Below are 65028 nucleotides of genomic sequence, written 5' to 3'. Positions count from 1 at the left end.
TCTAATTCCATGGATATAAGCAGGTGTGGTGCAGAAGGGGCAAAGGGTTTTGCCAGTGGCAGTGCAAGCAGTGTGTAGATGTGGGCTGGTATTACAGAAACCACATGCTTGTTAAGTGCCCTATTCAGGCTTGCCTGCATGGTCCCATTAAAGTGAGTGTTGGCTCCTTTGATGGGGCACGAGACTGGTTTGCTTCATCATGTCCCCCGATTTATGTCCCAGCAGCAAACTTGGTACGTCAGTGGGGAAAGACCAAGTAACGAGAGAAGTTAGCCAAGCCTCACCCCCTCGGCATGATAGGACTTCAGATCCTTCAAATCCTTGCCTTTGGCAGCCTGTTAGTTACAGGATTTAAATCATGCCTTTTAAGATGCAGGTAGAGACACTAAAAAGCTTTGGCCTTTCTGAATTAGGGCCTGGGTTGTGTAGTTAGAGTCATTTTCTCAATTAGCTAAACATAAATCAGTATAACGAGGCACTTGGGAGCACTGGGCAGGTTTAGTACCTTGTCTCTCCTGCCTCTGTCCATACCACTCCCACCTGCTTGTTTGGCTAACCAGCCAGTGATTTTATTTTTCCGTGCTGTGAGAGCTGAGCAGTGGGTTTTAATGTCTGCCCTGGTTTTCACACCTGGCACATGTGTGCAAGAGGGGAGAATTGCTCTCAGGCAGCAAGCAAAGCAGCCCTCACATGTGGCAGAGATTGAGCAGCCTCAGCACTCCCTGGCACACCTCCAGGGGCTGGCGACAGTTTCCTGTTGAATAGGCAGTAGTGGGTGGTGGCATGAGTGTGGAAAGTCCAGCAGGAGCAGGGATGCCATTGGATGTGATATCTGGGAGCGGAAAGACGTATGGGGGCCAGGCACTGTGTTTGTCCTCTAGAGCTGGTAGTGAACACATGACTCCCTTTTCCAGTGCTCCACCATGTAAGGACTGCCCTCTTTTCTGGAGACTGCTGGATAATGAGTATGGGATAGGCTGCCCTGTGCCCAGGTCAGCCCAGTGCTCTGGTGGAGCACTGGGATCCATTCACTTCCTCACAGCAAAGAATGAAACCCCAAGAAATGGAAGAACTCATTTTAGGCCTTGTGATGCCATGGAAGTGCATATAAATCATCCAAGGGGAAAGCTGCAGTGTTAGGGACATCCCTTCACTCTGTGACATGTTTTAGACTGGGAGAGAATGTGGCAGGACGGCAGAATGGAAGAGCAGAGTTGCTGTTCCCCCAGACCATGCACAAGCTGAAGCTGTGGCCCTCCCTAAGTCAGCTTTCAAGGCTTGGAGCTCAGTAAGACACCCAAAAAACACCCAAACCGACCTTAAGTGCTCTGTGTGTGATAAAAGTGAGACATGAGGCATAAATCCATCCCTGAATGATGGGCTTCTTCCCCATGCAAGGCTTCTTGCTCTTCTTTGGTAGTTGGTAGTGCTATCAGTGTATCTGAACACAACTGTCTGGTGTGATCCTCTCAGGTTCATGTGATCAGGGCTGAATCTCACCCTCCAAACATCTCTCTGGTGTTTTCCTGTGGTGCACAGTCGTGGGTCTATGTTTTGGTTTGTGGGTGTTCCCTGATTATGCAGGGCCAAATCTCAGCCTGGGAAGGCTCTGCTCTGAACTCACTGGATTGGGAGCTCCCAAATACTGTGATGGGTTTGTCATGAAGCAGCCACAGTCAAGGTCTCACTGACACAGCAGGAGCAGCTCTAGATGCATAATTGCTGACCTTGTGTTGCTTCTGCACTAGCACCTCAATGTCCTGAAGGAGACCCCACTGAGTTATTTCAGAGCTTCCTCATTCAGCAAGCCAGTAAAGGAGGTGGTGGAGCAAAGGACAGTCACTCCATGAAACACAAGCTTAGCAATGGTGTCTGGCTAGTGGTTGATACTGAGGGAGGCCATGGCTGCTCTGCAGTCGTAAGGTCCAGCAGCAACAGAAACAGGAGCCCTTCAGCTACCTACTGTGTAGCTAAAGGGCATCTGACCTTGACTGTTACCTCCATGTGGAGCACCGTGCCCCCAGGAGAGTTGAAGGGGTGGAGAGCCCTGGGAGTCATCCCTAGGCAGCAGGTAACAGCACCTCACTGTTGCTGTGACTCTCTCACAGGTATGGAGCTCGGTATCCTGCAGATGGTGGTCAGCAAGCCATGTTATCTTGCTTCCTTCCTTTTTCCATGTGAAAGAGACACCCTTTGCACTACCACAGCCTTAGGAGGCCATGAGTCCTTGGGCCAGCAAGGATATCCCACTAGAAGTGCTTGTTGACTGCATGTGGTTTGTCTAAAGAGTCACAAACTGGCTGTCCCTCAGTTGTTAGTTTGGGCAACAAACCCTCTGGAGCCCCGTGCTGTGAACCTGTGCCAAAATCTGTGCTGTTTATCCTCACTGCCTTGGGAACATGAGCTAGGTAGACTGAAACAGCTCTGTCTTTGCAGGCCCAAGTCACTGTCCCCATTCCAGTGTAGACAGATCCTGTGTCCCAAGGAGGGGTTAATCCAATTCAGACATCATCTTCCTCAGAGTTTCTCCATGTGCATCTGGAGTAGCTTTCTGAGTATCACCCCAAACCCTGCATCGTGTCTTGAATAGTTCTGTAGCTATTTAGGTGATGACTCTGGTTGCTGATGGTGCATATTCCATTGTCTGTGGTGCTGATGGTCTCCCAGAGGTTGTGTCTCTGGCTTGGCTGTCGTGTGAGCTGCAGCTGGTCCCATGTTTTGGTGGTTTGCTTCATGGCAGAGAAGTTGATAGGACTTGGCGTGAGGATGTGCTCGTAAAGAACCAGGTCCATTCCAGCGCTTTCCTAACGTGCTTCCCTGATCCTCCAAGAAGAACATCTTGCAGCTGTTTTAAAAAATCATGCCTCATTCTCTGCAGGATTTTCTTCTTGCTTCCAGATCTCTTTTTTTTCCCTCCATCTGCTAAAATGCCAATTGTTTTCTTTTCTTTGCTCCTCAAATCAAAATATTTAGCGATGGACTTTTCTCCATGACATCCCACTGCATCCCTTAACTACTGTGGAGTGTTCATCAGTCTCACTGACACTAAACAGTTCTGCAAACAGCCCTGTCTGCAGGCAGGCAGGCAGGCTCCTGCTCCTGGACTTGCTCAGCATATCTGGTACCGTCAGTGACAGTCCCTCTGTGAGTCTCTTGGGGATGATGCTCTTGCTGGCAGAACTTGCAAAATGCTTTCCTTGCCCTGGGAAGTTGGACTTGGGCGCTCATGATGCTCCTTCTAGCCTTGGCATTTGCAAAGCTCTATCTGCTTTTCATAGAGGGGAGACATGATGTGCTTTTCAAGGACTACTCAGTCTCCGCTGCCCCGGCTGCCTGCCATGCTGGAGCCTTTCAAACCCTTCCAAGCCACCAGTAAGTTTTCTCCTGTCCTTCAAACAGTTTCCCTTCCTCCTTCCAACAGCTGCTGAGGAGCTTCATGGACCCATCTGTCCTCCAGGCCAGGCAAATTACCCCAGAGCCACCAGGCTGAGCAGAAGGTGGGTGAGCACAGGGTGGTACTGGAAGGGCTTTGATTCACAGAATTAAAACTCAGTAAGATTAAACTCACAACCAGTTTCAGAAGCTCATTCCTTGCCATTCTACCCACGTCTCACAGGCTCTGGGGTTATCCATATTCACCATTACACTTGCACTCAAGAAATTTTTGCTTTCACCTACTGTGTCTGTAAGCCCAGAGTGGCTGTTCTGAGTTGGTCACCTCTGGGGAGGTGACAGATGATAACCCATCTGGGCATTCCTGGAGAGAGCCAGAGGGAGACTTCCTGATGGGGGCGAGGCCTGGGGAAGGCATTTGGGATTGCTGCCATCCACAAACACATCAAAGGTGCGAATGGCTTTTATCAAGAGGCAGTAAAACTTTAATCCAAAGCCCACTTTAATGTATTTGCCACATATTTAAAAGGGAACTGGTTTCAGAAATGCTTTCGAGAGTTTTAAAAATTCTTCTGGACCTGTGTCTTACAACTCTTTCCACTCAGGAAACTAGATGCTTTTGTTTTTGGGATCCCAGATGTTCAGAACTCATGAGTGAGGGAAGAATAAGAACTAAAAGTATTTCTAAACCTCTTCTGAAACATGGGCACAAATAGGGTTTTTTCCTAGCTCTAACCCTCTGTTAAACTCTGAGGGTTTTTTTTTTAATCCCAGGCCATGCTTACAGTAAATACCACCTCCTCAGTCAGCAAGTGAGACATCTTCCCATTCAGTTGTCAAAAATCCCTCATTTCCACCTCACTAAGCCTGCAAGACACTGGCCTTTTGACCTCCTGGGGTGCTTGCCCCTACTCTGGAGCTTTAGGCTGGTCCTGTTTTGCTGGAAAAAATCAACCTTTGGTGTGGAAAACAGGAGCAATTCCTTGGCAAGATCAGAGGAACTGTAGCCTTTCTCATTTCTTTCTTTCTTCCTTTTTTTTTTTTTTCCTGTGGGAGAGTTTAAACATCGCCGCTTTCATTCGGAGAGGGCGAGTGACTTTCCCATGCCGTAATACCCGGCGAGTGTTGAGAGAATGCGGTTACATAAAACCATATTTTTAATACAACCGACAGACTGTCTTGAGAGCTAAGTGTTTTTTGACAGTTTTTATGCACCTGTTAATTCAAAGCTCTTAACATGTGCCAGTTAAAAAGAGCCAGGCACTAAAACATCCACCCTGTGGACGGCAGGGGCTCAGCTGCACGCCAGAGCACAGGGAATCCGTGCAAGGTAGAAACTTGGCTTTTCTTACAGGGCCTGCTGGTACATAACTAATTCAACTCAGAGCTTTTTTTTTTTTTTTTTCCCCCAGTCCTGCTTGGCCTTGAAGAGTCCTGCTTCTGCTTTGGACCTGAAGAACATCTGATGTTTCTTTGTGTTTCTTCTGTTTGCTTTTCCCAGCCATAAGAAAAGAGGCTGAACTACCTGTCAGGGCCATGTCCTTAGAAGAGATGCACTGACAATACCTCCCCAGGCTCCTCTGCTGATTTTGTGTCCCCTTGTTTTCCTGATAGTGGGGTTGCTTCTTCTAATCAGTGTTGAGACAGGCATTGGTATAGCCCAGATGGAAAACAACACACAGTTCTCCAGTGTGTCTGCTCCAGTGTCACCTCCACCATGCTCAGGTTTTCTGTTCACACACAGCCTTGCTACAGTAACATAAAGTAAGGCTGGGAAGTTCTCCTACTCTTCCCTAAAATTTTCCTTACTCTCCACTCCTTCAGTATTACCAAACTCTCAGTTTAGAGATTCTAGCAGAGTCATTTTAAACCTCTCAGCAGACTAGATCTTCCCTCTTCCTTCTAAGGCTTCCTCCCCACACCCTGCTCCCATCACATCTCCACAGAACTTTGGCTGGCTGTGCACACTCTGGCCCCCCTGGTGGCCTCATCCCTGTGGAGAAAAGCTTGGAAACTCAGCACCATCTAAAAGAAAGGCTCAAAAAAGAAAACCCAGAAGGCAGATACAACAATACAAGAAACCTTGAGAATTTTAAATACTTGCAGATGCTGGCACAGTAGTTTCTGTGGTAGAAATGACCAGCTAACCCTAAAATGAGTGGTCACTCGCTTTTTGTGCTATCACCTGTGCATTTGGGATGTGTTTCTGTGTAAGGAGGGGTCAGCATGGCACTGCCACCCTCCTGCTGTAGAAATTTAGTCAAGTCAATCAAGCCCTCAGCTGACAAGTGCAGGAGGTGGGGCCATGGCAGCTTGAGACTCTTCCTTGATCTCAGGGCCAGGAGGCATGAGGACAGTCTCTAGTGTTAAGCCCAAAGCTTTGGACTCTGAAGAATCAGGACTGTCAGAAAACACAAGAGGCTGGAGGACAGGGGTGCCTTGGTACATCCTGCACGTTGAGCCCTAGCTGAGAAGATCACTGCAGGGTGGGCAGTGGAACTGATGGGACATGGAGGGCATGTGTGACATCTGTAGCCAAAGGTGGGAGAAACCCTGGGCACAGGTGTGCTGGATTTGTGTGCTACATGATATAGAGCCCCAGGTTAGTGGGGATCTGCCTCAAATTACAGCTCCATGAGCCTGGACAGTTGACTAAGAGCAGGCTCTGTTGCCAAGAGCAGATCAAGGGCTGCTTGTCTCATCCACTGCTCAGAGCTGATGGCTGGGACTCCTCTGCTGGGTGGTTTTCTGCAGTGGGGCTGAACATCAATATTCCTTCTTGCATGTCTGCTAAGAGGCATAAATCCTTTTCCTTACAGGTTGCATTTGTAGGCCTGATTGCTTGAGAGTGGGAAAACTCACCGTGAATATCCTGCCAGGATGGTGTCAGTGTCCCTGAATGCTGCACGTGAGCTCGAACCAACAGGAGGGTTCTTTAAGTAGGAAACACGAGGTGAGGGCTTGTCAGGGCAATAGATGGGGCTAGGATTCCACCTCATTAACACTCAGGCTGTGTGTTGCAAAATCACCTGGCAGGACAGATCAGATCCAGATCAGGTGTGAGCACACTGTTGCTTTGTATTGAATTAGCTGGAACATGGTATATAGTGTTTATATTGGCTTCACATTTTACACTGGCTGCAGGAAGACATATGATACCCCATCTGGCATGAATTCTGTTGGACTATAACAATTGAGAGGATAAATTTGACTAGGCAGAGTGGCATACACTGCATCAGTGTTTTGCTGCAGTTTTAATTGTGTCCTGGGTACTGTCACACAAAACTCTCTGTCTCAGCACTGCTTAACTGTGCAGGTCTGTGTGATGTTCACAGGGATGTTTCCCTGAAGAAATGTGACTCTGCTCCTGCTGACAGGTTGTATTAGTGTTATTTTTTTACACTGCTACATTGCTGTTCATGAACATGACCTGTAGGCTATGTCCTTTTGGGGTGCACCTTCCAAGCAAGGTTAAGGTCCAGCTGGGATGATCTCCCATTCTGGAATGACAGAACTGGAAAGGATCTCAATGCGTCCTCTAACTCATACATAGCCACAACCAAGTCCACCTGTGTGTCCTGACATAAAATTGTCCTGTAGTTTCTGCACCCCACAGTGATGGAGAATCTGTCTCTCAGCAGCTGAAGTTTAACCCAGGGTCTAACTGGAAACTCCACTGCTCCAGCCAAACCTGGGTCCTCTCGCCCCATCAGCTGTGTTCCAGGAGAATGGTTTTGCCTCTTCCCAAGGCACAGCCCTTTCTCTGTGTTCCCCTTGGAAGCATTTGCACAGCAGGCTCTGCAGTGAGGCAGGGAGTGAAGAATGCGTGGTGGGAAGCATCCAAAACTTGTTCAGATCTGCGCTGAGTTTCCAGTCGAGCCATCTGTGACTCATCTTCGTGCCTGTGCATCAGCTCATGGAGAGATCCTCAGAGCAGGCAAAGCACTGCATCCCTGCATGCTCGCACGGACACCAGCTCTGGGTTTTGTGGTGGTTGTCCTCGTGAGGGGACAGGGCTGTGATGCAAGATAAGTTCATAAGAAAAGCATGGTGGTTGCTTACTGCTGCATTTGAGTTCTGAAACACGCTCAATTTGCAACTACAAGAAAATTATGAGAGTCATAATCCTTGCTGAGAGCTGAACTACTTCTCCAAACAAGTTAACTCCATTTCCATCTGATTTAAATTTGAGAGAACTGCTCATGTCCCAAAGCTGAATGATTTTATCACCTCTTCGCCAGCCCCAGTATGCGATGACAGATTTTTTTGATCAAACCAGAGAATAATTTTGCTGAGACATCTCCCAGTTTTCACCCATCTGAGATGTTTCCTTGATGTTTCCTTAGAATCCCTTCGCCCTTTCACGGCAAAGGTGTCCTGCTCTGAAAGCAAAACAGCTCTCTAGGGCTGAAGAGCGAAGGGAGGCTGCAACACAGCCTCCAGATCAAGCTCACAAGTTTCTTTCCTTAAGTGTAAAGAATATATGCAATTTTTATTCTTTTTTTAAAGTGCGTGTTAACTGCATTCAGTTAGAAGAACTGTTCACAGGCTGAAACGTGCAAACCTCATTTAGGATGCTAGAAGTTATATTAATTATGTTGCTTAAAAATGTACAGAGTTAAATCTAAGGGACCTTTTTTCTGGCATGCTCTTTCTTCTTTGGAGAACTTCCTGAAAAGCCCTTCCTTGGACTGGTAATGGTGCAGCCAAAAAGCACTTGGCAGGAAGGTGGTGTGAATGCAACCTTAAACATCAGCGAAGCACTTGAAAACTGCTGCAGTTTTCCCAGCTGCTGCTGACAAACTAATTTCCAGGACAGATGCAATAGCTGATCTGTCTTGGATGAAGGTTTTGCTTTCCACAGCCACGTGCAGTAATGGAAACAGCAATTTCACTGATACTTTCTGCCCAAGGACAGATCTGTTGCAGATTTCACATCCCATCACTTCAGGTATCTCTGAGTCCAAACTGGACAGCTCGGTTCCCTCAAAAATCAAGTGGCACGTTCTGAGCGTGGCTGGTCCTAAGGATCCCGGGCTGGAATTTCTCACTGTCAGCTATAGAGGGAGCCGTGATGAGCGAACCGGATCTGGAAGGAACTTCAGCACAATAGGAACTGCCCCGTTAAGAAGGGAATTGTGTCGCCAGAGCTGAAGGGAGAGCTGTGCTGATCTCCTAAGGGTTTGTGGCCGGCCATGTCCTGGAGGGAAATGATGGCGACCTGGGTGGATAAAGGATGCTTTGTACTGTGGCCACATTCAGATACCTGGGGGAGGGGACCACGGAATGAAGCAATTCTGTTTGTTCTGAACCAAAACAGTCCTTAAAAAAAAAAAAAAAAAAAAAGATAAAATGAAAAAGAAATACTGGGTCAACTCAAACATGGTGTTTGATCCGAAACACAATGTTTCACTTTACAGTTTAATTTAATTTTTTTTCTAAAGTCGGGTTTTTCAATAAAAACCTCCAAAAGGCTCATTTCAGAAACACCTACGTGAAGTCAGCTCCTTTGCTTTGAAAACACTTTGGAACGAAATGTTTTGAAGTTTAAAAAAGGAGCCTCCTGTATTAGGCTTGTTGGTTTTGTTTGGGTTTTTTGGCAAAAGGTGCTTGTCAAATTCAGCCCAACTTTGTGAATGGTTTATGTCTCTCTGAAATTAAACTCTGGTCGAAATTAGTGTTCACTGCACAGATTCACCACTGTACCCGTGGATCTGCCGAGGGCAAAACGGAACCTGTGATTCAACCCGGAGCTGTCCCAGCCCCTTGGAACCAGGGAGGAGAACCCAGGGTGTTTGCATAAAGGAAGCAATTCAAGCTCTCAGTAATCAAAAGCCAGGTCTTGCTCCCTTTCCAAGGGCATTTGGAGTCCCCTTGCTTCCAGTGGCCAAAATTCCCATTGTCCCCATGAGGGGTTAAAACATACCCTGCCACCAGATGAAGAAAATAGAAGAGCATGGCCCCAACCCATTTTATTTATTTGCTTCCAAGGGAAAAAACATGAGCACGAGACATGAGATTTCTTTTCAGGCACCTTCTAATGACTCGGATGATCCAAGGAAACAAAGGAGAGCAGCCAGAAGAGCGCTGCTCTTCGGAAGGGCAGGGAAATGCCTGCCAATGCAGCAGCTCTGCAGACGTGTGAGGCTGTTAAGCTCCTAATCCCATGTCTTATTTTTATGAATTTTCACACTAGTGGGATATAATGAATGTTGAGCCCAAAGACATTAATTACTCGGGTCCTTTTTTTTTTTTTTTTTTTTTGAGAGGAATTTCGATGGAGTGTAACGTTTTAAATTACAAGGTGTGAAATAAACTCTACAAAACTTACAGCTTTAGTGGAGGAACTCCAAAATCAAATAAAAATGCAAAACCGCTGATGAAGTCCAATTTACTGTAAAATGCCCTGGATCATGGTGTTCCAGTAATTTTTTTTTTTCCCCTCTACATACTTTGGTTAAAATAATTTATATCCGCTGCAGTGTTTATGTACCTTAAGCTTTATTTATTAAAGGATATGTATATTGCAAGCCCAGTTTTAATGAGACATGCTGAAATCTGTAAGGTACAGTGCGACTTTTGTTCTAATCAGCACTAAATCTCTTCTCTTTGCTTTCTCTGTGTTGAAAACATTCTTGTTGGGCGGAAAGGGCCGTGTGTGTAGATGAATTTCAGGTACAGATAAATATATTTGTGAAGTAATAAGCAAAATTATTTCTTTTTTTCTTCTGTCATCAGGGCAAATACTCCATCATTGTTCAGTCTGAGCACTTACAATCATGGATGGATTTTATCCTTATTCTTAGAACGGGACAACTACTTCTTTTTTTTTAGGCAAACTGTGTATTTGCCAAAGATTGTGCTTTAGGTTGGCTGAAAATGTTTGTGAATTCACATCAGTTTGACGAACTGTTCTGGCAAAGGAAGAAAAAGAAATCCAAGTGTTTTGGCTTTGTTTTCTTTTTTTATTTCATTTTGAACCAACACCCTTAAAGTAAAGTTAACATCAAGTAAAAAATGCTTTGGAAACTTCGAAACTCCTTAAAATTATGAATTAAACGGGGCCTTAGGGATGTTTGTTGGGGGAGTTGCTCTGAAACTTTCTTCCTGTGTTCTCATTCTTGCAAGGAAATAGAAAATAGATAATAGAAAATATATGGCCATTTCAGTGTAGCATTAGGAGTAAATTCTAGATATTCTTTTAGGTTTTAGAAACTTAATCAAACCTAAGCTGTATTTTCAAGACATTGTAGAAAGCCTGGCTTTCACTGACACCTCCGGGTGAGATAAAAGGTCTTTAGCAGCTTAAACTTTACTGATAGCACTTGAAAATGGAGATGATCATGCAAATGTTCCTTGTAGTCCCTGAACCACTATTGAAAATGCTACAATGGTTCCTAAATTCCTTTAAATGTAGTACAGAGCACAGGTATCATGGGCAGGAAAGTGAATCTCTGCCCCTACAAAACAGTTTTTGATGAAAATTAAAAGGTCCACTTCTGCCAATTTTTGTTTCAAGTTCATGAAAGAAAGAAATAGAAAAATCTTTAGTTTAAAGATTCCCGTCACAAAGAGGGCAAAATCTCCTCTGTTTCTAGAGATGTGGCACAAGGAAAATTTATGGTAAAAACCAGCTTTGCTCTGTGTTTCAGAGGCAATCTGCAAAGTAGAGAAGGCCTGGAGAACTTTATTTCCTCCTTGTGCTTTCCTCTGCACCTATTTTTGTGATGAACCTGAAGACACAACTTCCCAGCAAAGCAAAATGAAGTGGAGGGAGGGAGACTTTACTCTGCCTGTTCCATGGAAAATGTTGGCTTTAGAAATGAATGCGTTTCTCAGAAGTGAACCCCAAAGCCCAGAAAAGGCTGACCAAGGAATTTGAAGGGAGAAACACTCGGAATCAGGGAGCAGAGTAATAAAGTACAGGTTTGTTCTGCAACAAATTCCAGCACTTGCAAGAGTTTTTTAGACATATGGAAGTCCATTCAGGAGGAAAATTGGTTGCAGCCGCTGACTCAGAACCTATTGGAATCATAGTGGAAACATTTCCATTGTCTTGTGTCCTGAAGAAATGCTGTTCCTGTCCTTCCTTCCATCCCTAGCCTGTGCTCACTCTCCGGGCCATATGGATTTCATCTCCCTCAAAGACATGTAAGAGAAGAGGGTTTGGCTGTTCGAGGGTATGAGGTAGTTTTGTGGACAGGAATGGCTGATTTCTGCTTGATTTGCTGCAAATCAGGTAACCGACACCTCAGATTCAAGCCACTGGCTTCGGAGGAGTTACCTGGGTGCATCTGGCTCTCCTGACATGGCTTTAATCACATCATCTAATTGTGCCCCTCAAGAAGAGCTTGGAGGAACGAGGGTCTGTGTTCTGACAGCCGTCAGGTTTCTTTATTGCTGACCATAATTGCTGGGCTGTCCCTGGGAAGGAGTGCTCGGTAATTGCTTATCTGGATGGTTCCCCCCTTCAGCTGTTTCAGCTCAGAGACTTTTCTAGTGTTAAACCCAAAGCCAGGGTGCCCCAAATGCAGGGCATGGGAGAACCAAACCCACCAAGAATCAGTTTTAAGGGATCAACTCCTGTTTCTGTACAGCAGGCTCCCAAAAATGGGGGCACAGAAGGGGATGGATGCTCACCAGGACTCCCTGCCCTCACAAGGTGTCTCCTCCAGATGTTCTTCTGATCACTGCCATTATCTGCCTCCTGCCTCTGAGGCCAGGACAAGTTCCCCACGGAAGGGGCGACGACCTGCAGAGCAAGAAATGTTGAAGTATTTCAGCCTCTAGAAGAAAACATTGATATTTTCAGACTGGAACTTGGGTTGAGGGAGAGCATGAGAACAGATGGATCAGCTCAGTCCGCTGCCACCCCGGACCTGCTGTGTGGCCCAGACAAGTCCCTTCCCTTCCCTGTCCCTCGATCCCTTTCATGCAGTCTTCCTTTCCCCTCCAGTGCTCCAGTAAGACCTGCCTTACACAGAGCCACGCATCTCCTCCTCCTGTTTGTGATGACAATCCCAGTGCTGCCCATCAGCTCCAGTCTGAGTGGAGGTGCCATTACAGAAATCTTCCCTGAAACCATCCTGGGTATCAGCTGGCTCTGCTCTCCTCCTCTTGCCACTGAACTGCAAGTTTGGTGGCAATCTTCTCTGGGTACTCTGGACAATGAATGTGTTTCTTGCCATGTAATTAAATTATCCACTTGAGAAAGAAAAAGATGTGGTTTTGTTCCCATTACAAAAACAAACAAACAAGGACTGATGTTTATTACAGGCCGAGGCTACTCAACAAGTGCTTTCTGGAACTCTAATAAATTGCTGAAGAAAGTTTACAGCTGAGCCCTAAAGATGGTTTAGTTTTCCAAGGGGCTGGGATGTATTTATTTCCCATTTTCTGAACCCGCAGTATGGTGAACAGTTTAACGTGCTCCTTCCAGGGTTCAGGCAGTGTCAGCCCAAACCCACGCTCTTCACCCCGAAACAGTTAAGCGCTTTTTAATTAAAAACACACCAATTATTCATTTTCAAGTTTTGCATTTATTTTTCCCCATTTGCTCAGCCTGCTATTTGGTTTTGCTTCCGCTTTATTAAAACAGCTTCAAAAAAAAAAGAAAAAAATTAAAAATTAAAAAAGAATTTAAAAGCAAACCTAAAATCCCCAGCCCCACACGCCAAACCCAAAAAACAGAAGGAGCCCAACAAGGAGCCTTTCAACCAAGTGATGTTTTGGGTGTCAGAGTGTCAGATCTGTGAGGCACGGGACTGGGCAGGTTAATGATGGTCTGGTTCTGTGGCATCTGGAGAGAGCCTTGTCCCCTGAGGACATCAGTCTGGAGATTGCAGAAGGAGAGGGAGGACCAGTGACCAGTGAGTGGGTCGGGCACCCCCTGCAGCTGCTGTGGGGTCTGTGTCATGATGTGCTACCAACGCAGTGAGCGAGTATTCCACCAGCTCAGCAGCCAGACCCAGGCACTCCCCTCCTGCCACAGTTTAAACACCCTCCTCACTTGAAGCACATCATTTGTGCACAAAGATGAGTGTGGACAGATGTGGGAGCAAGGCATTTAAATACAAGTTGGTTGTTAAGCACATGCTTAAATATTTGGCTGGATTTAGGAGACTGGTATTGAAGGGTTTGCTTTTAGAGAGAGACCCCAAAACATTAGAAAGTTGATTTTTTTTTTTCCCCCAGTTCATTACTGGGCCTGCCAATGACATAATTCGTTTGCAAGATGAGAAAAAGTGTTTAAACAAGATTAAAAAAAAAAATTAAACAAGACGCAGTTTTAATGGCCACTTACAAAGGAGATTTATGGACGTGCATAAAGCTGCTTTCCATGGCAGAGGGACTAAGCTTTTAACAGTTACCTTCCTTTGGATTTTTTTTTCTCCCTCTTGCAATATAATACCCACAAATATTTGTGAGTTGTGACTGTGCTCCGAAGGGTTAGTCCTCTTCCAGAAAGGGGGGGTTGGAGGGAGCAAAGACGAAAACAGTGGTGCCAATTTGTCTGCCCAGACTCTGATTATGGGAGGTGGTGTTTTTTCCTTTCCTGCAGGAGAGAGAAGCTGGTGGGACGCTTTTTCTCTCCGGGGTTAGGGATATCTGATACCCAGCCCAAGAGCAGTCCAGCAGACTGAACTTTCATCTCCAGCAGTGAGGGATTTAAAATGAAAAACCCAACCAAACCTTGTGGATAAACTTCTTAGTTAAATTTGCAGGAGATCTTGGAGTTTCTGCTGGGAAAATTAGGGCCACTTGAATGTCTGATTATAAGGAGCAGAGTGTGTGCTCGGAGAAGGGGAGAGAGAGGAGATCACTTGGAGGAACAGAGGTGGTTTCAATACATCTATTTATTTATTTGCGTGCCCTGGGCCCTGCCCTCCTCCCTCCTATCCTGCTATCCAGTGACCCTCGGTGCTGATTAAAGTTCCCGGGTGACCTCTGAGTGCTTTTGTTACCCTGCCTGGTAATAAAACCCCGGTTAAACGGCTGGCTTATCCAAACCCGCGGCTCCTTACGCAGCCGGCTCTGGAGCCAGCTCAAGTCTGAGCCCTTGGGAACATGCGGCTTAGCCCTCATTTAGCGTGGCCTGCCCGGGGCAGGGGGGGAGCGGGTGCAGTTCCTGGTGGCCGTCTCAGTGCCACCAGGTAGCCGCCGTAGGCAGCCTGACAGGGGCACAGGGTGGTTTCTCAGCAGGCTGGCAGCTGCCCTGAAATCCTGCGAGGTGATGGAGCAGCTCAGAGCAATGAAGACAAGCACCATCCGTCTGCAGGACTGTGCCCTGTCACCCCGTGCTCACGTGGCTCGTGGCCGTGGGGAGGAGGCATTTTTGCTCCTTGCACCTCAGCCGTGCTGCCCGTCCTGGGGGCCAGAGGCAGAGCTCATGGCCACGAGGCATCCCTGGCAAGGGCAAAACCAGGGAAGGGAAGGGAAGGGAAGGGGATAGCTGAGCTCTAGTTCAGATTCACAGACCATCTAGGCTGAAGATTAGGATAGCCCCTTCTTCACAGCCCCTCTTCCACTTGGCAGAAAGCTCATGGGCAAAGAAAATAGGAAACTTGTCCCTGCCACTGGCAGCTGGTGAATGTGCTTGTCATCTCTGTTGAAAGCTAGGTGGCAACTGTTGAAATCTAAAAACTGGGACTTGTACAGACAAACTCATGAAAAAATTTCCACTCCCCCAGCCCTCTCCCTCACTTGTGTTTTATAATTGACGAGGCAAAGGAAGGGCTCCAGCCCTGACTGGGTGGGGGGAGGTTTGGGCAAGGCAGATAAGAAAAGGTAGGAGTCCTGCTATTGAAAACTCCAACCCAGATACTGCACAGACTGTCCAGCTGCCCCTACCCTGAAAATCAAACCTCTGAGATTTCAGGGTACTCCCAGGGGTCATCCAGATGGGACTCTGCAGAAATACCATTCAGGAGGAGTTGTCCCTGGCTGCCTTTGGCCCAGCATTCCCTCCCCAGCTGAGCACGTCACAAGCTTCAACTGGTGTCAGTTCCCAGTAGATGGTTCTGTTGCTGTGAGGCAGCTTTATCCCCACCTTGAGTAGCTCATACCTTTCCATCCTTCCTCACCCACACATGGCCAGAGGAGATGGCAAACAGAACCCCTCTGCTGGTATCCTGGGGCACCTCCCTTATTAAACCTGGTACACATCAAAAAAGCAGTGCAAGTGCGTGGCTTTGCCCCACCATTCACGTGGGCTGGGGCAAAGTCGGGCATGTGTGCAACCAACCTCAGGTTCTAAATCTTGTACAGTGAATTCTGCAATACTCCTAAATAAGTTCCCAAAGTCTAGTATTTCTCACCTCCATGAACCAGTAATAAGCCACCTTGCTCTGGTTGGAGATGTGATAGCACTTCCAGGAATGACTGTGTGTGATGTGAACTCAGCCCCTGGTTCAAAATATTATGCAGTGGAATAATAAATCTCAGTACTAAATTGCTGCCCCATTTAAGCTTTGATTAGACTCTGATGGTCTGTTCACCCTGGAGCTGCTGGTATTAATCTGCATGCTAAACCCTAATTATAAACTGCTCGTGGCATTTCCAGATGATATCAAGATGTTTGGAATTAAAAGAAACCCTGATGTTGAGTTTACAGCCTGCAATGACTGTGGACTACCTGATCCCCACAGATGTAGTAATGCACCTCTAGTGGGGAAGAAAGAAGAGAGAGAGATTTGGGCCAAGTGTGTAGCAGGAGTTTGTGGGGGAAGGTTTGGCTCCAGACCCAAATTTGGGTGCACCCACCTGTGTAAGTTCATCCACGTTCATACACACACATGTTCCTGCAGGTGCTCTCTGTCTCCAGCTCCGTGGAGTTCTTATCCAGCCCTGGCTGGAGCAAGTGCAGAAGGGCTTGAAACCAGACATTAAGGGAACCAGCATGATAAAAAAACTGGAGCAGAACTTTTCAGGATATAAGAATTCTGATTTGGCTCCCCAGCACTTGGGCATCAGCAACAGAGTCCAGCAGTGGGGATATCACTGGACAGGACAATGTGGATGAATCCTAAGACGAGCCAGAGCCAGAGAGATGCTCTGAATCAATGCCTCTCCTCAGCTTTCCCCTGAGGAGCTGTGGCAGATGTTTTGGGGTGCAAAGCAATGAAGGTCTGTATTGGAGCACTGGCCCTCTAAAGTAGGTGCTCCTCTGAGCCTGGGAGAGGAGTAAGCATCATTTGTGCCCTCCTGCCCTCTGAATCACCCATCTAAACTGCTCACACCTATCCAGGGCCTCAAAAGAGCAGTGTTGGAGGGTGCCCAGCGTGTCATAGAACACCTGAGCACCTGGCATGGAGCAGGAATAAATGATATGTGCATTTTGGTCAGGTTTCCTAAAGGCTCAAGCTTGTGCAGGGGTTCTGGCTGTCAGCTCCTGTTCCTTACTGCCCTTCTGCATTTATTTCTTTTAAATTGCTAGGGTGAAACAAATTTGACAGATCAGAAAAAAGGCTCTAAGACTTTACATGCTGACAGGTTTCATGAAAATAAGGTAGGGATGAGAGAGGCCCAAAGTAATTTTCCTCACTGAGCAAAATGATTCACCCAAGTGCCATGATACGATTCAACAGCTGAGGACCCACACCTGGGTGTCACAGGTTCTTCTGCCTGGTTTCTTTTATTTAAACTCCCGTGGAAGAGAAGATATTTAGGGCAGCTGAAAGAAGAAGGTAATTGTGCTGGGAAAGGCACACGACATGGTGGTCAGTGCAGGAGAGTTGAATGCAGGAGCAGAGCAGGTGAAGGCTTGGCTTAGTGCTTGGTGCCTTCCTGATCCCACTAATGCCAACCACACGGAGTGTGAGCTGCCCTGAGGATGTTCCTGCTGGTCATCTGCCCCGAGTGCTTCTTGTTGGCTACAAGGACCCTGGGAAGGTTGTCAGGTCCTGTTTGTTGCACCTGAAAACTGTCACCAAGACTGTGGTACTATAAGGTTCGGGGACCCTGTGAAGATGAGGGGAATGTTTCTCAGGGCTTATGACATAGTGGGGCAGCCCATATATTGGAGCTGGGAACCACAGAAGCTGCCAGTGCTGGGTTTCTTGGGAAATTTTAAGAAGCAAAGAAAATAGCCAAGTTAGGGACTTTCTCACTGACTCTGCAGGCTGAGCTTGTAATTTTCTGTGAGAAAAAGCAAAACTTACTGGTCATCAGCAGAGGTGCAGTTCTTTGGTTTTCCCCTTCTTGATATGCAATTAGGGAGAGTTTGTGGTTTCTGCCTCACCTTCTCTGAGTGTCAGACACGGTCAGAGCCCAGGGGATGGGTTTTGAGGCAGGGCTCCAGCTGGTGAGTCTCACTGATATCCTTCAAAATATTAACTATTTCTGGGAGCAGCAAGGGCCAAACTGGGGTCTGGCTGCTGTCTGTGACGTGAGGCTTGGCCTTTCAGCCGTGGATGCTTTACCTGGCAGATTTCTGGGTGTTTCAGGACCCTTGGGCTTTCTCCTGTTCTCCCCTGGCAGAAGAGGTTCCTGCCTTGCTGGGAGTGTGAGTGGGAGGCAACCATTTGTTGGACAGCTGGGAAGGGGAGGAATGGGGCTGGAAGCAGCTGCCAGACAGGTGCACATTGGAGAGGAAAGGTGGGATTGGGAGGATGGTGGGGAAGGGGAGCTGCCTTGACACCAGACCAGTAGAGAGGTGAGAAATGTCTGACCAACTACTTGAGGGCCTGTGGGATGTTGAAATGGTGTGTGCCTTTGCTGTCATGGGCCATCTGTGGCATGGGAGTCCCTGCCAGCCTCAGGGTCATGAGAACTGGGCTATCCCATGACCTCTGCTTTGAGTTTGATGCTGGGGACAAGTTGCCTTTGCACCAGTTTCCCCATCTGAAAAACAGAAGTGTTGATATCCTTGGGTTACAGCAGACCACAGTGTGGCTCATTCCTGCTTTATTCGTTCTGCAGGGACTCCTGGAGGCCCCAGAGGGAGCACATGGCCTGGCTGCTGTACAGGGAGAAACTGATGCATTTGAGACAGGTGACAAGTGTCCCATCCTCATCTGCCTTTGCTGATGGAGGGGGAGAAACTGAACACTAGAAGGCAGTACCCTTGAGCATTCAGGTAAGGTGATAATATCAGGCCTGTACTTTGGCCTGAAGTTTTCTACAACTTGAAGCAAGCTAAAGGAAATTGCTAATGAAGGGATCATCTATGCTTGTCCTGTTAAGATGGTCCTACTTGTGTTTTAGTGGCAGACTGAGATGTGCAGCTCTGTAGGGCCCTGGGACCCCTTGACTTACTCACCTCATCCCCTCTGTCTCCTCATCCTTCTCTTTATATTTTGTTTATGAACTTTGAGGACCACTTAATTCACGTGAGAAAAAAGTGATGGCCCAATTATGCACCTGCCCACACCTGTCAGAGCCCAGGAGGTTCCTGCCACACTCATTTCCACATTGCTGATGTGCCTTGGCATAGGGCCTGTCTGGTCACAACAAGTTGAAAGATGAAACAGCCCTGTAGTGTTCTGTGTGGTCTTGAAGGCCTCCCACTGTTTCCAGTCTTCCTTCTTGAGACAGGCAGGGCTGGAAGAGTTTCCCTTGGGTTCAACTTGGCCCTCCCACCCAGTCACAGAAATCCAGTGGTGTTGCAGGAGGCACCCGGCAAAGGAGGTGTTTAGGTCACTCTCAGGATGTGATTCTGGCATCCCACGCTGGTGTTCAGCCTGTGAGTGCTGTATGTGTGGGCAGCACCCAGGACTCGCTTCAGGGTGAAGCCACAGTAGCTGGTCTTGCAGCTGGGCCCCTTTATTGCCCTGCAGGTGAGACTCTCCCTCTGTAGCAGATGCACACACAGTGATGTGGTCACCCTCAGCACCACCATTCCAGACTGTCTGCTGGTACCGGGCTGCATTCCCAAAGCCAAGGCTGGAAGGGAGGGTTGTCTGAAGGATGCCCTTAGACACGGGGAGTTCTTATCAGGGATGTCGGTGAGGATAATGGTGAAGGTGACACAGAGATCTTTTGCTCTGGTTTCTGTGGCTTCTGCTGTCACCCACGTGGCAAAGGTTGTCTGGGGTAGAAGCAGACCCTGCTGCCTGTGGAAAGGGATGTTTGTGACTGGGGCTCTGCAGCACCCACTGAAAACAGCAGGTCAGTTGTAACATCCATTTGAAGCAGATCAGGGGAAAAGAAGGTAAAAGCCATCTGACCAAGAAGGTGGCAGCCGAGTATCTGGGAGACAGAAGGGGGCATTTTGTGCTCTGGGCAACCCACAGGGGTGTGTACAGGTTACCACCCACCCTGCCTTTCCTAAAGCTGGAGTCCCTGAGAGCCAGGGCACAAGATGCCAGCACACCAAAGCCCAACAGATACAGCACATCACAGGACATCACACACAAATGCTCCCTCAGATGCAGAAAAAGGGCCACACCAGTATGCAATAAGGCACACATACAGCAAGGCACTCACTGCTGCTTATACAGATGCACACACAGCATTTTGGGTGTATTTAGACCCACACAGTTGTGTGCACTCACACAACCTTGCCCCAGTGCTTTTCCTGGCCTTTCCACATGGTGCCCACCAGCTTTGTTCACCCCCCAGGCTGGGGACAGCAGAGCCCTGCAGTCCTGCCATGCTCATTTGGATCCTGGAGACTGCAAAGGGTAAACTGGGACCAGAGGGGGGGCCTGAAAGCAAACTAATGATGAAAATGTCTCCTCCATGCCTGTGCCTTAATTAAATGCATGGAGAGGCTCAGGGAAGCACATCTGTTTTCAATCTGGAGCCCTTTGATGGCATCAAATGTTCTTTCCCCAGATCAGGGGGGATGGAAATTCTGGGCTGGCTGTGGCAGCTCGGAGCCCAGGCTCCAGCCACCGGGAAGCAGCGGCCTTTCCTGGCCGGCTGGACCCTGCCCCTCTTTGCTGCCAGCCCTGCTGCCCTGGGGCTCTTCTGCGGTGAGGTTCGGGGGTACCTCCCACCACCTCTACCTGTGCTTGGCCACGGGGGCCAGCCGGGCTAGGACAGGCTGCTGGGACCTCTTTGCTTGCTGGCCTGAGGAGCTCCGAGTGAATCCTCTTTTTCTTTTTGCTGTTTCTCTTTTTGGCCCTTTTTTTTTTTTTTTTTTTAAACCGTTTTAGTCTGTTTCTCTTAGCTCTCTGTCGCACTTTTTCTTCCTCTACTGCTATTTTTTCCTCTTCCTTTCCTCTCCTCTCTCCTGTTCACACTTTCTCTTCCAGTTACCCTTGGTCACCTTTTCATCTGCATTTCTCATTTTCGCTATTTCCCTCCTCCCGGCTCCTCTCCCCAGTCCCGGGAGCCTCCCCAGGGGCGCGTCCACCCTCCCCTCCAGGTGCGGCTCCGGCTGACAAGGGGGAGAGCCCTCACACCCCCTGAGCGCCCTCCTCGCCCCTACCCGGGGGGCTCCCCCAGCCGCCCCCCACGAGGAGCTGCCGAGCGCGGCGGGGCCGGCGCTGCCACCCCCGTCCCGGTGCCACGTCCCGGCGGGGCCCCGCGGGTGCCCGGAGCGGAGCCGCCCCCGCCGTTTGAAGTGCGGGGCGGAGGGGAGGGGAGGGCAGCGCAGGGGCGGAGGGAGCGGAGCCGCCGGCAGCGGGGGCGGAGGGACGGGGCGCACCCGCCCCAGCGGCCCCACAGCCACCCTGCGCCTCCCGGCCGGCGGCAGCTCCCTGCGCCGCCGCCCCGGCGCCCCGAGCCGGCCGCCGCCTCTCCCCTCCGGCATGTTTTAAGCCCGGCCCTGCCCGCTCCCCTTCGGGCTTCCCTACCCGCCGCCGTCGGGTCCCGTCCCGTTCCCCCCGCTCCGGTCCGTGCGCATCCCCCTCGGAGGGCCGGCGGCTGGGGGGGCGCGGGGGCGGTGGGCGCCCGCGGGGGGCGAGGGCAGAAAAGCCCCTCTCGGCACCATGGCGTCCAGCTATGCCCACGCCATGGAGAGGCAGGCCCTGCTGCCCGCCCGCCTCGACGGCCCCGCCGGCCTGGACAATTTACAAGCCAAGAAGAACTTCTCCGTGAGTCACCTGCTGGACCTGGAGGAGGCGGGCGACATGGTGGCCGCCCAGGCGGAGGAGGGCGGCGGCGAGCCCGGCCGGAGCTTGTTGGAGTCCCCCGGGCTGACCAGCGGCAGCGACACCCCGCAGCAGGACAGTAAGTGCGGGGTCATCCCCCCTTTCCATCTCCCCCCTGGGCGAGGGGCCGGGGGAGCCGCGGCCGCCGGTGACGGTCCCGGTCCCGAGGGGGCTCCCGTGGGGAAGCGGCCGGAGGAGCCGCCGGCCGGTGCCTGGACCGGTTCCTCCCGCTCCCCGAGTCGCCTTCCCAGGCGTGCAGAGAGCCCTCGGCGGGGCCGGCACCGGTCGGCTGCAAAACCGCTTGTTTTCCCCCAGCCGCGTCCCGGGAAAGGGGCTATGTGCCCTTCGCCGCCGCGCCGCGCTCGTCGTGTCCTGTGCCGCGGCTCCCGCGCCCTCGGGAACTGGAGAACATCGCGGGGAGTCGAGGCGGGCGGGATCGGACTCTCGGGCGCAGCCCCCTCGCCCGTTCCTTGCCGAGGTAGTCTGAGAACGGGGCTTGGCTGGACGGGACGAGGCACACTGGGCGGCTGAGCCGCCCTCCATCCATCCAGCCGTATATCCCATCCATCCGCCCGGCCCGTCGGAGCGCATACCGGCGCCGTGGTTTGCGGGACACCGGGAAGCTGCTTGGGGATTTGGATGGAGTCCCAACGATTGTCCGACACCCTGCCCGGAGCATCGCGGCTCGCAAACAGCCCGAGGGTGCGTGAGGGGCTCCAGAGTTGAGCCGCCAATTGCCTCCCCGCCAAGCTCCGGTTCTCCCTGATCCAGGCCCGGCGGGCAGGGCAGGACAGAGTAGCCGACCTGCCTCTGAACTGCTCTTCCCGGGTCCGAGCTTGGGAACTCAAGTACCCGTGAACCGGCAGCCCAGCGGCTGCGGGGCAGCGGGATGGGCTCAGGCTTGCGCGGCATTTTCCAAGCGCCGCGCGTTTTCCAATGGCAGCGCTGTCAGAAAGGGAGAAGGGGTTGTGCAGGGCCGGTAACTCCCCTTACTCTCCCTCTGCTTTCTGTTAAAAAAGATTGCATCCTCGGCCGCGGGGACTGGCCGCGTTTTCGGTGCGGGTGCGGGCCGGCTGTGGCCGCTCCGCCGGGACTCCCGTGCGCTGCGCAGGGGCCGCGGCTCGGACACGGTCTGGCTTCCGAGGAATCCCCATCCCGGGCCAGGGGCTGCCCCGCGGCTCCGAGAGAAAAATGGGAAAAAAAATTCCTACAAAACGAAACGAAAATCGAAAGAAAATGCCAATCGCAATTTTCGTTCGCTTTTCGTTTTCATAATTTTTTTTGGTTTTGTTTTTTTTTTTCGCTGGGAGCCGCCTCAGACCCTGTTTTCCCCGCGGATCCGACGTGGGTTTCCCGGTATCCCGAAGGAAACCAGACAGTGGAGGCGGAGAGCTTTCCAAATAGCAGCCGCTCCTTGCAGCAGCGCCCGTGGGATCCCCGAGCTCGTCCCGGACGGAGCCGTTCCCAGCGGGAGCATCCTCCCGGAGCGGGAGCGCGGTCGGGAAGGGAGCGAGCGAGGGGTGCGCGGCTGCCGGAGCGGCTCCTGTCTCCCCGAGAGCCGGACCGACCACTGCTGGAGCATGGCTTTAAAAAATTTCCCTTCCAAGAACCCGGTAAATTGCAATTTCTGGCTCTGAAGGTATGTATTTTACTGGGGAAGGCAGTGACTGCGGCTCATCCCAGTTCAGCCTCCTGAACTGCAGGACAGTCCCCAAGATATTAACCAACAAGTTATGTAGACAGCTTTTTCTTCCATTTCCTCATCCAGTTTCGTTTATCATATTTTATTTGGATTTATTCCGGATTTACTCCAAATTAGTCCTGGTATTACCCCTTGCCTACTGCTGAGCTTTATGGAGCCAGCTTGGTCAGTATGGAAAAGAGCAGCTGTGTTTCTCCAATACCCAACTTGCACTTAGAGCACGTAAAGAACGAAAAAAAAAAACAAAACAAAAAAACACCAAAACAAAAAAACAACCCAAGGGCTTGTTTTCTAACTAGCATTGCCAAGTGGGGACCAAACTACAGCTTCAAATAATTTAGAAGTTCTCTGAATGCTGTAGAAGTTTTAATGCTGTTGTGGTGAGTTAGAAAGTTTTGAAAGTGTTCTAAAGTAAGCAACTAAAAGAAAAAAAAAAAAAGAATGGGATAAATTCTACCAGGTTTGTTGGGCAGAGCTGTCATCTGGGCTTTTTGGCTCTCTCACTGATGTGTTTAGCACATCCCGAGAGTGTCTGTGCCTCAGTTTCCCCACCTATTGCATCTGTTCTGTGAAGTATTTTACAATCCCCCAAAAGGACTGTGCCAGAGCTAGGAAGTGCAACAGGGATATGAGCTTTTCTCAGTGAAAAATGAGAGCTGGTTCAGTGGAAAAGCTAACACAGGGCTCGGTTATTCTCCGTGTTTCTAAAGGAGAGAAGGTAAAAACGTTTGGAGAAATTGTGGAATGTCTCAAGAATACTAGAAATGTTCTTTCAGCCTGGAGGGGAAATCAGCTGGTCTGCCACTGATTTCTGTCCCAAACTGAAGTGAAAAGCTAAATTATTGGTGCTGGTTTTGTATTCAAAAATTAAGGGAAGAAGTTTGAGGCAGAAATGACAGAAGTTTTTATTTGGGCATTTGAGATCGAAGGAAATATTTCGCCGCTATTTTGTTCAAAAGAGGCTTGGGAGAAAACCTTTCTCCTACTAAAAAGAGAAAACCAGTGTTCGTGTGAGAACCTCTGCTTGTGATATTTAGAGGGAGAACTGTCAACGCGCTATGGAGCTGAGTTTTCAGTGGTGCTGTGAAGCTGTCACTCTTACTGACTTCAGTTCAACGTGGAGCTCTGAAAACCTTACCCTAAAAGCTGATACAATTCACAGCAAACCTCCCCACCTCTGCTGCTTAGCTGGGAGGACTTTGCAATCCGGGTTCCAACTTGTCACAAAACCACCTGTTAAGATACAGCCAACTCTTCCTTTGGTAGCAGGGCTTTCGCTAACTCCAACTAAAATTGGGATGAAAATGCAAGTCCCAGCTCAGCTGAGGGGATTCCCGGAGCTTCCCAGCAAAGGCAATCAACTCTTATTGCTCCTGAGCCCTTTGAGGGTGGCAGAAACCTGTCAGTGGCCTGTGGGTTCCTGGAGCTTGTGTCTCTGAGCAGGGTTAATTCACCAGTTGCTCTTTTTTTTAAAAGATGGCATTTTTGATCTGTGCTTTTTTTTGGTTGGTTGGTTTGAGTCTTGCTGGTGATGGCTCTTAAAATGATGTGGAGAAAGCGTGACCACTAAAAGAAAAATTGTGATGCTGGAGCGAAAAAGCCCCGCTTTGGTCCAGTACGTGCTTGAGTTCTGCATGTTGGAGTTATGACTGTCCTTTAATTTCTCTTCGGTATTAAAGCGATGGCAGTCTGGGGGCTGGCAGATCACATTTAAAGCTGGGGCACAGGCTGCCTGAGTCTCCCCATGACTACTTCTGTCTCAGCAGGCATCATGACCCCGCTGCTTCCCAAGGAAGCAGGAACCCTGCCGGACAGCTGGGAAAAGGTGAGTTTCCCCGCTCAGGCTGGGTCAAGCAGAGCATCTGTGTGGCTTTAAGCCCTGCTCTTCTCTGGCAGCAGGTTGAGAGCACAAGGAAGGGCCTTTTCAGCTGGCACGCTGTTTGGTGAGGGGGCAAATGTTGCAGAGATCAGAAGTAGACATTATTTCAAGCAAGGAGGTGACAGAGTCGGGGAGGGCTGAGGATGGCTCCTCACGGCAGCAGTGCATGGAGGCAGCGCCCAGCTCGGGAGCTGCAAGACACAGAGAGTGGAAGAAAGGATGAGCTGGGGCAGAAATCTCCCCATTGAGGGAGGCTTACACCCTCTGACTCTGATGGTATTGGCCATGTGAAACAGGATCCGGAGCTGAAGGACCTCTGCTCCCACATGGCTGTTTGTTTTGCTTTAATTGCCTCGTTTTAATCAGAACAAGTGAGGTTGCTGCAGGAAAGAAAGAGTGTGTGTAAATATAGAATTGTTTCTCTTTTTCTTTTTTTTTTCTCTTTTTTTTTTGCTGATCCTGAGGTCGTCTGTGCATCCTGTGCCTCCCCAACCTTCACCAAAAAATATGCCTTCGTAAAATGAGGTGGAAAAGCTCTGCCACCGCTTTGAAATGTGAAGGAAAAGTTATTCCTTGGATTGCTGAGTTCCAGAGGATGAACGTGAGAGGCAGCACCTGGGACAACTGCAGGGTTTTCTTCGCTTTATCTCAAAGTACTAAGTGGCTCTTTTGTTAGTTAATCGCGACCCTTATTCCCAGAAGATACTGCGACTGTACACCGGGATGTACAAAGAATAGAAAGAGGAGGGAGAAATGTGGGGTACATGGGTTCAACCTGTAGGAGCTGTTTTCTTTCTGCCTTGTCCCGCAAGGCTGATGGGCGAAGGGAGAGTCTGCAGGCACCAAGTGGCTGCTGGTGCCCGCAGATTGCACCCGGGTGAGCCGGGGAAACCAGACGGTTCTCAATCCCCACGGACAGTGGGGAGCAGCCTCGCAGGATGCTGCCATGAAAGACTTTCTAGAGTTCTCCTCTCCCAGAAACGGATGGGGGAAAAGTGAGGATCAGATCAATATTACTTTTAAGATGCTTGTTTATGTTGTCTGCATGAAAAACACAACAGCTTTTTCTTGCCAGGGTAGTCTTTACGCGTGCCAGTTGTACTGCCCATATCCTGGGGGCTTTGAGGAGTGTTCACTTAAGTAACAGGCAGCTAAGGCCAAGCAGTCATTAGAAGTTTGATTAATTTCTTTCCTGTCGTGTACTTTGGGCATCTCTCTGTAATTTCGGTCTCAGGATGGCTGGTGCATGGTTATTTCAATAAGTGTCAGGGCGTCAGATATTTGTCTTACGTCCCTGAATCCTACAGCTTGAGACGGGAAAACGTTTCGTGGTTTTCACATAAATTTCTGCAGCTTCTGGGTGAAGACAGGAGGTGGAAATGTGAGTGCCACATACCTGGATTCTTAAAAACAAACAAAAAAGACACAAAAAAGCAAACAAAAATGGTCATTGTACTGGTATTAACAAAGAAAAAGAGCCATGTGAATTTGGAAGAGGGAGCTGATTTGGTCTATGTGTGCTGGCCATGCTACTTTCCTTTTGACGGGTGAAAAGAGACTTTTATTTGTTTGGGAATTTCTCTTTTCTTTGATCATAATCAGTTTTGCTTCCTGGTTCTCATGGTCTCATAATTTGCTGATGGTATTTGTGTTTTCAATCCATCCACACAGAGCTTCCAACTTTTTAATTTGAAAAAGATTTTGCTGAAGGTTCTTACTTTCCCTCTTTCCCCCCTTAATGTAATGAAAACATTTCCATGAAAATTAGATTTTGAAATCTCTCATAAAACTTAAAGGTTTGGTCTAAACTGCTAGAACGCTTTTAATGAACATCAGCTTTCTGTCATCTGCACCGAGTTTCCAGTGCTAGCCGGTCTATTTTCCATCTTTTTGATGATGTAGAAAGCGGTGATTGCATGGGAAAATATTATCTCAAGGTTAATTTGTGCAGGCCTTACTCACACGAGTCATTGCATGCGACTCAATGGGCCGTTTATGTGTGTGCCAATTGATGAGTATTAGCGTTTAAAGACTTGACCAGCAGCCTTGAGTCATGCAAAAATCTGAGGTTTTTTTCGGCTGGTGGAATAATTTTGCTCCGGCACGAAACGCTTTCGCTGTCGGCAGTCAGGGGCATCATCCTTCTACCCCTTGGTAGAGGTGCAACACACACCAAAATCTGTGCTGTGAGGAAGCCTGGGAGGAGAGAGCAAGAGCACGGACAGAGTATAAAGCAGGAGGGACCGGGAGAGTTCGGTGTTTGACAAGGCAGGCACAGAATTACAGGATCATAATTCCTTCAAGGATATATTTTATTTTTTCCCCCCTGGTAACTGGGTTCACTCCCATGGTTTTTGACATCACTAGAATGACTTGATGGGATTATAGGTGTTTATTCCTGGTTGCAAGTTGTTTATGATATATTTAATCGTTTTTGAAACCCATATTAAGTAGCCCTGAGGGAGCTGTGTTCCTGCTGGGCCTCTGTTGCATAATGAAGTACATCATGGATATTTACCAAGTGTCACAGTATTCCAGACTTGGGCCTCTGTTTCTGGGGAAGATGAATCACTGCACTGCTGGTTCCCCACCCTACTCGCCTTTCCTAAAGGAGGCTTGGATTTTGGGGTGGATTATGGAGATTTGAAGCAAGAATCATTGCAGTCTGTCTGGAGGAGCTGTTGGCCAAGGCTCTGATGTGCCTTTCTGTTTGAACTGTCCTTGAAGCTTTATGCACGGGGCACAGAAAGGTTTCAACTTGTGCTTGGGTGGTGGAGCAGGTTTCTGCTCAGGTTCCCCCAAGAAAAACCTGTTGTATGGTCGCCTCACATGGGAAATGTCTTCAGAACCCACTGACTGCTCTGGTGGGAGAGCAGACAGCTCAAAGTGGCAGTGAAATCAAGCGGGTTTCTTGCAGGTTGGTGGGGTGTGGAGAAGGATGGTAGCAGTGCCTACTCCTGAGGGGAAGATGCAGGATAAATTCAACTTCTTACTGGCCACTAGAGAGTCTCCACAGAGGCTGTTTTGTAGAATCTGTCAGTGGAAGCTCACACACGTGTAGACACCAGCCCTATGGCACGGGCATGGAGGGATTTGTCCTTTGTCACCCTGTGCCGTGACTGCAGCAGTCCTACAGCCAGAGGGCCAAGGGTCCCCCAGGGCAGTCCTTACTCTTACATTGCTGGCCCTACTCACTTCTGTCATTCCTGCACTGACCTGTAAATGTGTGATGTGTACCTGACCTGTTCTTTCCTTTCCTACTCTCTTTCTGCTGGACCTGGCTGGTCTCTGCTGTGGAGCCCTGGAAGATGCTGTGAGGTGGGAATGGGAGCTCAGCAGAGCTGTGCTGTTTGTCTGCTGGGACTGTGGAGGCATAATTGAATTTAAAGAGAAGTTTCTTTCAAATGAGAATGTCTGGAGGACGCTGGTTGGGAAGGGAAGGGAGCAGTGGTGCCGAAGCTGAGGGCCACCTCCTGCAGTGGAAAACCTGGCATCTGCAAAGATGAGTCTACAAAGGCCAAGAGGGAAGAGAGGCCTGATGAGCAAGCCAGCGAGCATCTATTTCAGCTTACATTGCTTTCTGGGCTCCTCTCTCACCTCCAGAGGCTGAGGAAAGGTTATGCCAGTGTTTAAAGCACTATCCCAGACAGTCTGGATTTCATGCGTACCCATATGAAGTGAACATTTGCCTTGGGGTGGCAGCTCAGGACATCCTGGTGCCTTGTGTTCCTGGAAGGGAAGGTTAGAAGAGAGGTAAAGGGAGCCAGCTGTGCTCTTAACAAGTCACTACATCCTATTGCTGCAACCAGTTCATATTCCACCCAGATCTTCCCCCACTCTGGCTAGAGAAATTTTCCTATAGGAGAAACTCAGCCAGTCAGCAAGACCGCTGGGCAGGGCAAACATCCAAAGAGACGCTCAGGATCTGGCTGGGACCCTCTCCACATCTTGATGAGCTGCTTGGGCAGCAAAACTGCCTTTGCACTGAGAGCTGGAACTCATCAGGAGCCTGGGGACACAGCTTCCTACTCTGAACCCACCAGTGGGTGAACTTCTCCTGTGGCCTCCTTGTCCAAAGTAAAATCAAAGTTATCTGTGGTCCTGCACAACTGGGGCAAGATGAAATTGCCAGCAGCAGCTGCTGAGGGGGCAGGCTTGGAAAAGGACAATGGCATCCAGCTCTGAAGGGGCTGGCAGTTGCGGAGACTCTGGGATCAAAGCAAGGTGCCTGGTGGTGATGGAGCAGAGTGAGAGGCTGCAGGAGGCAGCATGCAAAGTAGCTTCCAACCCTTTCTTGTAACCAATGTAGGTGCTGGACCAGTCAAAGTTGGGTAGGTTTTGAACCCATGGGGAGCTTCAGCAGACTAAAGTTTAGTTTGCTCTTGGTTTTATTGTGTTTGTGGCTGCTGGAGGAGTGGTGGGTGAGCTGGGCTGAGCTGCAGCCATGTGTCACTGAGGCTGTGAAGATCTGCTCAGTGCTTCTGGAAATCATCCTCTTTTTTTGGAAGTGTCACTAATACAACCCACATTTGAAAGAAAAAAAAAGGCAGCTTTCAAAGAACTGTCACTTCTCCGTGTCAGCTCCGCGGAGTCAGGGCTCTGCGGGGATGGATTGGACTTTAAAAGGGAAAAGTGCCTGAGCCGTAACAGTGAAAACAGACTGTTAATGCTCTGGCCTGGTGCTGCAAAGGGCTACCCTTGCTGGTGGCTCTGCAGGCAGCTCCTGTCTCCATGAAATCTGGGCTGGCTTCCCATAAAGCTTTACAGTGCTCTCCCTACCTTGTGGCCTGAAATGCTGATAGCACTTCATGCCAGTTATCCTTCCTTGTCCTGTGCAGCATCACGTTTACCCCTGGATGGAAGGTACAGAGCAGAGGTTTGGGAATCCAGCCCAGAGTTCCTGCTTGGGGTAGATGAATTTCGTACTGACAGTGCTTGGGAAAGCTGGTGACCAGTCCGTGTCTCTTTCCTGAGTGTGTTTGTCCCTGGATTCGAGCTGGTAGCGCTGTATGTCCCGTCTTGAGTTCTTGAGCTTGTAAGAGCAAATGTATTGGTGATCTTGCAGTGAGGGAGAGAAAAAAAAGCTTTCAAGACCAGTCCAGACCCAAGCCCTGCATCCTGCTGCCATCACTCTGAATGCTGATGGGAGGCTGTCTGTTCCTGTCCAGGGATCAGGGATGGGGAGCTGAGCAGGCAGTGGGAACTCGGGTCTGGGTGTTATGCACACACACAAGGCAGCTGAGGAGGGTGTTTGTTCTGTGTGCTCCCCAGGCAGGGAGGGCCAATCTGCTTCTGGGGAACTGCAGGGCAGGCTTTGTAGGGCATGGAGTGTGTGAGTGCTGGGAATACCCTACTCAGAAAAGGCTTGCACCCAAAATCTCAGTTGAGACAGTCGGGCTTTTTTTCCTCCAAACATCACTTGAGATGGCCCAGTCTGATCACCCAGCCTGTCTTTTACTGCTCCAAAATGCCTTTGTGCCTTGGCAGCAGAGTCTTGAAGTCTTTTTTTCTGTATACCCACTGCCATACCTTGACCAGGTTCACCTCACCGTGCTTCAGTTTTCCTACCAGTGTAACTGGGTTCGATCCCGGCCCATAATTAGGAGCTTTGGAATTTCCTGGGTATGTGTGTTAGAGCTTGCCTTAAACAGTGGTTTGGAAGGATTGTCCTCCCTCTGCATCACCCCCAATAAATTACTATTTCTTCTGCTTCTACCTCCGGAATTGACCGCTTTCCATGTTAATTAACTGGAAGAGATGCCCTTCCATGAACTGGAGCAACTTCCAGCAAGTTTGTTCCTGCAGGGAACCCACCTTATATTCAGATGCACCTTAGTGCACCCCATGCCCTTGGGGAGAGCTGTGTTTGCTGTGTGAACCCATCCACGGGGTGAAACAGTTTTCAGTGGCAGATTTTTTGCATGTGGACTTGAACCTCCTGAACACCTTGGGATGCCTGGGCTCTCCACAAACCCGAAGGATACAAAGAGTAGCACGTGCTGGTCAACTGGAAGGTCCCTGGAGCGTTTGGCTGCAGGCAGTGAAATTCCCAATGGCTGCTTGGGACAGTCACACTCCTTTTTCTTGGCTATAGCCCGGTCTTGAAGGTTTGGCCAAAAAAGATTGTTACTTGCAGTTTGTTTCATTTGGAAAACTTCTGATACGTGTCATGGAAACTCGGAGAACTGCTCAGGAATAAGTGCCTGCGGCACATTGCTTGTTTTCGATTCGTTTTTCATTGTTTTTCCTTTAAAAAAAAATGTGAAAAATCAGCTAATCAGTAAAAAGAAACAATCACCTGTGATTTAGGAGAGAGATCTCTCATTGTAAATAATAAATTAGTGTCAGGAGACCAGGCAGACAGAATGGTTGATGAATATCCTGCAGGCTGAAAGTTGTTTATCAAGCCTGTTTGAAGACTTATGACTAACAAGCTCATTTACAGAGTTTGGAGTCTGTTCATGAACCGTTCTCCAGCTGGGAGGATGTGGGAATCATCAGAAAATGCATTCACAAGTTACTCGATCATTTAAAAAAACGATCAAACAAACAAAGGCTGGTTTTTGGAAGGGAACTGTAAATTCCTCTTCCCCCCACCACTGGGTTTTCCGAGGCATTCCCGTTAGGAATATGCAGGGCCCGGAGAAGAATGAAGAACCCCACGTCGCTCGCTAATGACCTATTTTGGTGCGAACCCTTCTGCTCAATGCCCTGCCAGCAGCCAAGCCCTCCAGCTGTGGCAGAGATGGTCCCTCAGGGGACAGCTCTGTGGGGATCGTGGGGGCCTGATGGGATGGATCCATCTCGTCTCCACCAGTGATTCCCAGTGGGGAAATCTGGCTTGCTGGGGGAAGGGCTGCTCTCGCTCCTCCGATGAGGTGACAGAGATCTCCCCTGCCTCACATTGCAGTGTTTTTCCACACAGTGCCCTGTAAAGGAGGGCATCACGGGATCTGCTGCTGTCAAGAGCAAAGGGGGATGAATTTGGAGAAAGGAGCCTACATTGGAGGGCTGTGGCTCTCTGCCTTTTGCAAATCTGCTTGCCTGGCCTGGGATCAAGAGTCCTGCCCAGTGCAAAACCGGGTCAAGGAAAAGTCCGGAGAAGAAAAGCATTAAGGAGAGCTCCAGCTCCAGTTCAGGAAGACAGAAGAGTTAATAGGTGCTCAGGCTCAAATATGAACTGACCTCCAAGCCCACCTATGGCTGTTGCTGCAAGGGAGATGTGAGGCAGTAGGGAAATCCTCCCAGGTCCAGAAAGGATAGGGAAACCTTGGAAGGGGTGGTGTGAGAATTTGTTGAGACCCCAAGCACAGATCTCACGGAGGCAAACGTAAAGGAATAAACAGCATAGAGTTCATCCTGCCTTGGAAATGGAGTTCTTTCCCCCAGTTTCAGTGGCAGTGTGACATTAGGGGGAATGTACCTGTTTGTTTAACCCCGAGTTTCATCTGTCCGGGCCAGCAAAGTGGTGCTGCCTCCAGTTTTCCCCCACGTTCCAGGCAGGTTGCTGTGCTGTGTTCAACTGGGGTGCCTGTGGGGTAAGAGGGATCTGTTCAGCTGAGGAAAAGCACATGGATAGGGAAGGGGTGTGATTAGCAGGAAAACTACCCCAGAAAGCTGCCCTTCATCAATCTAGGCTGGTTCATATCAGCCTTTGAGAGTCCTGTGTCTCTACCCTGGCCAGAGAGAGTCTGTGTCTGGAGGAGGTTACAGCAGGGAAGTGAAGGGGGTGCCTTGTTCTCAGAGGGTTGAATTTGGCTGGCTGGTGAATCCTGGTTTTCTTTCTGGCAGTGGTTGCCAGGCTCCCCTTTCTCTCAGCCTCTCTTGCTACACCCATGGCATTGCTCTCCAGGAATCCTCGGTAGGACTTTGCTCTCTGCTGTGCTTCCCTGGTGTCCACTCCAAGTGGGAGCACTTTTGATTTGGTGACATGTCGCTGTCCCTCTCAGGCCGTGCAGTGGCGAGAGTTGTTCCAGACACTCGTGATGGTGGATTTGAATCCCTGTTTCTGTGACTCTCTAGAAAGAAGTTATTTTCTTTCCCTCCTCCCTGCTTTAATTCATCAGAGGAAAGTAAGAACAAGAGCCAGTGGCTGGGAGCAAAAGCCAGACATGCATTCAAAGGAGGTAGAAAACATGCATTTTTTAACTGTGAGATGCTATGTAATCACTAGAAATAACTCTGAAGGAGAGCATTGGCTTCTCCATCCATGAATGCCTGGAAGCCCTTTTGGAAGAGCTGCTTTTGTCAGAATTAAACTGAATTATTGGTCTCCCTAGTGGGGTAACTGGGTGAAATGCTATGGTTGGGTCTCACACAGAAACCGGCAAACTGAAGGGCTCAGCTCTGGCCCCGGGACAGATGGATGTGCTGCAGCATTCCTGAGCAATCCAATGTCAGAGATATTCCTGCCAGGAAGTTGGATCACAGGACCAGATGGAGGACACAGATCCACTTGGTGCGAGTCTGTTTACAGGTTTGAACCAAAACACAGCAAGAAACACAAAAGGAAAGCGCTGTCCTCATCTCTGATCGTAACTCAGGCCCTTATGTGAACCAGCTGCCACACATTTATAGGACAATCCCCTCTTCCAAATCCCACTGTTAGGAATAGCAGAGATGGGAAAGCCTCTGCAGAGCTGTGAAGGGCAAACATCAGACATGGAAATAGCCCAACCTTCTCCTGTGTTTCAGGACCTCTTCTGAGTTTACTGTGGCTCTGAAGGAAACAGGCTGTTGTGTGCGACTTCTGGTGTTCCTGGCTAGGTTGAGAGTCTGTGTGAACAGTGTCTCCTGTAGTCACAACCCTGTTGGCTTTGGATAAAATGAGGAAAACAGGGAGAGCTGCAAATCTAATCAGTGGTGGGGAGGGGGATAAACATGCTCAGCACCTTCGTGGGACAGAGCGTCTCTGACTCGGGCGGGTGAGCTCCCTGGGAAGGTCAGAGGTGGCTGTGCAGGGCTGGCACCAAGGAAAGGGAGCAAAAGGGTTTGCAGGATTGGGATGATCAGAGCTGTCACTCATCTGCTTGTGTCTGCACTCCACTGCACGTTCAGTTGTTGCCAGCCAGGGAAGAGCCTGCAAAACCAGCAACATCCAAAGAGGCAGAGAAGGGCAGCTCCCCCAGGAATGTTCATAGCATGAAACCCCGGTGGCTGATCCTCTTCTCCACCACTGAACCCGTGGGGATGGGACCCTTCCTCCACCCCACCAGAATGGTCATTTTCCAGCACCAGTGCTCAGCATTCGTGTCAGTGTGATCGTGGATGTTGGCCAAGGAGTATCGGAGTTGTGGAGGTTTCCAAATGTGCTCTGTTCCTAGAAGGGACATTGAATAAAAAAATGTGCTGAGAAATGGTTTGGCAAATGGTTTGGAGGAATTACGCTTTCCTTTGGCATGATTAATAATGGGGATGTGGGGAAAAGATCAAAATAATCAGACTCCTTCTAAAACTTTGCTGGGCTGAGCCACGTTCAAAACTCAGTCCAGGTGTTAAAAGTCAGAAGGTCTCTGAGTTTGTCCCAGATTGACTCCAGGCACGATTCAAGCTTCTGAAAAAATCCTGGTGCCTCCATGAGTACATTAAACCTCCCTCAGGCAGAGCCATGGCCATGGCTCTGAGGTGTTTGGTGTCACTGTGCAGTGCTCAGGTACATCTTCTTATGCTTCACAGCTGAGATGGGAACTGGGGGAGTCCTGTCTGTGCTGCAGAGAACATCCCTCGAGACCACCATCATCTTTGCCAAGGTCCTTCTGAAAACATGGCTATCCACTGTCACTGTCAGGAGGTACCACAAGGTGGGAATAGGGTCATTCTAAACTGGCCATGACGGGGCTGGATTTTGCTGCAGGGTGTGCACTGGCTGTTAATCCTGTTTTAGGGCAACCTCTTCATAGAGAGAAAAATTCTTGCACACCCAGTGCAAGAGAGAGGCAGGAAGGAACCTCCTGGGGGAAGTGGCCGCCCTGGCTCGAGCTGGTCCTGTCTTGTTTGGAGAGAGCTGAGAGGATGCTCAGCCTGCTGGGGCCATGGGTGTTGTTAGCACAGAGCAGAAGCTGCTGGGGAAGAAGCACCGGTCTGTTCTTCAACGGTGTTGACAGTCACAACGGCCAAAGACAAGGGGACCTTCCTACCTAAAAAAGGTAGCCAGGCACTTCTCAAGTGAATTGCTTCCACATCAAGAAATGCAGGTTCTGTTCAAATGCAGCAGGCAGGGAACTTCTGCAGGTTCCAGCTGGACAGGGGAAACCTCCTCCCAGTGAAAGCAGTTACAGAGAAAGCAGATGCTTTGGGTAAAGACTTTGATTCTTTTTTTATTTAAAAGTAGCATCTATGTTATGGGGGGGGGGGGGCAGTGATTTTATAAGCCTCAAAAAGGAAAGAAATCACTTTGTTTGACCTTCCTTTTCTTTTTTCTCCCGTGAATTTTGGTAAAACTTTTAGAAGTCTCGGTAGAGGTCAGCTCCAAACAGGCTTTAAAAGTAGAGGGACAAAAGCCATCAGTTGCTGTCAGCGTCCGGTGCCCATGCCCAGTCGTGTTCGGAGAGCGATACTGCGGGAAGATTTGGGGAGGTACAGAGGGGCTTTCCTGTTATTCTGGTGCCATCTACTGGTCCGAGCCCACAGGAAGGTCTGTGGCAGCGGGAAACAGGAGCCAAACGAGTGGATGGTGTGGTGTGGCCGAGGTCCCACAGAGCCCTCCCTGCGCAGGGCACACGGATGCAGCTGGGGCTGCGCTCTCCGTTGTCTCCGCTGCTGCTTTGTGCGGGTTTAGTAGTTACAAAGACCAAAATGTGGGGCTTGGTGTGCTCAGTCAGAGCCCTGGACTCTTCCAGCTCTGGCCTCACTGGGGAAGGTGAAGGGGTGTGATGTGAAGGTGGCAGCGGTCGGCAATGATGTTCCTGCTGCTGTGCACCGCCTGGGTTGTCCGTGGAATCCTTGCTGAGCTCTGCTGGGATTTTCCTTCCAGCCATGTCCTGCTCTGGGCTCTGGGGTGTTTTGTAAAAGCTTGGTCTCTCTCAGCTGCTTGGTCTTTTGTTGCTGGCGTTAGTAATCCTCTCTTCTTTTACTGAGCCATCAAATTTTCAAGAAAATTTTAAGAGCTGAATTATCTTCATGGTTCCTGTTCAAATTGTCAAAATGTGGTTGAAATTGGCCAGCTACTCAAAGAGAGAGATCAGAGGCGAAGAGCATGTTGCACTGTAAGCGTTTTCTCTGGAAAGCCAGTTGAAACCAGCTGGGAAAGCTGGGCTGCCCTTCTGGAAGGCACCTGCAAGGGATTTGGTGCCCAGAGCAGCCCATCTGAGGACACAGTCTCCTCTCCAGATGCACAGCTCCTGCTGGAGGCTGGTGCGAGCTCTGCCCCCTGGTTTCTCCTCCTCTCTCCCCTGCCACACATTCCACATTGGCTTTGCTCTCCCGGTGGCTGGGCCAGCCCCGTGTGGCACAGCCCTGAGGCGAGGATGTCCTCTCTGTTGTGGCTGCTTCAAAGGGCCAGGGCCATCTTCGACTTGCTTCGCTCCAGTGTGGCAAGTCGTGCTTTGAGCAAGACACAGCCTGCCTTGAACTCAGCCAGCACAGGGAGCAGGGAAAACCAGGAGACGGGAAGAGATCTTTGATGGGGTTTTCCATCAACCTTGACCACTTTTTTTATTTTACGGTTTAAAGCAAACCTTCAGCAGGAGACCTAATGGCTCAGTAGCAGGATCTGTGCCATGCAAACGTATTCTCTGCTCTAGCAAACACAGGAGGTGTTACCCCTTTGCTTACTGTCGGTAGTAACTTTTCCAAGCGCTTGGTTTCCAAGCCTTGGCATTTCTCAGGGTTATTTGAGAATGATTTGAATCTCTCAGTGATTTGAGAGAAGTCAAAGCCCTTTCTGTGTGAAAAGTAGAAGCCATGGGGAGTTTTTGGACACAGGCTGTAGGTGAAAGCTGGAGAGGCTGATGCTCAGGTACTGGGGACTGCCAGGTAGGAGAGGATACCCCAGAGCCACCTGAGCATTTGCAGAGATTTGGTGCTGTTTTGGGGCAGCCCGGCCTGTTTGAGCCAGTGCTGGTGGAAATACAGGGCAGATGTGTGGCTCAGGGGGATGTGGGCACCCTTCTCTCTGCACATGGGTGAGTGCAGCAGCAGGTCTCCCGAGGCAGGCGGTGAGGATGAACTCTTGACTTTGGCCATAGGCTGGCAGGTAACCAGGAAAGGATACAATCTGTACCCAGGACTGAGAATGTTACTATTTTATCAGCTCTGTGCCTAGGTAACAGAGTCAATTAAACTGCCAGAACAACTGCAGAACAAAAGTCTGAGCAACAGAAGAGGCTTGTGGGAGAAATCTGCATGTTATGCCACAGCCTGGGCTCAGCAAGCAAGAGGACTTAAAATCATCTGTGTGTAAATGATAATCCTTGGGAGCACTTTTGCTCCCCCGTTCACACGAGGCAGGACCAGATTCCTGTTAGCCACAATGAAATGTAATATTTGTTTTAGTAACTCACCCGTCCTTCATCGGGGATGAGCTCTCCAGCTTGAAAGGGGTTTTTCATCTCCATCTCCTGCAATCCTTCTAATGCTGGGAACTGATTTGGTCGAAATATTACTTGGATTTAATTTATGTGGAGACTTGGGTTTTTCTTCCTATTGCTTTTGATTCAGGGAAGCGTCTTTATTCACCAGGGGCACTTAAACTATCTGCTGAGTAAAAGCAGTGTCTAAGCTGGGAGTGGTCCCTGCATCCTCTGTGAGTTCAGCAGGCGCTGGTTCAGGAATGAGCCCATGGCAGCAGATGACATGCGGTTTGATACACTCCTTCCCGTCAGATGTTGGGAAATAAAACATGATTCCGGTACAATCATTTGACAATGTTGGCTCGCTCTCCCTATGAGTCTCTGTGTAAGGGGAGTAAATTTAAAAGGCCAGTTTTTTCCCTGACAGAAAGCTAGGAGAGGACTCCAGGGCCTGCCTTCCAGGCTCTGCCCTATCCAACATGCTGTCTGCCTGCTGGAGCGGGAAATGGCTGAAATTTTCGGTGCAGTTGCCTCAAGCTGGGCATTTCAGCCTGTAGTTAGTTATCTGACTGCAAGTGGCTTGAGCATCAAAGCACTCTGCAGGTGAGTTTAGCTGTCACAATTCAGCTTTTAAATTGGGTTAACGGGCCATTGACAGACCTTTACCACCAGCTTTTGCCTGGCTCCCTAACAGCGTGCCCTGAGAATGTCACTGCCTGAACATGCTTAAGTCCAGTGTCACTACTGCTGGGACTCATTGAAGGACCGTGGCTTTTCATTTATTAATTTATTCTTATTCTTATTCTTATTCTTATTCTTATTATTTTGGACTCCAGATTCTGGGGTTGTGTTAAAACCTGGGATTAAAAAAAAAGCACATATCCGGCAGTGTGTCTAAGGCAGAAGGATGATACCCAGCCGGCTTTGAGATTTAAAAAGAAACAGAGGGTGCACTGAGGGAAGGCCCAGTGTGTCCAGAGCCTGTCTCAGTGCCATTTTCTTATGGAGACAATTGTGTGATTCTCAGAGGATCCAACTTATATTCCATGATAATTTGGGTTGGTCTCATTCTGTCTGCTCTGGCTGTGCATGAGCAGCGCCGGGGGGCACAGCCATGGCAAAGCTGTCCCACCTCCCCAGCCCAGTAAAGACTCGCAGACACACCTAATTTCAAGCCAGGTGACAATTCTTAGGCTTGCAGGAACCGGAGTTAACTCAGAGGCTGCAGACACCATCCAGAGGGTCTGGGTTTTACAAGTGTGTGGCTCACAGGGGCAGGCTGCTGGCTGTGGGCTGAGCTGGCTGCAAAAAGTCTCCTTTTCCCCCTTTATTTTTTGTTGTTGCCGCACAGATCCTCTGAATAGTTAAATATCCTTCCGGGGAAAGGTAAACAGAGAGTCTCTGCCCAGTGAAACCCCTGTCTGTGTAGGTCTGCTGCAGCTGTGTGCCCCTAACTCGGGCTGGAGAAGGAAGCAGTAAAGTTTCCGAGTGGAGAGATGGGAATGTTTTACAGCTCACCCAGCAGGCTCTGGGTTTGCAGCAGGAAAACATAGCTCAGGCTGACCTCTCCGGAGCCCCCTCTGAGAGCCGAGGTGGAGACTTGTTCTGGACTGAGAATCCCTGTCGCTTTTTCCAGGTTAACTCAAGATAGTGCTGGTCCAGCTGAGGGACAGCCTTTCCCTCTCTGCAGAGCACTCTTGTGTGGACACAGTGTTCGTCCTGAGCAAACACCAGGAGGGATTTTTGACTCTGAGGTTTCCTTTCCTGGAGCGCTCTGCAAAGCCAGAGGGGAAAAATGTTTGAGGTCCTGGGGAGTTTGGTGACAGAGCTCTTTCTTTCTCCTGGTGAGGTGGGAATAATCCTGTGGGACAGGGACAGTGAGGCTGTCTCTTGTCCTGGCACACAGCTGAGCTGTGCAGGATTGGGAGGTAATGGAGCTCCCAAACCTCCACATTGAAGCAGAGCCAGGTAACTCACTCTCCATGCTTCAATCTGTCCCAGCTGACTATCCAGCCTGGAGGAATGGGATGCTTTCCTCATATTCCTCCTTAGCAGTAATGAGCTGCAGGGTTAACGAGCTTGGGGTACCTTGCTCAGTAGAGGAATGTGCTGCTGTGTGGCCAGAAGGTTCTTTGCAGCCTGGTTAGAGGCAGCACAAGCAGCCTGGCTCAGCAAAGCCTCTGCAGAAATCAGCTTGTTTTGTCCCAAACCCTGTGGCTGAACTTGGCAGGCACGTGGGCTGGAGAGTTGGGGAGAGGGATGTCACCAGTCCTAAAGCAAGCAGCAGCCTCCTGAGAAGGGGCAGGAAGCACTGAATTCCCAATCCCCCTGCTGAACTGGCAGCTTGTGCCGAACATTGTAGCCGAGCGTGTTTGCAGCGTTTTATGGGGCATAATCTGTTGTCATCGAAGCCGATGGCAAATTCTGTACTCTCTGCAGCTGACGCTAAATAGGTCTTTTGAAGGTTGTAATTTCTCGCTTAGCCAGTGCCAGTTGCGAATACTTTGTGCTGAGGAATAACCCCTCAGTGCCAAATAAAATACAGGGGAAGTCTGTGGCATGTTTTTCAGCGTATTGTTAGTTACAGCCCTCCTGACAGAGCACATTCTATGCTGAAGATGAATGCTTGGGAGTCTCTTGCCAATTTGTGTCCGAAAGGGCTTTTCTTGGATGTTCTCCTCTCTGTGGAAAATGCTTTTCTGTTTTTCCAGCAAACATTTAATGAGCTGTGCTTAAGAGAAAAAGAGGGCCTATTTCAGGACCAGACTGTTCTGCTTTAGTTCTCTCCGAGCCGGTTTGGGGTTCAGAGCACTGGTCTCTGTTACACCACGTTGCATGGCAGTGGTGGTTGCATAGCAATTTTCATGATCCAGGACCTGCGTGGATGATGTTTCAGTTCACCCAACACCACTCTGTAGTGTCCCTCAGCATGGAAGTGTGTTTGCAGCTGGCCCATCCCAGAAAATCCAGGCTCTGTCCAGGCTGCGGGTACAGTTGTTGTCATGTTAGGACACTGGATTCCCATGCTGGAATTTCAGTCTTCCCATTTGAATTCAATTTCTGTGACTGCAGGGGAGCCTGGAGAGCTGGTGTGAGTGGGCTGGGACGTGGGGTGGTTGGAGGACGTGTCTGCAGGGATGCAGGCTCGGGGTGGCCCGGAGCTTTGTGTCTGGTTGCTCCCAGCTGCTCACCAGTCCCAGTTCAGCATGTCCAGCACCTGGCTGGGACCTGGCAGTGGCAGGGGAGGGCGTTCAGCCTGAACCACACTGTCCATCCCTGGTACCTCCCTCTGGGAGATGTGTGGAGAGCTGCATGAGGAGGAAGGAAGCCACCTCTGACCGGGAGTCACCTGCACACTCACTCCTATGACCAGAGAGGTTGGCAGAGGTTTCCTGAGGGAATGTGAAGGCTCTCAAGGTTTCTGTGAGCAGCCAGAAGCAACTGGGCTTTCTTTCCCAGGGACGAGGTGATTTCAGAAATCCCCTTGAGGGATGCTATTGGTGAAGCAGAGAGGAAGCCCATCCCATGCCCACTTCTGTCTAAATCAACCCAGACGTTCAGGCCCTGTGATGAGAGTTGAGTCAACAAGGTTGAGAGTGATCTGGGGCCCTGTGCTCTGTGCCCTGTTAGCCCAGACAATGCTAGGAAATGGGATCTGCAGTGCTCACAAACACACCAGCTACCATTTGTAACTGAAATGAAATAGCTGCTATGTACCTTTATAGAAAGTATTTTAATTACTTGCTGTTCATTTATTTTCCGTGCTGTGAAAGTCAACAGCATGAATGATGGGATTGTAATGCCAGTGCATCCCACTTGTGATTTATCTTGAAGTGATTTGCTTTTTGTCTGCCAGATGTGTTATGAACAAAGAGAGTGGCAGAGCACATCCTCCCAGAGTGGGATGTCTAAACAGATGGGTGAGGCAAAGCAAGGAAGGAAGTGAAGGCACAGAGGAGCAGGCTGTCTTGCCCACAGTCTTTTAGCAAGCTGGAGCCAGGGAGTTTCCCAGGCTGCCAAATCCTACCCTGCCTGCCGTCCTCAGCTTTGATTTCTTTGCTGGCTTTGTTGCCATCTCCTCAAATAATCAAACTGGGAAAGTGGTGAGGGCTGCAAGGATGTGAGTCTGGCAGAGAACTGATGAAGTTGTGTCACCAGTCCACCTTTACCCCAGGGCCAGATGGAATTTGCACATGCTGTTCAACCTACCCTAGCCCTGACACAGGTCCCTCTAGCTTGTCTTAAGGATCTCTGATGATGGAGAAATCTGTATAACACACGCTAATCACCCCTGCAATCTTGAATCCGGTGGAAGGTCATTTACTTATTTCAGGAGGGCTTTGATCTGGATGGTTTTAAATCTGCACATACATACTGTGTTGAATGTGGCCCTGATGCTCGGCATGCTCTCTCTAAATGTTCTCAAACATTGTTTTTCCTAGGGAAAAACATCACCTAATTCTTATAGGTTTTCTTGAGTAGTCTCTTTATTATTTGGAGAACATTTTTTTTCCACATTTACATTGCAATTCATATTCACATACCAGTGTTTCTTGGCTTAAAAAAATTTTTGTGCTTTGTGCTCAACTTATTTTATTTTTTCTTTAATTGTTAGTAAAAACACACATAATGAAATAACCAGCAAATGAATTTGCCAGAGGGTTGATTAAAATAAATAAATAAATAAATCACAGGATGTTTTCCTAGGGGAGGAAAAAATAATCTGTTTTAAAATTTCTCATTAAACGTAATTGGCATTTCTGGACATGAGTGACACTAGGAAGTTTGAAAAAATGCCCATGCTAACAGGCTGGGGGACAGGAATTTGCTGTGTTTGACAGGCTGTGTATGAGAAGGATGCAGCCCTGAAAACTCGGCAGCACGGCCTTGCCAATGTGTCTAGACAGCCCATCTCCACGGGGGAGAGGGAAGCTTATTGCTTGGACCTGCTCCATCTGGGACTGCTCCGATGAGACCAGACCACTTATGGTCTCCTTTATCCACGGAGACTTTCCCTCCAAGGTTGCTCAGCCCTCGTTGCCTGGTGGCTGACGATCGACGTGAACCAATTCAGGTGAGACATCGAACCTTTCGCTGGTTTTGAGGTACTCCTGTGTTGGGTGAGGATGTGGCTGGCAAGGCAGTAGAGGTGATTCATTATCTAGAGCCTTTAAAAAGGCATAAATGCTATTAAATTGTGCTAGAACAGCAGGATTTGTTTGCTAACCCTGCACCAGGCCAAAAGCACTGTTTTGTGGCTGAGATATCCCACATTTCTGTACAGGCCCTTTAAATTGTTTCATCCTCCAGGTTAGAGTACCTGACATTTATTTCAGACAGATTAAGGGCAGGAATAAGCAGATATTCTGTAATATATTCATCACCTGGAGGCAAAAATGATTACTCCGTATTAAGGATCGTTGTTTCCCACATATCCCTTGTTTGCCTCAGTTTGCAAGAGCTCCGACAATTGTTATTCCTCCTCCTCTGCTGGGAGTTGTGCCTTTCAAACTGCGGTGAACCCTGTGGAAATACAGACGTTTCCATTTTTCAGCCCTTTGATTTAAAATTTCTAGATGATTTTTCGACCCTGGCAAGGAACCATTCAAAATACATTCCGAAATATTCATCATTCCAGCAGGCTAAGGAACATAAGATGGAGCAGTTTATTAGCTAATGTGAAATGCATCCGCCGTCCAGAAGAGGCGAAAGGATGGAGGTGGGTCTGAGCCTGCTTTCCCTTTGCATCCCACAGAGCTGGGGTGCGGAGCAAGCTGGTCTGTCCCATCTGCCTTCCTGTTTGGCTGAACATCCCTGTGTCTGGCAAAAATCCCCCAGAGACCAGCAGTAGCCTTGTCCCACCTCCTTGGCCCTTGGCCTTAGAAGAGCAGGTTTTCTCTGTGGACCTGGGGAGGAGGAAGTTGTTTTCAAATGGCCTCCCATTCTCTGATCCTTTTCCTCCCTTAAGCAATGCAGGACGTGAGGGTCCTTTTTCCCCCACGCCGTCAGATGCTCAGCCCTTGGAAAAGGCAGGTGGGCTCGATGCTGAGAGCTGGGCTCGAGTTCTGTTATTTCTGGATCGTGGATGCCATCGTTTTTCCAGTTGTGATTAAGAGGGACCCATAAAATGCATTAGCAGTGAAAAGCTGGATTTCTGAGCGAAGCTTTGCGGCGGCTCCAGTCCAACTTGCTTGGTAGAGGCAGTGGTGGTGGTGGGCTGATTTCGCTGAAACACATTTGTTCTTGGATGCTCATGAAAGGGGAGCTCAGCCTTTGCAGAGCTGCTTTCCATGTTCTCGCCATGGTTTGTGCTTCCCCTTCTCCTGGCCCGTGGCGCCCTGCGGTCCCGGCACAGTCGTTCCGTGCCATGCAGATTTCAGCCCTGGCTATTTCAGCAGCAAACAGATGCAATATCCATCGAGAACAGCGTTCCTGCCTGCCGGTGATCCAGCTGGCACTCGCAATCCCACAGGTCATTGTCAGTCTGTTTGTGTGGGTCCTACGTACCAAAAAAACACATCCGAGTGAATTTCCAGATCCAGTCGGGAAGGCTTTTTAATAATGGCCCTTCCCAGCAGCACAGTGGGCCTCCATGGGCACCTGGACCAGCGGAGACATTCACAAAGCTGGTCAGCCTCGAGTCAGTCTTTCCTGGGGCAGACAGGAGATCGCTGGGGAACGTTGCAGACTCTTGTGGTTGCCACAGTGCTTGGAAATGAGCCCGCTGAAAGGCCCGAAATGCCGAGTGGTTCATCTGCAGTGTATGTGTGGACTGAAAAAAAGTCCTTCCCAAAGCACCCCTTTTCTGTCTTGGTGTATCCACACCACCCCCCACCCCCGTTTTTTTTTCATGGTACTTGTCAGATTTTTGCAAAAATGTCTGATTTTCCTTATTAGAAAGTTTGTGTAGGTGAAGTTCATGAGGATTTTTTGCCACTTTTTTAAAGTACATGAGTAAATTTAATAAAAGCAGTGTTGCCCAGAGTTCAGGTGGGTGTGCAGTGGGAGGGGGAGTGCCAGGTCCCCACTTTGTGGCTTCTGGCTGGTGCATCCTTCTACCTGAGTACTAACAAGGAGGTTTAACCTGCTGAATCTGAATCGTGGCCATTGGAAGAGGGTGGAGTGATTTCTACCTGTGTTGGTCTCAGGGTCCCTTCTGGGGACTGGATAAGACTGAAATGTGCCATCCCAAAGGGCTGGAGCAACCCTAGTTGCTCCCTAGCAACATCATCTTTGCTGTCTCCAAGGGGCTTCTAAGGAATCCAAATCCACCCCATGCTTGGTCCCTGCAATGGGGGAGTCTCCCTAACATGTTCCGTGCTTTGTTGTTAGTCTTGTCCCAGCAGCTTGTCATCAAGGGTATATTGATCCCCAGGTCCTGGGGCATAGGTGACACCTGTTCGTGGTTTGTGTCCAGCTGTAGGTCAGTGGGTCACCTCTGTAGGTAAAGAGAAGGGGACATCAGCAGAATCCAACAGTGAAGCAGGTGGAAATAATAGGTGTACCTTTTGCATAATGTGCATCCTCTGGAGCTCTCTGAGTGTGGAAAATAGATGAGGAACCCCTCCATGCCTGATTGCAGTGATGGTTTGTTGCCACTGTCTTTGGGGCAGCTGGTGGTGTGTATCCAGGTGGACATGGATACTGGCCTTCCTGGTGCATCAGTCTGCTGCTGCATGGGAAGTTTTAATTCTAGGGTCAAGCTTAAGAACAGTGGTGACTGAAGAACACTGAGCTGCTGTGCTGGTTTGGATATGCACCATTTACACCTCAGAGTTAAAGGGGGCAGCGTTACACAGCTCGGCCTTTCTAGGCATTGCAGAAGGGAAGGGAAAGGGTGCTGGAAAGGAGAGGAAAAAGATGTTTTCTGGAATGCACTAGGGCAGGGAGAGGGCCAAGAATACTGAGAGGCGGTTTTGGAAATGAGAAGATACCAGTGGAGCAGGGCGGAGGTTGGGAAGTTTGATCTGGGCTGCTTGAATGCCATTCCTAAGATGAAACATCAGGACACATGGCACAGGAAGGGGAGCCGATGGGAAGGGGATGTTGGGGTTGCAAGTTTTACCCCGACCTTGCAAAGCCAGGAGTTCACACGTGTTCTGCCCTGCCAAACACACTGATCCAGGGTCTTAACCAGGAGCTAGGAAGGGGCTGTGAAGGCTGAGGGGCTCTGGCTCTCCAGGAAGGTGTGGTGTGGTGTGGTGTGGTGTGGTGTGGTGTGGTGTGGTGTGGTGTGGTGTGGTGTGGTGTGGTGTGGTGTGGTGTGGTGTGGTGTGGTGTGGTGTGGTGTGGTGTGGTGTGGTGTGGTGTGGTGTGGTGTGGTGTGGTGTGGTGTGGTGTGTGGTCATACTGGCACCATTGCAGCGAGTGGTTTGGGGAATGATACCTTGGGGGATGGTGCTGGGGTTTGGCTGCGTGGTTGCATTTCTGCTCCTCTGTCGTGGATCTGACTGACATAACGAGGGGCTCAGGGGGGGACACAGCCCCCTTGGATCCCGTCCTCTCCCGAGCCTGGTAAATCCACGCCGCTGGATCTCCGCCACGGTCTGGTGGTTTGCTCTCTTTGTCAGTTACAAAGCGCAGTCTCACAGAACACGATTTGCCGCTGGCAGGGTTTTAAAATATGTGTTTGCTTTTGATTATGTTTTTTTTTTTTAAATTAATTTTCCAAGGATCAATGTGGTAATGCATATAAAAATTACAATATGTAAAACAAAGTATAAAAGCATACAAGGAATTCCAAACACATAACATACTGTGCCTTGGAGCTTATGAGATCCATACAGTGCTTATTGTATTATGGGAACACTCTGACCCCAAGACCCGGCGGAAAAGCTTGTTAGAAGAGCAGGACTAAGCCATGTGCCTTGTGAGCTGTAGGATGCCCAGAAGGAAAACCCCAGTGAATATAAAAGCAGAGCTGTTACAGCAGAACTCAGACCGGTCTGTGGGATCTAGGGGGACTTTCAGTGGCTTTGTACCAATTTCTGGAGAAGGATGTATACTCTTCCCCCCACACATGTTGTTCTCCCAGTAATTAACACTTAACATCATGTCTTTCCAGGGAGACTCTCTGAATTTCTATTGGATCATGATTACTTTTCCTTTTCCCCCTTGAACACCATTAGTTCTGTCAGCTCCAGCAAGTGGTACCGTTGACGTGGTTAAGGAGGATGCACATCTCGGCTGCTGCAACTGCCCATGTGCTCTACAGGTTGCCACCAGATGAGAGACAGAGCACCAGAGCTGAAACCACCCTAAGGCTCATATTTGCCTTAGGATAGGGCTCTTGGCTGCTCGTGCTGCCCTGGTTGTGTGTCAAGAACAGGGCAGATTGGGGTTGCCGTGGGACACGATTGCAGAGCCACAAAAATGCAAAGCAGAGCACAGGGAAAGGTCCCTGCAGTGCCCAGTAAGTCCAGGTGAAGGCTGTTTGCATGCTAGAGGCTCTCCACCAGGAAGGTGACAACCCCAGAACCTCATTCCTGGTGGGTGAGAGTCACCGGCTGGAGCTGTGCCTTGAATCCCACATGAAAATCTCCCTTTTGGCCTCAGTGCAGGCGGGAGGTTTCTCTGCTCGAGCGCTTGCCCTGATGGAGGACAGCGAGGGTTTCACCGTGGGCGCTGGGGAAGCTGTGGTTGTGCAGGACCTCAGTGAGCTCCCCTGGTCTGGCAGGCAGAGCCAAGTGCAACAGGAGACCGTGGGCACGTTATCCATGCTATCCATGCAAAAGCTATTCACAGCTCTGTAATGATATGTAATTGTTTGTATGCGGTCAGCTGAAAATTACCCTGATAGGTTCCACATTGCAGACACTTCGGAGAGGAGCTGCCAGAGTCCCATGGGCAGTGCTGAAAATACACACACTTTTCCGTTTAATATTCAATCTCAGGTTTTTTGTGAAAAATTCAGTATCCCCTTGCTGAAGCTTCATGCTCATGCACAAAACAATTTATTATTTGTGTGCAAAAATTGAACCTAATTACGAGATAATCACAAGGAAAGTCTTTTAAAAGAAATAAAGCAAATGATAGTTCAGAAATCTCTGTAGTCCGACCTGTAATCACAGATATAACCTGCTGTTATCAGGGCTTGGTATTGCTGGTCAGCAGGGCCAGCTTCAGAATGTGAGTTAATAGGCATCTCCTATCTTAACACATTTAGTTTTCTTTAAGTGTCATCTTGGTTTTGTATTTCCTGCGTTTCTGATGGCTGCTGTAGGTACTTAGCGAGTTGTCCGTGTTGCTTTTGTGTGCCCTGAGGTTAAACCTTATTTTCATTTGAAAATACTTTTCATGCATGGAAATACATATGAACTGAAGTTTGTTCTCTCCGGGGAGGTTTTAGAAAGATACTTCAGGCATGAAATCTTATCCCTGTATGTCCCCCTGTCCCTCTTCTGTCCCTGCTCGTGTCTGGCAAAGGCAACAGATGTGTCTCAGATTGGTTGGAGCAGGGTTTTGGCCTCAGGTGGATTTTGCTTGTCCCCATCCCTGCTTCCCACTCCCCTACCTAGTGCCTTGTTTTAGCTTTGATTAAACCTTTTGGGTCTGGGGTTTGTTTTCTTATGTTTTTACGATGTAAGGTGACAAAGCTACCCTGCACCCGAAGAGTTGCGGTGTTTTGGAGCGACAGAGTGAATCGAAAGCAAAGCAGAACGTGTCTGCAAAGGGCTGTAACTGTCTGGAGGGCTGATGTTGGGGAGAGAAGTTTACCTGGAGCCTGGGGGGACCCACGGAAATATTTCCACTCAAACTTCATAAAACTTAACTTTAAACCCAATAAAAACCTCTGCTCCTTCCCCTTCTGTTCTCCCGTTTCCTTTCTTTCTCTACCGCTCTGGATAAAACTTCCTCGTTTTTTGGCTTGCAGTATTTCTTTTAATTTTAAAAGAGGCTTTAGTTGCTACCTTTTTAGTTTATAGATTGTTATTCTTTTTTGCTGTGAAATAATTTCTCTTTTTTTTTTTTTTTCTTAAATCCATGCTCAAATTTTAGTGGTAAGCTCTTGTTTTGAAGGCTGTGATTAAAATGTGATTCCTTATTTTCTTCCTGGAATCCTTTCTCAGTTTACAGTTTATATAAGTGGTGGGACAAATCTTTCCTGCCTTACCGTATATGACACTGTGGTTAAATGTTTCCGTCCCCAACTTAATTAAATCCAGTTGCTTACTTCCAATTCAGATCTAATTAATGTACTGCAATAGCTGGTTCTGGGCTTAATGGAACCGGTCAAAACTTTTCAAAACTGCCCACACAATGTAAATCCCATCTGGAAATGAGTTTTTGTTCTGACCTGGAATGAAAGCAAGTATGCACAAGCATTCCTGCAAACTGGAAATCCAAACTATGTTGCGGTTGCAAGTGTTGGTGCAAAAAACACCAGTCTGGTAACGTAGGCATTTGGTTCCCAACTCTGTTTTGTTTATGGTGCATTGGGTTTTCAGTGTGGCATCCCAACAGGAGCTGTCTGATGGTGCCCCAGTGACAGCCACAGGCACTGGGACAGTAAGGGGCATAGATTGGAGTGTAGGGAATTATGGATCTGCCTCGCTGCAGGAGGAGAAAAGAATAGGATATTTCCTACTGTATCTTTTAGGAGCGCTCAAAAATGCTTCAGTGCACTTGTGTAGGGCACCAGGATTTGGTTGTCATGGATGAATGTAGAGGCAGTGCAGGAAAACACAAATGTGGAAACAGGAAACAGCCAGCGTGAAAGGTTGGAATTTTGAAATGAAATTCCCAGATTTTCCAGCATTGGGTTCCTGAGAGGGGAGCGTGCATTTCGATCTCTCCGGGGAACACATTTGCGAGCAGCTCAGCTTTTGGGATGTTTGTAATAAAATTTTTGTGATTAAAAGAATGTTGATGAAAGACTTCTGACCTATCTAAAAAACTTTAGAGCTGTTTTCCTCTCTGTTTCTGCTGACTCCAGTCACCAGTGCTGTCAACAGTGTTTAGGAATACCATTATTCAGTGTTCAGTGTTGTTTCCTGATAAAGAAATAATGGCAGGAAAAAAAAATCCCCTGCTGACATGTTGAAGGCAGACCGTGTGTGCTGTGAGCAAGGTGACACTTGCAGGCATCTGGGGCTTAGGTGCCTGCAGTCCCTCGTTAGCAGTTTGTAATCAGCATATGGCATGTCTGCATGGCAAGATGCAGGGAGTGATCAGCCCAGCCATGCTTTGGACTAAACTATTAGATATTTTTCCCCTGCTACCCAAGTCACTCCTGTAGACATTTGGATCTAGCTGTGTCATGCTGTTGCACAGGAGGTGCTGTGAAAGGAGAACCCAAGAAAGGAGAACCCAAGAATCCCAACCCTCCCTGTCGCAGGTTGTGCTTCGCTCTCAGTCCCCTCCATCCATCTATGTCCTGGAAAAAGGGGGTGACTCACATCCCTGCTCCGTGCCAGCCTCTGCTGGAGGTGTGTTGGTGACCCGCCCGTGAGTCACTGCAGCACGGACACTGCCTTTCCTTGGACAACTTTCCGTTCCTCGGCCCTGCTATTTTTGGGCCCAGTAATTACGAGGTGAGCCGTGAATCACCGCCGTCTCGCTGTACACCGGGAGGAAACCAGGCAAATTGTGTTAACGTGCTTGGCAGGAGGAATTCTTGTTCTCCAGTGTTTTACAGGCTTTGGCCCTTCTTCTCGCTCCCCAGAGGGATGTGCTCACCCTTCCTCATGTGGAGCTGTCACGCAGGATTCAGGAACGGCCAGACAGCCTTGGGCTCGTGTTCCCTCCGGCCGGGTGTAGTTTTCTGGGCAGAAAGTGATGCTTCAGAGGCCTGGAGGGGATTCCCAAGGGGTCCCAAAGGCCTTTATTGATTTGTTCATACAGTCCACATAGGCAGGGTTTAGATTAGAAAATAGTATTAGATGGATAACCATGGAGGAGGCCAGACACACGTGTTGACGTTGGCCTCTAGGGCAGCTGGGCTTGCAGCGTTTGTGCCATTCTGAGGGACGCTGGTGTGTTGAGAGGTGCACAGCTTCACAACTATGTCAGAGCTCCCCAGCAGAACCAGGGGGCAATAGCTGACCTTTTTGTGAAGGGTTTGATGGTGAGTCAAGAGAGGGACATGTGGGACTTTCTTCCTTCTTTCCAAGGGACGGACCTCATGACAGCATTGCCCCCTCAGCAGGGAGGAGTGTCAGGGTGTTCTGCACAAGCAGTGGTTAAGTTCCATCCCTCTGCTTCTCCACTTTGCTTCCCACCACCTAAGCAGGATAGGTTCACCTGTAGCCTTGTTTTAATTCCCTGGCATTCCTACACATGTTTTTCTTACACATTCCTGCCTCTGCCAGTCCCTTCCCAGCTGAGCTTTAGGATTCAATGTGCCTGTTAAAATCTGGTCTCCAAACGCTTCTTCTCAGATACAAGAGAACCAAGGGCATATTTTTGCACCCAGGAATCCCCAGGCTGGAAAGGAGTCTGCTGAGGATTGTCAGGCTGTTGGAGGAGGATTGGGGATGGAGGCACTGTAAACCTGCAGGAATTTGAAAAACCTACTTTAATTTAAGAGGAATGTCCTTTTGTTCCCAAATGGATGGGCCTTGCTCCAGAGGCATTCAGGTGCAGTAACTGGTACCAGATGGGCTGTGAAAAGCAACACAAACAGGTGGTGAGGACAACAACCACAGACTTCAATTTCCTTGACAGCTTCTCCCTGTACCTTCCATACCCCCTGGAGAACAGGAGGATGAGGGAACCTGTCATATCTGTGTATGGCAAAAGGAATGACTGTCGAGAGGATGTTCTGCAACTGCATATAGCAGGTCAAGCCCTTTGACTCTCAGTGGTGAGGCTGACTGTCATCTGGGCCAAGGTGCCTAGTTATGAACTTATAATTAACTCACATGTGCATTTTTATAGATACAGTGATCAGTGTATTTTAGTGTATGCTGACATGGATATTGGCTCAGATCCCCCCAGGTGTAACTGCTGCTCTGCCACCCCAGAGAGTGGGACCACACTCACATTGTCCCGCTGTGCTTGGGGGAGTTGAAGGCTGGGGCTGCAGGAACATGGGAAGCCTTGATGTTTCTGGAGGGATTCCACACAAGCTGGAGCACTTGAAGAGGGATGTGTACAAGGCATGCCAGTCCTGCAGCCTGCACGGACTGTTTTATGGCTGCAGGAATGGCCTCCTGCCTTCCCAGGCTGGTGCCTTGCTCTCTACTTCCTTCAGTGTGGCATCCCACAGTAACTGAAGTGTTTGCTGGGCTGTGACTGCTGTGATGAGTGAACATACTCTGGTACAGGAGATGTTGCTCTGCAGCAGCACTGGAAAAAGGAGAAATGGTGCAGAGCAGATATTTGCTAAGAAAAGCCATTTCATGGTTGTACCAGCTCTGATGTTGCTCCAGTGACCATCGGCACAGACAGCAGTGATGAGTGTGACTCCAGATGTATTGATTTATTGCTGAGTAAATGCAAACCAGGTACAGAACAATACAATCTCTTATGGGACAGAGATTGTTGCTCAACACCTTGCTGGGCTGGGCAAGGCACAGAGGATGCCAGAGAGGGCACAGCTGTTCCTCGCTCAGCAGTACATGATGTGCTTATGCTCAGTCTCTCTCGTACTGGGTTTTTGCTTCCCAATGGCAATGCTATCCATGCCTATCTGACTGCATTTCTATGTCCTTGGCTTGCCAGAATACAAGTGAAACTGGCTTTTGTCCTTGTCTCACGTTCAGGCCCGTATCAGTCACGCTTCATTTCCACTGTCTGACACCTCTTTGTTCACAGCTCCCCGTTTCTGCCCGAATCGACGCCTCACGGTCTGGACGTGGACAGGATAAGAGAATTTAAACCAAACAGAGCAGCAGAGGACAGCATTACCTTGGCTGTAGTCAAACCTAGAGTAAAGCCATTTCCTTGTGCTGTCCTTCTGCAGAGACAGGCTCATTTTCTGACAGCCAGTAAGAGCTGATGCAGAGCTTGTGCTACCCCGGAGATCCTTATTATATCCCAGTCAGGGCAATCTTTGGAAATGTGAAGCCAAGAGAACAGGGCTTCATGATACTTTACAGTCAGAAAAGGTTTCCAGGACTGTCAGGAATAGGGAGATGCATTTTGGACTTTTTTTGCTTCTTTAATTTGAAGATAAGGAAGCTGAGGAATGGGGTAACTTGAGAGAGCTGGTACAAGTCTTAACACAGTTGAGTTGGAAACTAAATGCTTGGGGTCAGTGGACTTTCCATCTCCTATTTACATGGGGGCTAACACAGTGTGGTTAATGAATGTGTGGTATTGAAATTGTGCAAGCCCCTTTCCATCTTGAAACCATTGAGATTATCCACCCCATGGCTCTGGGCTCTTCCCTTTTTAGCATTTCATGTCTCCAATCATCTCTCCTAGATGATCAGCTGAACTCAGAAGAGAAGAAGAAAAGAAAGCAGAGAAGGAACAGGACTACTTTCAACAGCAGCCAGCTCCAGGCATTAGAGAGAGTCTTTGAGAGGACACACTACCCCGATGCCTTTGTACGGGAAGACCTCGCACGCAGAGTCAACCTCACTGAAGCCAGAGTGCAGGTAATCCCCTTGTATCCAGGCACACCTCCCCTGGGGGATCATCATCATTATTCCAGGAAGGCAGCAAAAATCCTTGAGGCCTGTGGGGCACAAAAGGGTCACCAAGCTTCTGGGTCCTGCTGTATTGCAGGGCACGGGTGGTGTGGGGAAGGAGCGAGTGTCACAGCAGAGCTGGTTGTGATGGCTGATGGCTCTGTGTGCTTCCCGCCCCAGGTGTGGTTCCAGAACCGGAGAGCCAAGTTCCGCCGGAACGAGAGGGCGATGCTGGCCAGCAAGAATGCCTCTCTGCTCAAATCCTACTCAGGGGACGTGACTGCCGTGGAGCAGCCCATAGTACCTCGCCCAGCTCCGAGACCCACCGACTATCTCTCCTGGGGCACCGCCTCGCCTTACAGGTGAGCCAACAACCCCTCTGGGCTGGCTGGTTTTTGGCATAGTAGAGAGCATTATAGAGTGGCCCTCAGACAGCTCTCATGGGCTGTTTATATTTACGTGGAACAACTGGAGGGTACAGCAGTTTTACCTCCCCACTGATTTTCCTTACCTGTTCTCATCCCACCCCATCTGACTGCCAGGTTTGCAAGGCGGGCTCAGCTCAGCATCATCGTGGCTTTCTGGCAGCTTCTTTTTTTGGTGGTCCCTTTCTCTGCAGTTCAGGAAGTTTTGAAAGAGGATCAGATAGAAATACATGGAAACAGAAGGGATTGCTTCCCATTGCATCCTGTTTAAAGCAAGGAAGAAACCCTACCATGGGGCACAGATCCAGGGGAGGTGAAGGCAGAGCACCTGGGGAGGCTCAACCACACACAGTGGCCAGAAGAGGGAGTTCTGTGGCTGTCCCAAGGCAGTCTCTGGTTGGGATGCAAGGAAGGGCTGGAAACTCACTCTTTGCATGTTGCTCCCATTCCTTCCCTCAGTGGTGAGCAGTTGCCTGAGCACAAGTGTGTGTGTGAACGCTGTGCTGTGCTGTGGTTTGCCCACAGTAAGGACCAGGTGACAGACTGGTGTTCAGTGTCCATCTCCTGTGGTCAGTGCTGCTTAAGAGGTGAGAGGAAAGAAGCACAGATGTGGCAACCCCAGTCTCAAAGGATCTGGGATGTCCATGCACATCACAGGCCTCCCTGTCCTCCTTCGTGCCATTCACAGCCCAGCAGGAACTGGGTGTGGATGTAAGATCCACAGGATGTGTTGGTCTGTGGGGAGCCAGCTGGCTCATCGGCAGTTAAAAATGAGGTTAGTGGGTGTTTTTTAGCACAGTGCCTTCATTGTTGGTAAGGACCTTGAAGCATTTGGCAGGGTTTCTTCCTGTTCCTCTGGCCTGGTCACAGCCACCCTCCTGCTGGCTGCCAGGAGCCATGCCATGCACAGGACCTCTCCTGCTCGGGCATCTTGACCCCCTTTTTGCTCCCAAACATTGTTTGCAGGGTAAGCCCTGTGAACACATGATCTTCCTGATAGTTTGTTGCTTCAGTGCCACGGGGTCCTCCCCATCCCCACTGTAGCTCTGGAGGGACAAGTCAGGTACTGGAAAGGATGTATTTGACAGCCACCAGTTTGGTCTTAGAGATAATAGCCCTTATCCTTTGGATTTCATCCAAGGACTGCTGTCTGACAAACCCCCCCTTTTGTGGTTAAGGCCTTCTGTGAAGTACTACTTGGTGTAGCACCCTAGGGAAGCATCTAGGTGGTGAGATCAGGGAGGATAAGCAAGTTCCTTCCCCACCCTGCTGAGACTGTGCTGGTGACAGCACCACATCCCTGCTAAACACTCGTGACTTATTTCTACCTCTCACACTTTTAAAAATAGATCAACCCTCCCAAGATGTTTACACAGGGGATTTCACAAGGGCTTCTAGAAGAAGACCCTACAAAGGTAACTTCCAGGGGTACACTGAGAAAGGCTGTCTGGGGCCACTCTGGGCAATGAGAAGCCCAAGGTGCCTGGGATGTGCAAACAAGGAGAGCAAGGCAGAAGGCAAAGTCTTAGGGTTGGGTTTTTCTCCCCCTGAGGTCCAGAGCTGGCTATGCCTCTCCACAGTGCAGACACATCCTCACTGTTCTGATATCTCCCCCTTCTCTTAAGCCAGTATGTTTCAGCACAGACATGTGCAGCTTACAGTTGTCACCACCGGCTGACATGTCAAACTAGGATGGACTCTGCCCAGCATTGGCAGAGGAGCAGAGCATCTGATTTCTGCAGTGTGAAGTGGTCAGGACTCTCAGACACTCCATGCTCTTCAGGCTTTCTGTTCCTACCCATCATCTCTTAGCAATAGTGTTCAACTTAAAGGGCACCAGGGCCGAGCTGTCACAGCCTCATTAAAGCTTTGAACTGAGTGAGGTTATTACAACACTGGACACTTGGTGAAATAATATTGAAACACTCCAGCCATGTGGAGTGTTTGCGTGGCCCTCTGCCCCCTCCCCATCTCCCTGGACCAGCCCCTGATTTACAGCTGCTCCGGGAGAGGGCTGAGAGCAGGGCCCAGAGCTGCGCCGCCGGTGCTGGTTTTACTCTTAGATCTGGGGAAAGTTTTCAATCAGCGTGTTTGTTCTCCAAATACACTCAGCCACAGGTCAACCAAAGCTATTTGCAGATCTGTGTCACATAGACAGCCAAGTAGATACTATTATTTTTTTGAAGTTGAAATGTTTTGCTTAGACATTTTTTAGCACAGGTTCCTAAGAAAACAAGACTTGCAGTCGCGCTGTCAGCCCGCACTTCCCACTCCAACAACCTTTGACTCCACGGGCCATTGAAAACCATATTTGAAAGGAGGATTTTAGGCCTCAGAAACATGATGTTGCTCTGTGTTTCATGAAAGCAGACAGCTGAGTGGAGGAAGGAGGACCTGTCTTTGCCTGAATGGGGCAGAACAAGGGGCCAACAGGGTGACTTCAACCCTTATTAGACCCTGAGGAGTCTCTGGAGCAACCCTCAAGTTGTTCTGATGTTTTGAGACAGCCTTCTTGTGCACTGCTCCTGGTAGAATGACTTGCTACAAGAGGGTGTTTCTGAAGATTTTCAGTTTAGCAGAGGTTTCACTTGGCACCAGTAATTTTCCCCACACCTGTGGGGACCTCAGAGCCAGAGACTCCTGGGAGTTTCAGCCCGGACTTGGGCAGCAGCCTGGTTTTGAATGGGGACAGTTTTACACCCAAGACAGAAAAATCCCTATTTTATCTGATCTAGGATATCCTTGAGGCTCTTCTTCCAGCACAAAAACATGGGAGAGATGCACACTATGAACAGGTGGGAATGAGAGCTTAAGTAAGCACCAGCTTTAGACCTTGTGAGACTTTGCACACTTCTGCAGGCAGCACTCGGCTCCTGACGTGGTGCTGACTTACAGGTGAGGAGAGTGACCAGCCCAGCCATGGAGAGGGAGCTGAGGGGGTGCAGCCAGCTGGGGAGAACTCCAGGTACACCAATCCATCGCATCCTGGATCCTGCTGAAATGCAGCTGTTGCAGCCCCAGTTGGGCAGAGTCTGTTTTATTGTCCATCCTCCGTGTTCTTCCTGGAGCTGTCAGAGACTCTGAGAGTCCTGAATGTTTGCTTTCCTGGGGAGAGTATTCAGTGCTTTTCTCTGGGTGGGTGTGTAAGCAGCTTTATATCCTGTGGATCTCAGCTGCCCTTTCCACGTGTGTAAGCTGTGGTGTTTCCACCGGTCCTGATGCAAAGATGACAGTCCTTCACTGAAGAAGTTATTTTCCTTGATTTTAAAGTGAGAAATAGGAGTCATATGGCCTGGGATGGAACCTACCAGTTCTTCCTGGTTTGGATCTCCTGGAGGCTGAGGATTCAGGCAGCACTGGATGGCATTTAAGCTCCTGACAGGTCAGCTCTGCTCTATGAGGTCAGAGATACGACCAGTACTTTGGGATGAGCAGGCAGTCCTCCAGCCTGGATCTGTGCAGCAAATGCCCTGTCCCTCAAGGGAGATTTTCTGTTTCAAAGAATCCTCCAGTCATGGAGCTCAGTGCTGGAAGAAATTTAAAAAAAAAAAAAAAGGGAAAAGCCAAGCCATCTTTTTTCTCGGGCTATGGATGGAGGGGAGGGTTTCCCAGAGCCTCAGCCATGAGCCACCTGGGCAGGCAGATGGAAAAGGTCAGACCTGAGCTTGCCTCCAGCAGAGCATTTGTGGTTTCCTCCTGAATGCACTGTCTGTGTTACATGGGCATTTCTCGTTCGTGTGGTGATGGTCAACTGGTTTTGATCTGTGGATCCATGGACAGGAAATGCAGCAGGTCAGACAGTGTGCTGGTTTGGGGGTGGAGGGGGTTTGGTTTTTTTCATAAATCCATGGGTTAAGCAAGTTTTCAAGTGGTCTGGAAAACAGATTTGCAGATTTTTTGGTAGGATAAGAAAAGAGTCAGAGGTTTTGGTTTAGCCTCTGCTGTCAGAAGTGATGGTTTTCATGAATAAAGTCATTATTTGAAGGGAGAAAAAGTATTTCATGGTTGTTTTTTTTTTCTCCCTGAACCTTCAGGGCATACTCTTTATGATCAGCTGAAGTTTTGAGGGGAAAAAAAAGTGCGGAAATTTTCATTCCAAAAGGCTGAAACCAGAAAACATCCCAGTTGTTGAAATGGGTTTTTCCCAGAGTGTTTCTTTAATGTAGCATGTGTTTGAGAAGTGACGCGATTTCACAACAAATAAAACCAACAATTGCTCTCATCAAAAAGACACTGCTTCCAGTGGGAATACTTTTAAGGACAATGGTCTGACTGGCAGGCTGACCTCATTGTAAACTTTTTTTTTTTTTGAGGGGGGGTTAGAAAATAGGAAGTGGAAATTTTCCTGTTGACTTCAAGCAGCTTTGGGGCTGTCTGTCCCCTGGGTGAGCGAACCACAGCGGAAAGATTTACAGGGGTGGGAAATATAGAGGAGTGGCAGTTCCCTGCTGGCATCAGAAACTCATCCCACAGGTGTGGAAATCCCAGGGTTTGAGGCCACGTCTGATGTGATGTTTCTCTTTCCATCCCACAGTGCCATGGCCACCTACTCTGCCACGTGTACCAACGCCAGCCCGGCACAGGGCATGAACATGGCCAACAGTATTGCCAACCTGAGACTGAAGGCAAAGGAATATAGTTTACAGAGGAATCAGGTGCCCACAGTCAATTAACGACTGGAGGCAGCTGCTGCCTTGCAGAAGGAGAAAATGCAACAGCACCCGTCCTGCTTCGCAACTTGTCCGTGCTGAACTAAAAAAAATAAAAGAAAAAATAAAAAGAAAAAGAAAAAAAAAAAAAAAAAAAAAGAAGAAGAAAAAAAGCCAACCCTCGCCCAGAACTGAACATGAGGAGCAAACTGAACCGTTCGTGAGTGACAAGGTTCCTCCTTCCTTTTGGGATAATGCCACCATTTTTTTTTCTTGTTATTGTTGGGTTTATTGCTTCTGCTCAGTATACTACGAGCTTCTTCAGTAACGGACAGTCTCACCCTTGTTGGTCTCCACTTTTGTATGGGACTGCAAAAAGAAACCTCTGCCAGTCTCAGCCCAGGGGCCAGTCCCACCACCACCGTGCTGAGATGCAAAGCTTGCTCCTCTCCCTGCTGCCCCAGCTCACCCATGGAGAAGTTGCTTGGTCACCGCTTCCCATTGTATCCACCTGACCCTCCTCCCTCCATCCCCTGTACCACAGAGGCAGCGCCGTTAGTGACAGTCTGCGAGAAGCCTGTAAATGCAACGAGATGGATTCATCCTGTCTGCGTTGCCTGGACCACTCCAAGGTGTGAGGAAGACCTCCTTGTGCTCCAGAGCATTTCAATGCTTTGCTGGGTATTCCCAGCAGTGCTGCCTCAAAAAAGCCAAAGAAGAGAGAGAAGCCAACATGGGTGTGTGAGCGGGGGGAGGGCGGCGGAGGGATCGCTCTGTAGTGCCAAGGATAGGACTGTTAGGACACTCCTTTCTATGCCTTACAGTTTGTGCCACAGGGAAAGGCGTTGTCCAGATGCATTTGTTTTATATATACTGTATATATTTATATATATAAGATAATACATGCAAGCTTGGTTGGTGTTTTTTTATTCAACAAAATAAAATCCATGGAAAATGTTTGGGATGTTTGTGCTGCATCCAGGTTCCTGGAGCCATGCATTGAAATTCCAGCCCCAGCCTCTCTCACCCTTGTCAGAGCTCTGCCCGGCAGCCTTGGGCAGCGCTGGAAGTGGCAGCTCACGTCCTCCCACGAACACCCCACAGAAGTGGTGCTGGAGGGAGCCACACTCCTCGGTAGGTTTTCCCCACAGACATTTGCAGCTTCCTGGAATACAGTGAGGATCTCCTCTCCATTCAGGCAGGTTCATGTAGTTCTTGGGAACACACAAGGACATCGCTATGGAAAGTCTCTGCCAGCCCCTCTGACGACAAGTGATGTCTCAGTGTCACACCAAAGACCTTTTCTCCCCCTGTTCCATAACACTGCCCAATGAGGCTTGTCCTGTAGCCTTAACCACTCTCCTTTGCTCTCCTTGACTGCTGTCCTCCCTCTGGGCTCTAACTAGGACCTAAAAGAGGTTTCTTCCATACAAGCATCCTGAGGAAACCAGGATCTTTTATGTTGCTGGTGATGTCTGACTCTTGGAGGGAGGCAGGGGGCTTATTTATAGCCAACAGTACTTGTGTCCAAACTGAGGTGGACTTTGCCATGGAACAGTCCACTGGAAGTAGAGGAGCGACTCCATGGTCCAGGCTGGACCATAAGGGAAGGAGAAGGAAACTCTGTCATGAGAGTGAGTTCTGTTGGAGGGGCTTAGGTCTCCACCCTGGTTTGCTGCAGACACACTGGGCACATGTAGATGTCTGACAGTGGGCTTTGGTAGTCTAAAACATCGTGTTGCAGGAAATGAGAAAGAAATCTCTTTAAAGTGAAGGTGCAGGTTAAACTGGCAGAAGATGAATGGAAATCCAGCCAAAGTATTTGAGCTAACACTGGGAAAAAAGCCCCAAATCCAAACTTGAGTGAGTTGTGCCTGTGATTGTATGTGTTGCTGCTGGAATTTTTTTTTTCTCCCTGTATGGGTATTTTTGACGGGAAAAAGAAATTAAATTGTGATCAGGACAAAAAGCTGAAAGTCACAGAACATCAGCAGGGACAGAGAGGCTGGGCAAGCACTTCATTTTAAGAAATCCATCATGTTCTGTTTGGTCCCTTTTTTTGGCTTTCTGCAGTGTGGAGAACCTCACATCTCTAAATATTTCTATCATAAGTAGTGCAGTTCCAGCTCCTAGAGCCAAGTGATCATGCTGGAAATCTCAGCCTGCACTTAGAAACTCACTCCTGATTGCTGTGCCTACTCAAACAGAGGAACTGTTGAAAAACGTGTCCTGCACGGGCAGAAGGGACACGGTGCCATGCAACGTCACTCAGAGGTTGTTGAGTGCCTTAAATTGATGCTCTCCCTTCTCCTTGTCTTGCTGCCCTTCTCTGCAATCCTCCAATATCCCAGCAGTGACAGCAGCCTGGATGAGCTTCCCTGACCTGCCCCAAGTATCCACCCTGGAGCTCTTTCCTTCAGCGAGTTTCAGCTCTTTCCTTCAGCATCTTGGTGGCCTTTTGGCCCTCCCCTTGTCTTTGCCCCCCTTTTCTGCAGTAGGAAAATCACCTTGAGCAGCTTTTTTTGTTGTTGTCCGTATGCAGACACCTCTTTCTGAGGTTAGCAAGGAGACAGCTCAGAGAGCATGAAGCTCGTGGTACCCCATCACCCGTCCATGGACCCAGACACCCATCCCCACACTGTGATGTTCACATGAGGGGGTCACATATGCAAACCCACCTTCAGCCTCCTCACCATATTTGTGTGAGGAATGGAGTTGTCTGGCACAGGCTGCTCCCCTGAGAAGGTTGTGCAAGCTTTTGACCTCCAGTTTGAGTTGGGCTTTGCCTTGGTTTGGGTTGCTTGGCCAGGGATGTTCTCACAGCTGACTGGGCTGTTGTCAGTTCAGGTGAGGCCTCTCACATCACCTTTGAGCTGGGTGATGGGTGACCCAATGATTGTTTTGTTTACGTGGATTTACTAGACAGAGTCCAGCCAGATGAAGGGGCAGGTTTTGGTGTTTGTTTCTTAATTGCTGGAGATCTCAGCCAACAGGCAGCGTCTTGTTGCCTATCAAGCCAAAGCTTTTATTATTGTGTATGTTTAATCTGTATTTTGCTAAAACATGTAAATATATGTGCAAATCAAGGGCCTTATCCTCCAAGCATGGAGCTCTCCAGGGTTTTAGTAGACTTTTGGCTGCAGCTCTAGGAAGTTGCCATGGTTACCACAGTTATCACTACTTTTGGGTACCATTCAGGGGAGAAAATGGTCTTGAGACACATTTCTCTCAGCAGCTCTGTACAAATGCTGTTTTCTCAGGCTCCCCCTTTCTCAAGAGGTGACTGATTCTTTCTAAGTGGGATTTTTGAGCATGACAGGGATGGATGATTGATGAGGCTGTTGGAGCTTGACGTGTGAAGCCACGGGATTCCCAGATGGAAGTGTATCCTGTAAATTATCTCTCGCTTTGTGATGTAAAATGTACAGTGTTTACACTAGAATAGAAATGATCATTTTCAATAAAAGGGGGAACAGACTCCCCAACCCTTTCTATAAGCTGCCACATCTGTGTCCTGTGTTGCTGCCTTGAGGTGTCCTACAGTGTTGGCTGGGGCTGGGAACATGCAGGAGCCTTGTGGGGGGAAACAGGGGGACTGGGGACGGTGGAGCAGGGCTTGGGGCTGCCTGCCCAGCTGTCCTGGGGACACGGTGCAGCCCATCAGGAGACCACAGAGAGACCCCAGTGGAGGTGGGGACCCCTCTGCTGCACACACTGTGCAGGCCAGCAGGTCAGGCTGTGTCCAGACCCCTGCCTGAACCACAGGATCCTTCTGGCAGCACAGGCAAGTTCAGCAGAGCATAAGGCAGGAAACACCCACAAAGACTTCTCCTCAGAGATGGTTTTGAGGAAAAGGCAGGACACACTGTGGCTTCACCCCCATCTCCCTACACCCCCCTGGGCTGCTGAGACACCAGGTGGGGCTGAGTGTGGGGCAGGAGGGATGAAAGGGGGTCTCCCTTCAGAGAAGGGAAGTGAGGGAGGGATGGGGATCCCTGTGTGAGTGCTGGAGATGGGCAACCTGCAGGGAAGGAGGGGAGGAGAGAAAGCAATAAATGAGAGGAAAAGGATGGAGTCCCTTCACCTGTGCAGGGAGCAGAGATGGGCTCATTAGGGAAATCCCTCCACTGCAAAGCAAGGGAGGTGGTCAGAAGGAGTTCAGAGGGTAATGAGGGCTAATTAGTGCAGGCTATTAAAGGAGGGATGGGGGAGGTACTCATGGGGAGTTTTTGTCACCTGGGGACACTAAGCTGGGCTGGAGCTGGTGAGTTGTGCTTCAGTGCTTGGGTCTCTGCTGGGAGCTGCTGTTGGGTAGGGGGGAGATGCTGGGGGACTTCTGTGACTTCCCTTCTTGGTCACTAAGTGGTTCATTTGGATTTGAGCCAAATGTTGGGAATTGGGAGTGTATTTGGGCTGGCTTCCTGTTTCCCTGCTGATCTGGCTTCTGACCCTCTGTGGGCAGTCAAATTTCAGCAGCCCAGTCCACAGAGAGACCCCCTTGAGAGGAGATGGGTATCTCTGCAAAGCCCTCAGCAGCGAGCCAAGCTTGCATTCCTTGCAAAGCTGATTATTCACTCCTCTGAAGCTGAAATAATAATAATATCACTCACTATTTCTCGATTGCCAAAATAAGTAGGCTTGTAAATAGCATTGCTTCCAAGCTGATTTGGAGACTGGAGTGGCTTGGACTGAGTCGAAACAAGCTTTGGATGTCCAATCAGACCTTCAGCTGGCTCATCTGAGCTCTCTGGGTAGGGGTCCATCTCCCCACCTGGTACTGCTGTGCTGTAAGCTCCTCCCCTGATGGCTCCAGCTCTCAGTTTGGCTTGGATTTTCCAGCAGGACCAACAAAAAGCATGGCAGAAGCAGGGCGTGGTGGCCTCCCCACACGCAGCTGCTGCAGGATCTGCTGAACATGCATTACACATGTGTAGTATTCCCACCAGAGAGGAGATACCTAATTCACTTGGGCTTCTTTATAGCAAAGTCCTACCTCCTGCTCACAGCTGAGTGACAGGGAAAGCCACGGGGTGGTTCCATGCTTGGGGGTTACCCATGGGGGCTTTATTGTTCACCTTTCCCCACCTCTGCCCCTCCAGAGACATCCCAGGTGAGCAGGAGCAGCTGCCCAGTGGCTTGGTTGGGTCTCTGCAGCCTGGATTTGGAGCTTAGCACCGTTCCTGGGCTCCCCACCTCCTCTCTTGGGGCTTTCCCACCAGTTCTTTCTCTGCCCTTGGCTGCCTGATACACTTTTCCTGCCTCTCAGCGAAGTGTGGCTTGTTGGGTATTTTGTGTTTCTGCTCGTCCAGCAAAACTGAGGAAATACCAGGAAGCAGCAAAAATCAGGAGAACAGGAGCGGGGAAACCCCAGTTCCTTTCACAAGCCAGCAGCACCTGTGGTTCCTACCAGCAGGTGGTTGGCACGTGTGGTGTGCGCTCAAGGGTGTTCAGAAATTGGGTCTAACAAAAGAAAATTCTCTTTCTCTAAGGAAAGGCAGGCCAGCAGTCTCTTTTTGGTGGCTGGAGAGGACCATATACTATGCCTGAACCTTCTTGCATACCCCTGATACCTGCTTTTGGGCAGGAAGGTGTCTGTGGGGCTGCTGGGGTCACGGTGTCCTGAGTGGGGGAGTCCTGCCAAGGTTGTCACATCCAAGAGCGAGGTGTTGGTTTTGAAATGAAGTGGAAAGGTAAGGGACTGTCCCCTTTCAAGGTGGGGTTAGGAGATGGTTGGGCTGTGCCCTGTGCTCCCCTGCAGCCTCCCAGGCTGCAGTCCTTCAGTACTTCAGTCCTGAGGGTGATGCTGGGATGGGGCCCCAGGGTCTCCAGCTGTAAAGATAAAGCTCCAGTGGCTTTGGTGGGGCAGGGGGATCAACATCTCTGTGTCATGGCAGGGAAAGATGCTGTGGGAGTTAACAGCAGGCCGAAGGATGACAAATGGCAACAAGCATCTTATAATGTCTCGTCCTCTTTTTCTATTTTAGCAGCTCTTCTAAGATCAGAGTTACTCTTTCCAGCACCTTGGCCAAATTTTGCTCTCTGTCTCACTGGAGCCCCTCAGCAGTCTCGGGCAGATGCTGTTTTCCTTTGCCTCCTGCCTCTGCCTGTCCAAGCAATGCCAGATGTTGTCTCACAGCTGCTGTTTTCCAACCCAGAGGTGCTTTCAGAGTGGGGGCCAGGTGGAGCCCTCCTTCTAAATGGGAGGTGCTAAAATTAGCCAGGCTATAAAGGCATCTTGGGACACCACAGAGCCCCCCATTTCAGTGGCCAGGTGGTGAGGTCAGTCCCACCTTCCTGAAAAGCAGCCACGTGTGAAGGAGATGAGCGCTCCTCCACGGCCACCCCCAAGGAGCAGAGGAGGCAGTGAGCTTTCCTGAGGGTAAGTGGGATGTGAGGTTACCCCACCACTCCCTCTTGCCATCGTGGGGCTGGCACTGTGGATGCTCTCAGAAAAACCTGTCCCTAGGCAGGAAAAGTCACACTGTGCTTCTGAGGAGGGTCCTCATAACGCTGCTGAGCTGACACGGTGGCTTTCTGTCCATCCCACATGCAGGTTTGGGACTGGCTTGGTGACATGTGTGGACTGTGGGCAAATAAAAAGCAAAGGCAGGATTAAAGCAGCTCCAGAGTGTTCTTTGTCCCCAGCTATGAGGGGTGTGAGACAGCTAAGGGTCTCCTCTTCTTCCTCCCCAGGAGACTCAGCTTGGGTGGGAGCTGTCCTGCCTGGGAAGAGCCACTCAGCCCAAACCAGAAAGGGCTGTGTTCACCCAGGGGGATGAGCCAGGTCCATCCCACAGTGGAAGGAGGTGACTCCCACAGCTGGTGCTTTGCCTGTGGATTTGCATCCCACAAAAC

The 65028-nt window shown here is 49.4% G+C and overlaps 1 protein-coding gene across 1 annotated transcript; it reads left to right on the top strand.

The window, feature by feature from the left end:
* Window positions 1-21002: 21002 nt before the first annotated feature.
* On the top strand, window positions 21003-61670 carry PRRX1 (paired related homeobox 1). The gene is made up of 4 exons (XM_050306972.1): window positions 21003-21510; window positions 52891-53066; window positions 53280-53461; window positions 58059-61670. The coding sequence occupies exons 1-4, from the start codon at window positions 21270-21272 to the stop codon at window positions 58195-58197; spliced, it is 738 nt and encodes a 245-aa protein (XP_050162929.1). The 5' UTR covers window positions 21003-21269; the 3' UTR covers window positions 58198-61670.
* Window positions 61671-65028: the final 3358 nt, after the last annotated feature.

Source organism: Myiozetetes cayanensis, unplaced genomic scaffold, assembly GCF_022539395.1.
Source record: "Myiozetetes cayanensis isolate MyiCay16 unplaced genomic scaffold, myiCay2020 scf12, whole genome shotgun sequence".
NCBI lineage: Eukaryota > Metazoa > Chordata > Aves > Passeriformes > Tyrannidae > Myiozetetes > Myiozetetes cayanensis.
Note: the sequence above shows the minus strand (reverse complement) of the source record. Positions and strands in the feature narration are given on the sequence as shown.

Coding starts and splice junctions, on each gene's coding strand:
- PRRX1 (XM_050306972.1), top strand. CDS start 21,270: ATGGCGTCCAGCTATGCCCACGCCATGGAGAGGCAGGCCCTGCTGCCC. Junction 21,511..52,890: donor CGACACCCCGCAGCAGGACA/GTAAGTGCGGGG, acceptor CATCTCTCCTAG/ATGATCAGCTGAACTCAGAA. Junction 53,462..58,058: donor GGCACCGCCTCGCCTTACAG/GTGAGCCAACAA, acceptor TCCATCCCACAG/TGCCATGGCCACCTACTCTG.